General features: G+C 38.8%; 1 long non-coding RNA gene across 1 annotated transcript; it reads left to right on the forward strand.

Moving 5' to 3' along the window:
* Positions 1-27,338: 27,338 nt before the first annotated feature.
* Positions 27,339-52,624, forward strand: LOC104086698 (uncharacterized). The gene is made up of 2 exons (XR_011414666.1): positions 27,339-27,868; positions 52,259-52,624. It is a non-coding gene; the product is annotated as an uncharacterized lncRNA (long non-coding RNA).
* Positions 52,625-72,089: the final 19,465 nt, after the last annotated feature.

Genomic DNA, 72,089 nt, shown 5'->3' on the forward strand with positions numbered 1-72,089 from the left:
TAGATCATTGATGGAATAATTCCTTACTTTCCTTCTCAACTTTATTTAAATGTAAGCAATTACTTTTCCTGGTCGTTGTGCCACTTGTTGCATGAATACTTGACTTATCTTAGTGCCCATATGTATTGGACTTCCATACAAACCGTATGATCTTGAATATCACCTTTTGATTTTTTTTCTTCTTCCCGTTCATTAGCCACGATAGGTACCACTTTCTTATGGAATGCATGTAATGTTGTTATGAGACTGTTTATATATGACCATTTCTTCTTCGAGTTACTATGCTTAGGTTGAAACCTTCTTCCTTATTTCCTCAGCTAGTCTTTCACTGAAGTACTTAGGGAGGACCCTCTGACTCTTGTAAAGCTGCGAGCTTATCACATCGTATACTTGACGGAATTTTTTATGTTCTTCCCCCCTATAATTATCCGTAGTTCTTATCTGCATGCCGTTGTGCTTGTAGGGTTGCTTCTGAACTGATATATTGATTGTCTTTCCAGTGGCACTCTCTTTTATTCATGTAACACTCATACGGTACCTTTAACTACCCCAACTCCTATCTGAATATTTTCTCAAGTATTACAATGACATTACTACGAGGCTGAATTCCCATGTTGGGGTTTACTATGTTTACCTTGCACGATCTGTTGATTTGTCTGTATCCTCTTGTCTATCCATAACTAAGCTCTTCCTGAATCAACTACTAACTACTCGTTGGCCCATTCTCATATCAATATTCCGCGTAATCTTTCTTGGGTTATTTCCTTTGTCTTAACTTACATCTCGCACTGGCTCTTTATTTATCAATAATATCCCGGGCCAAAACCCTTACATCGTCTCCTTGGCGTCGTGCTTGCTTAATGTTCTGGAATCATAGCATATACGTAGGAGTTGAACAAGTGTAATCTTATTCATTTTTCATTTTTACCGCATTCTCCCTTTATCATTCCATGATTACTAAAACTACTTAATTATGAATTCATGCCACATCACTCCATATTTCCCCCCTTTAGGGGAGTACTAAGATTTAGAGCTACGATGATCTACCTATAGATGTTTTACCTCTTTGTCACGCCCCAAAACCAAAGAGCGTGACCGGCGCTCAACCGAGTGAAGCCGAATGAGCAAGCCTATTAGATTTCATTCTACCCAAATTCATCCATGAATAAAGAGGAGATGTACTCTGTTAATCAAATACAGAAGAGATTTCATACTTGGACAGGTGCACGAATTTCATATGATACTCCCACACACTCAGGCTACCTTGCATCAGGCTCTCAAACTCAGCGGCATGGGCCGCATTAGTCTCGACATGCAAGAAGTGGTCAATGAAAGCATCGGTAAACACACTCCACCTTGCCGGAGAACTTCCCTCCTCACAGACTCCTCCCATAGCTCAAACCAAGAATATGCCACCTATTTCAGACGATAGGAGGCCAACTCCACTCCCTCCGTCTCTTAGCATGCATAACCCAGAGTGTTTTGTGCATCTCATCAATGAAGTCCTGGAAGTCCTCCTCAGGATTAGTACCCGTAAACACTAGAGGATCTAACTGAAGAAACTTGTTCACTCTGAAACTAGCAGATTCCCTTGGCTGACTGGAAAGAGTAGGCCCAACACTCGATCTCTAGGCCTGAGAAGCCACTATCTGTGCCAATATCTGTATGGCTACCCTAACATCAACATCAGAAACACCAGAATCGAAAGCTGAAGCTGGAGGTGGAACTGGAATATCAGTCGGAGGGACCATTGTACCCTCAGTAGGTGTAGGGACAGGTGCAGTCTGATCGATTGTGGTAGAATCAGGGAGTGTAGTAACTGGAGGAATATCCTCACTCCTTGGGTGCTCACCCACATCATTGAATATAGCATCAACTGCCACTCCTAGGGTGACATTGGCACTTTGGCCAGTTCATGCATTCTTCTTAGGCGCCATATATTGAATGTTAAAGTAAATCACCAGTTAACGAAGGAACAATCTTACAATAAGCTTTATCGCATGATCAAGGACATGATAGAAGGGTATTATTCCTAAATGTCCATGTAGCATCCTAATTATAGATGTGGCCGACAACACACCGATAATAAGGACTCTACTAGACACGGCTCCGAGACATCCTAGGACACTTTAAAACCTTAGGCTCTGATACTAAGTTTGTCACGCCCCAAAACCGAGGAGCGCGGCTGGCGCTCAACCGAGTGAACCCGACTGAGAAAGCCTGTTAGATTTCATTCTACCCAAATACATCCCTAAATAAAGAGGAGATGTACTCTGTTAATCAAATACGGAAGAGATTTCATTAACCGCTTCCATTTCATCCCCATTAACAGCATCATTCAATATTTCCAAAATAGTACGAGTTTATAGATTTAATGAAAAACATGTTGCCAAATACCAATAGTTCTAATCCAATTCCCAACATCAAATACCACCCACAACCTATCTACGGAGCCTCTAAGTACAACTAAAGAGTAATATGGAAATGCCGGCAACAAGGCCCCGTCTATACCTCAACCACAAAGTACATGAGAAACAAAAGATACATGACCCCGAAATGAAGTGGGGCTCACCAAATCAGCTAAAAAGAGTGTACTGCTATCACTGATCAATGCCACCTGCTGTAGAACCACCTGCATTCATTAAAGATGCAGCATCCCCGGCAAAAGGGACGTTAGTACTGTCGAATAACACTAGTATGTATAGCTAGGAATCCTCTTTCAAAATAGAATGCCCATATGATCTATACGTGGAACACATAATATAATGTAATTGAAACAACATGTACAAATAAGGACAACAAAAGGGGCTCCTATAATGTGTCTCATTAGACCACCCTTAGTGTTCACATATCTTATTATACACTTATGCGTTACATAGACCGTCCATAGTGTTTATTCATACCGTACACCTATACCTCTTATACACAATGCTCATATGCGTTTCATAGACCATCCACATGATTTCATATCACAATGGATTTCATAACACAATGTACCTATGCGTTCATAGACCGTCCACAGGATTTCATATCATAATGCACCTATACGTTTCATAGACCGTTCACAGGATTTCACATCACAATGGATTTCATAACACAATGTACCTATGCATTCATAGACCGTCCACAGGATTTTATATCACAATGCACCTATGCATTTCATAGATCGTCCAAAGGATTTCATATCACAATGGATTTCATAACACAATGTACCTATGCGTTCATAGACCGTCCACATGATTTCATATCACAATGCACCTATGCGTTTCATAGACTGTCCACAGGATTTCATATCACAATGGATTTCATAACACAATGTACCTATGCGTTCATAAACCGTCCACAGGATTTCATATCACAATGCACCTATGCGTTTCATAGATCGTCCACAGGATTTCATATCACAATGGATTTCATAACATAATGTACCTATGTGTTCATAGACCGTCCACATGATTTCATATCACAATGCACCTATGCGTTTCATAGACCATCCACGGGATTTCATATCACAATGGATTTCATAACACAATGTACCTATGCATTCATAGACCGTCCACATGATTTCATATCACAATGTACCTATGGGTTCATAGACCATCCACAGGATTTCATAACACAATATACCTATGTGTTTCATAGACCATCCATAGGGTTCCATAACACATTGGAAACAAAAGTACAAATACGTACATCTCATAACCTTTCACACCACATATCACCTAATCCGTACTTTCAACCACTTACAACATTATTATTTCATTGGCTCTCTTGTCCATACATATAATTCTTTATTCATGGCGCAATGGCCGTATTTCATATTCCACACTTTTATTTATTCCCTTTCATAGATCATCATCATAATTATCAACAAGTAGAATATTCCAGAAATCACAACTTTAAGTTCATTAGTAATGAAGGCTTTAAACACAATCGATTTCTTTCTAATAAATGGAGTAAAATGATTGGCAATCGAAGCACAAATTAAAATCATACACAATTTCCACTTACGAATATGTAAGAATGCAAAACACATTGAAACTAACTTACAAAGCATAGCATTAGCTAGAACAACCACATATGGGCATCACCTGAGTTCATAAACTTTTAGCCGATTATATTGTCGAAGTCAATTTTGGAATAGTTGAGTCAAAGCTCATTTCATAATCTTTCTCACATTATTTTATTTCATTGGCACCATTGGTCACAAGTATAACTTTCACTATTGGCACGTTGGCCACACTTTATATCCCCAATTCACTGATTTCACTTCAATCCATCTTTATAGGTTATCAACAATAAGACATTCCCAATCAAGGCTTTAGGTACACATATGAGCAATTAAGAGTCTTAAGAATATTGATATTTTCTCACACAATTTGGCATACTAGCTTTCATTTGAAATACGATTCAAAGCCACAACATTTTAATACGCAACCCATACTTTGAAACTCACGGGAACATTATGGAATTCAATTCCAAGAGAGAAAGTTTAGCCAACATACCTCAATTGAGCTTTCCTTAAATTACTTCAACGTTCCGTAAATTCTAGCAATACCAATCTATATTGAGACATAACAAAATTTAATAACAACTAGGAAGATATTCACGGTCTCAGCTCTTTTGAGCATTTTATCACACACTAGGTGTGCAAATTTAACCACAAGGTTCTTCTACAAGATTTCCTTCACTACACAACCCAATCCTTACTTATTTAAGCTAAACAATCTTCCCACAAATATTTTTGGTACATGCATGTATAGATAATACTCTCATACCCAAGAATCATACTCCTAATCAACCATCTTCTACCCAAATTCGAAATTGAAAACTAGGGTATGGAACCTTACCTCTTAGATGAAGAACTTGTGAGTTTTCCTTGTTAATCTTCCAAGATTTGAGCACGACTTGATGAATAATTAGCCTAGGGTTTTCTCTCTCTATAAAAAAACTCTTTCTTCTCTCTAAAACATCAGAATATTTGCTCAAAAATGACCTTTGCGTGTATTTAACGAAGTAGGGTCGGGTTTTAAAATCCAAAAAAATGGAGCTTCAGAACAGGTTCTACGGTCGCATATGCGACCGCATAGTGGTTATGCGGACCGCATATCGGTCGCATAATTGCTGACAAAATGATCAAAAATCTGTCTGTGTCTGCAGTCACTATGCGGTCTGCATAACTGTTATGCGGTCGCATAGTCGACCGCATAGCTGCTGCCAGATTCGGCCCTCCCCTGCTCACTTCTGCTGCCATTATGCGTCCCGCATAGTGATTATGCGGTAGCATAATGGACCGCATAAACGCGCTTTTCCGCCAAAATATTTCCTTTACTTTCCGGTACATTGTTCAACCCAAAAATTTCGAGCCGCGGAGAGCTTGCGAGTACCATGAAATATTATTTTCTTTGTAAATTTTACCGGGCTTTACACTTAAGTACTTCGAAATTTTCTGAGGTGTTACACTCTACATCTTTGGCATCTTTTCACATCATTGATGATCTTTAATCACCTTGCGATAATCCTTCTGTACCAAGGATAACGGAATTCCCTTCTCATGAGGGTGACACTTAGTGTGACTGACACACATAGTTCCTTAAGATTAACTTTTCTCACATTGCCTGCTTTAGGGAAGCGTCTTCCTGAATGATCTTTAAAGATTGTTCTTCTATCGTCCATTCTATTATTGCTAGAACGCAATCTCTGAAATTCTCATGATGTCGACTATTATCAAATCACTCAGTCCCTAATTCATGTTTAGTTTATCTTGTTCACCAGTCCATACTGATTTCTATTACTCTTGGATCTAACGTTTCCTTATGGTAGTCGCGTTGGAGTCGCGAACTTATTTATCGAAATGAGGATATGACTTTATGGCCTATACTCATTTGTTGTCTCAAGGCATGTCACCTCTCATTTTTTCCTTAGCATGACTATAGACTCTGTAATACTATCATTTCTTTTTGATCTACCGTTGTCATCCATGTATCATATCTCACTCTTAATGTTTCATTATCTCTCTTCTTATTTCGCTGCTAATATTTTTGTCTATCACTTAATTCTGAAAACATCAACAAGACATTCTTTTGCCTTTAGCTCCCCTTGCTCCATCCCCTAGCTCTTTGGGTTGCCTAACATTCTCGCTCTACTAGGGACGGGAGCCATACAAATGTAATATTTATCTCTTCCAGGATTCCAATGCCTGTCTTTGTATAAATATTTTTTTGAACACTCTATTATTCATATCTAGCTGTACTATTCTAGAATGCACCATCTGGTGTCTAACAAGGAGAATTATTACCACGTTTGTAATATCCTTCGAAAATGTCTGCTAACGCTAACAATCCATCCAACATTTTGGGTTACTCTAACCCCAGCCGGATCCTGATATCCCGTCCTTCTCTTAAACTATATCTGTTAGCTCCCGTAGGGCATATCTGAGATGGGTGTGGCCGATTGTACAAACATCTGTTATTGTTGAAGGTAACTCAAAAGGCTTATATTTCTCTGCCTGAATTGTAAATACTGATAATCTTCATTAACTGGGCGCCTTCTACCCTTCTTCACCTTGCTTTTTTTACTTCTTGAAACTTGTATCTACCTTCTGAATCTCTCATTTCTTTTCACCATATAAGTGGATAGATATTCTTGCCTTAGGGATACTTATCAAGAAGCTTACACATTTTAGTACACGCATGATCTACTGAAGATCTCACATTTACTCATCATAAGCATGATACAAAATCGAGTTCCTCTGACTCAACTCTTCCACGTCTATATCTCTTACCAACCGTCTTTCTGAGTGTAGGTATCATTATATTACGAATAAGATAGTGTTTAGGAAATTGAGTTCTTACAACTGAGCTCTACCACACGATCTAGAGTAAGAAGAAAGAGTTACAATCCTAAATGCCCTGTAGCCTCCTGCTTATAAGTGTGGTGCACAACACTCCCATAAACAAGACTCTACTAGACATAAATTGTAGACTCCCTAGGACAGAGCTGCTCTGATACCACTTTTGTCATGAGCCAAACTGATGGGCCGCGACGGGCACCAGGTACCTTACTCAACCGAGTACCAACGTAATGTATCTTTCGTATCATACTATCATAGGTAAATGAGTCAAAGAGGAAGTCGTGAGATAAGTAGAATAAACATGAGAGAATACTCGACATAGAATGACCCAACCTGATATAAAAACTTACATACGTGACATACGGGCCAATAAGGCCAACATGATCATTTGTAAACTCAAAACATATGCCGACAAGGCCATACAAGTATTTGTATACATGACATCTATCTACAAGCCTCTAAGAGTACATAAATATCATAAAGTTTGGGACATAGCCCCGCCATACCAATCAATAGATGTCCTAATCATTCTTACCAAATAAGCAACTCTAGAGCAAATGGAGTGCACCAACACCTTCCACTAAGCTGATAGCCTACTTGGAGGACTCTCAACCTGTCTATCGGGACCTACGGGCATGAAACGCAGCGTCCCCAAGCAAAAGGGACGTTAGTACAAATAATGTACCGAGTATGTAAGGAACGAAAATCAGTAAACAATAGACAAGAGAGAAACATTGAGTAAAAGACTCAACATGTAAATCTGAATAACTTTGTGAATCATTAATATTTACAATGCCATGCATATGCGTATAAATGTCATACCATGCATATGCGTACATAACATCATCAAGCCTCTGAGGGAATCCCATCATATCATCTCGGCCCACTATGGGCAAAATCATCAACGTATACCAACTGATCAGGTGGTGGTGTGTATATAACTCTGTAAACTTTTCCCATATCCCATATATATATAATATACACGTATATAACGCCATCTGGTCATGGGTCAATGTACATGTATAAATGAATGAAATGCATATAAAATACGTTAATAAGATTTCTCTGAATGTTATAAGACCAATATGTGTTTGGATAAACTTTATCAACTATGTATTTTTCTGAGACCCATGAACAGAAGATATAATAATAACTCACACGGGGAATCAAGAACGTAGGTATCTCTAATACTTCTATGAATAAAGTCATTTATGAAAGTTGTGTATTTGCTCGTTTCGTTTGTATCGTACGGATCATGCAAAAAAAAGGGATAGCCTTAACATACCTAAGCTGATTCTCTTGACAATCCCTCTAACATACGTCAATCGCGACAAATCACATAACGGCGGATCAAAGTAGGGAAAAAATCCGTATGATGTTCTTGAGAAATATTGCACTGTACTCCCTTAGAATCGCAAATTTCACGCTTTATCGCATTAGGAAGTTTCGAATGAATTCTTGGAGTTCCATCCGTCACTTAACAAGCTTAACATCCAAAGACTTGGAGTTTCAAATGGATTCTTGGAGTTCCAACCATCACTTAACAAGCTTAACATCCAAAGACTTGGAGTTTCAAATGAATTGATTAAGCTCGATCGTTACTTTGCAAATCTTAACATCCCACTTTAAAACATATGAACAAAATTACTAATTAGGAAGGGATGTTGTTTACTGCAAGAAAGGAAAACAATAGGGTCGTACTATCTTTTTGCCTTTTTGATAACATTCTTTAACCAAATGAGATAAAGGTGCTCATCTCTTTTAATGTTGCCACCTTGCAAAGTGATTTAATAGTCACTTAATGGATCATATGTGGCTGCCACGTTTGGAGGGGGGGGGGTTAATCTTATCCAATAATTCCTTAATTAATTAGGTAATATCCCATTACCCAATAATTAACCAATTACCCACATAATTAAGAATTATCTCAAATTACTTAAAATACTACTCACTTTTAATACACTTTATGTACCCTACTATCGTGGTCATGTGGTATCTTGTATGGCACTAGTCTATAAATATCGGGTATTATGGCTTGGATCGAATTATATACCAAATTGAAAACCGTCAACGAAACTCACTTTCTTTGATTCGTTTACCCTTTAACCTTCACGGCACTTACTTGTCGCCTGTTATAAATAGCATAAATGCCTATAACCTAAAAAATAATCTCATCCCCGAGCCTACGTCGATTAACTTACAACAAAACTTTAACGTACGAAAATACGGGATGTAACATCTCATTTTCAAGCTTTCATCAATTTACTTATGGCGTACTTTCACGTAACAAAACATGGGGTGTAACAGTTCACAACTTGATAAAATGGAGTTTCAGTCTCCAACTCCCGTGTCATTCCATATCTGAGACCATAACTGAGTCCCTCAATAAATCTGCTGACTCTCTCCCTAACAATGGAAACCAAAGCAAGTGCGTGACGAGATAACTCAGCAAACCTTATAGCATACTCAGATACTATCATAGTCTCCTGGCATAACTACTCGAACTTGGTGCGAAATGCATCCCTGACGGTCTGTTGAACAAACTCCCTCAGAAACAGATCAGTGAACTAAGCCCAAGTAAGTGGCACCGCATCAACTCGCCTACTGTCCTAATAAACCTGCCACCATCTATATTTCGGCCCTGTCAGCTGGAAAGTAGGAAGAACGACTCCCCCCTAAACTCCACTATGCCCATAGTGTGAAGAATAGAGTGACACTTGTCTAGAAAACCTTGTGCATCCTCATAAGTTGCGCCACTGAAATTAGGAGGAAAATACTTCTTGAACCTCTCTAACCTCTTCTACTCCTCCTCTGATGTCGTTGGCCTGACATCAGGCTGAAGTGCAATCATAGGTTGTACCGGCATAACACCAAAAACCTGATCAACATGAGCCCGCTCTCTCGAGTACGAGAAGCGGGAGTCTAAGCTCCTCCCCCCGTGGTGAAGTAGCTGGTTCCACTAGGATTAATCCTCCCTGACCCAATGTACCAAACGTTCTCATGAAGTGCGCTAAAGTCTTTTGAAGTCCAGGTGTAGCAACAGTAACCTCGGGTGCCTGCTCCCCAATCGGAGCTACTGGTGACTCTTCAGTTGCTGCTTTGGCAGTTGCTCTAGCTGTAGCACGTTCCCCTCCTCAGCCTCTACCTCTGCCCCACCCCCTAGCAACACCAGCCCTGGTGGCAGCATCATTAGTAACTACATCTCGTGTCCTAACCATTTGTGAAAGATTAGAAGGACAAAGGCTTAAACCCTGAAATCAATAAATCCGCACGATAAAGAATGAAAGAAATGAAATTTCCTAATAGTTTTGTAGCCTCTCGAAGACAAGCACATACGTCACCGTACCGATCCGTAAGACTATACTAAAATTTATCATGACTCGTAGAACCTATGAACCTAGAGCTCTGATACCAACTTGTCACGACCCAAAATCCCATCTTAAGGATCGTGATGGCACCTAGTCTCTAAAACTAGGTGAGCCAATCACTTACAATAGTTAAACCAATTAAACATGATTTTATGAAGCAGAATTTAATATAAATGCGGAATTAAAGGTGATTCAAACCAACACGACGATAATCACGACAAATCCCCAAAACTAGATAGTACAGAGTCACGAATGCTAACTGAATGCATAAAAATAACTCAAAATACAATACTGTTTGGATATAGAATTGACAGTATAAATGTAAGAAAAGGACTCCAAGGGACTGCGACGATCAAGCAGCTCTACCTTGAATCCTCACAATCAAAGAAAACCCAAACTGCCTGGATCTGCTATCTCTAACACCTGGATCTGCACAAAAAATGTACAGAAGTGTACTATGATTACACCACGGTCGGTACCCAGTAAGTATCAAGACTAACCTCGATGGAGCAGTGACGAGGTTCAAGTCGAGACACTCACTAGTCAAATAACCTCTGCAATAATATCAATGATGAACAACAGAGAGAATAACAGGAAATAATAATTGAGATCTTATCAGAACAAGTGATAGCAATTTAATACAATTAAAGCTCAGTTTCAACAACACGTCATCCAACAGAATCGTACAGATATGGCATCTCGTGCCACATTATCAATCACCCTCGCACGAAAAATATCTCGTGCCACATCATGTCACACCCTGCACGGCAAAGACCTCATGCCACAATATAAGTCACACTCCCACGACAAAGACCTCATGCCACAATATAAGTCACACTCAAACATCAAAGACCTCGTGCCATAATATAAGTCACACTTGCACGGTAAAGACCTCATGCCTAAACATATACCACAACGGCACGACAAAAACCTCGTTCCAATTACCAATAACACGTTCAAGAGAAATTCATCAAGAATTAAATAAAGTAAAGCATGATAACAACTCCTTTTTATTTCAATTCTTTGTGTTACCAATATCTCAATAGTATATGAGATAAAAATTTCACATAGGTAAATTTATCTTGGCAGCCAAAGCAATAAGTAATAACAGAGGCACAGAGTAGCACATTGGGAAAAACACAAAAATCACTTAAGATGAATGAAACACACAAGGAAGTCATACACACAAGCAATAATACCCCTTTTTCATCAACAACATGCTCCATGCCATCACATATCATCCCTACATAGCCTCCCTTATCTCACCGTGTTGACAGTATCATAATAGCCACCCATATCGCTCCGCCCAGATAATATCTCAATAGCTTCCCATATCGCTCCGTTCTGACAACAACACAATAGCCACCCGTATCACTCTTCCCAGACAGTAACACAATAGCCACCTATATCACTCCGCCCAGACAGTATATCAATAGCCACCCGTATCGCTCCGCATAATCAGCAATAGTGAAATGCTACTCTTATGCTCCGCACAATAACAATCAATCCACACAACATGTCCACATATGCCACAATATCCCAAGACAGTAGTATCAGAGATTTATCACGATATTAGCTCACAACTTATCAACAAGGTGCACAAGGACATGCCAATAATACATAAGTGCAGAGGGTGTCTAACATAAAAGCGTGAAAGCTAACTCAAATTAGCAAGAATCTCACAAACGCCCAACTTGGCCAAATCAGGAATTAAAATCCTAAAACCTGGTCTCTATGATGCTATATAAACTCAAGTAAATGAACAAAGTGAAATCACATAAAACAAAGACTTCTCAATCAAGACAAAGCGATAAAAGCAACCACGGGTCAAATCCGATCATAAGCAACACATACACCGTTTACACACTCGTCACCTTATGTACACATCGTACACATAGTACACACATTGTAATTAGACTAAATCCTAAGGGGTTTTCCCCCACACAAGATTAGACTCTACTTACCTCAAATGAACTAAATCAGTACTCTATGAGTCCCTTCTCGCGTGAATCAACCTCCGAAAGGCTCGAATCTAGCCAAAATAACTTAATATCATAAATAAAAGCCATAAAAAATAATTTCAAATGATAAAGCTAAAATCTTAAACTAAAATCAAAATGTCAACCCCACATCCGCACCCTGGAACCCGTCAAATCTCACAAATTACGAACACCCATTAAAATACGAGTCCAATCATACTAATTACATCCAATTCTGACATAAAATCAACCGTCAAATTACCAAATCTCACTCTCTAAAATCATAGTAAAAAATTCCCAAATTTTACCTAACATTCACATAAACTAAACAAAATAATCCATGGGTAATCAATATCTATTATCAAAATTGAATAAACTTCACTTACCTCATCAATTGTAGTGAAAAGTCTCCCAAACATCCCCCCTAGCCGAGCTCTACAACTCCCAAAATGAGAAAAATAATCCAACCCTTCAACATATAACACTGCCAGTGATTCCATATTTGCGGATCACTTAACCGAATATGTGGTACTGCTTCTGCGGTCAAACCATCAAAACTACGACTTCACACCAACTACCATCGAACAACATATGCGGTCAACGTTGCGCATTCACGCATCCACATTTGCGCCTAGCTAACCGCATCTGCGGTCGCTGCCTTCTCCAATCAAATTCTGCACCCTACGCTCGCCTAGATGCTTCGGCGGTGCCACATCTGTGTCCCTATATTCGTAGGTGCGAAAGCATCAGTACTCAATATCTTCAGCAATTCAACAAAGTCCAAAAAATAATCCGCAACTCATCTGGAACATAACAGGGGGCCCCCGGGACCCCGTTCAATCATACCAACCAATCCCAAAATATATTGCGGACCTACTCGGGGCCTCAAATCACACCAAACAAGATCAAAACCACGAATCACACATCAATTCAAGTCTAATGAACTAATGAACTTCCAATTTCTAAAGCTTATACTGAATCGCACCAAACAAACTCGGAAAGACCTCAAAATTTGCATGCAGGTCCGAAATGACACAACGAACCTATACCAACTCCCGAAATCGCAATCCGAATCCAGTATCAACAAAGTTAACTCTCAGTCAAACCTATCAACCTTCCAAATCTTCAACTATCCAACTTTCGCGAATTCAAGCGAAAACAACCTTGGAGCTTCCAAATCTACATCCAGACATACGCCTAAGTCCAAAATCACCATCTGGATCTGACAGAACCATTAAAACTCCGATTCAAGATCCAATACGTAAAAGTTAAACTTGGTTAACTCTTCCAACTTAAAGCTTCAAAGATGAGAGTCACTTTACCAAATCAATCCTGAAATCGAAAACCATAATCGACCATACAAGCAAATCATAATACATTATGTGAAGCTACTCGCGGCCTCGAACCACCAAACATAAATGCAAATGATCAAAATGACCGGTCGGGTCATTATACCTACTTTAATCAGGGCTTTTTCATAACCATCAATCATGGGTTGATGAGCTTGAATTGTCCTCAAACGCAATAATTTCTCTTCTAGGCTTGCAATATCGAGCTTTCCGTTTTAAATTATTTTCATAGAGAAGCGTGAAGTTCATAGAAGGGTTGAAATATTATTGTGAGTAACATGAATATACATCAACACCTTATGCTTCTCTCTGGAGGTTTCTTCGGCAAATACATAACCCATATGGAAAAATTATAAATATGGCATTTGATGACTTAAATATGGCGTAATTTCTTCTTTTATTGAGTTAACTAAATAGAATTGACATAAATTATTTTCAGGAACTTATATTAAATTATAATTTACATTTAATAATTAAAATATATCATTTAATAATAATTGTGTGATTTTTAAAATTTTGTACTCACCGATATTAGGATACATGCACAATGCACGTACTCTAAGACTAATATTATATGAAAAGCAAGAAGACCCTTAACAAAATATCGTTCACCTTTTTTACCCTTTGAAAATAGAATTCACATTAGATAAAATAATTATTTAAATATTTTCCTAATATTTATAATTATAAAATCAACTAAAGTTTTAATTATAATTTGTTTTCTTATTTGAATAATATAAGAAGTCCTAATACTTAGCACTTCAAAGTAATGGTATATGTTTGCTAATTTTATAATTCAAGACCTTAGGTACTAACTTTCGAAGTATAAGGTAACCTCTATAGGTTTTCTAATATTAGGATAAAGCAAATAAAATATGAGAACTTGAATGAAGTTTAATGAAAAAACATACGTCAATGAAATCCTTTGTATCGATGGGTATGAATTTTTCTTTTAAGCAGAACGGATATAAATTTAGGACTTCAAGATCAGGTAAGACATTGTAGTTCTGTTTAACAACATAATGTCATGACCCTAAATCCACAAGTCGTGATGGCACCTAACCCAATCTGCTAGGTAAGCCAACAGTCACATGATATCAATGAAAATTAAATAACATGGTTTAATAACTCAACAACATAAAATATTTGAGAATAAAGTCAAATGACACTACAACTAACCCCGAAATATGATATCAACAAGTACACGAGCACTACTGAATAACAAGGTATGAAATAAATCCTCTAGTACAACTGTCTGAACATGAGAAAACATATTAGATAGAGATAACATGAAGAGAACTTCAAGGACCGCGGACGAGATGGCAACTACCTCGTAGTCTCCCAAATAGATAGCACAACTCAAGCCTCAAAATCACCTCGGTCGTATGTAGCTGGATCTGCAAACGAAGTGCAGAGTGTAGTATGAGTACAACCGATCCAATGTACTCAAAGTAACAACACTAATCTTGGGTTAAAAGCAATGACGAGCTCAGAACGGTAGGCATATGCCAGTACTAATAACCGATAATAGTTTAGAAAAATAAAGGATAAACCATAGAAACAGTAGATTAATGATATCAAGTACAACTCGTTCTCATTTAAGAAATTTAGGCATGCTTTCAAGTATAACAGTTTAAAACCCAACATAGATAAAATAGGTCAATTACCAGTTAGTATGAGGAAAGTATATCTCTATGCCCACATGTCAAGTATACACGTAAATCAACCGCATCACAATGGATCCATCAACAATATTCACACTTAGCATTGTACGAGTGCATGGCATAACTGCCCATCATCAAGCACATATATGAGACAATATGCCTGTGCCCACTACTGGCATGTCAGACTCTGGAGGGGAGGATCCTTTCCAAGCGCTAATTGTAATTACTTAGCCCGATAATGAGGCATGGTGCACTCGTCGCCCCAAAAAAATAACACTTACCCCAATATGAGCCTGGCGCACACGTCAACTAAAATATCAGTACCAAACCGGATTTATGGCCCAAACTCAGTCATTTACAGTTCAAATCTCAGATGAACACATCTCAAATATTCAATTAAACAATTTTACCCTTAAGCGATATCAACAACATGTGAGGAATCAAATAAGAAGTACTGAAACAAAGATATCATATGCGTATATAGTATCATGACTGATAACATGTGTACAAATAAGTTATATAATTGAGAAACAACAAGAATAACCCTATCAAGTCTCAAACAATTAGCGCATAGCCTTGACGTGATGTCTAACATGATTCACAGTTCAAGTAATCAAACAAGTAGAGGGAACGCAGGGGTAACATGATATGATAGGAAAACAAGCCCGATAATTGCCTAAAGGCCTCCCAAAAACATGAACAAACTAGTACACGCAAACACGCTCGTCACCAAGCGCGTACGTCACCCCAATATCTTTCATATAACGTAGTCCTTAGGGTTAAATACCCTCAAATCCAGCTTTAGAAGTGTTACTTACCTCATAGTGCGTAACTCAATGCTCTAACAAATCTTTGCCTATCGAATCGGCCTCCGAACTCAACCAATATCCGTCCCTCCGTATAGAATGGCACCTGCCGAATTGAAGGAGTTGAAGGAGCAGTTAAAAGATTTAAAAGATTTGCTGGAGAAAGGTTACATTAGGCCTAGTACCTCACCTTGGGGTACACCAGTACTATTTGTGCGGAAGAAAGACGGCTCGGCTGAGGATGTGTATCGATTATAGGCAGCTGAACAAGGTAACTATTAAGAATAAGTATCCACTTCCAAGGATCGATGACTTGTTTGATCAGTTGCAGGGGCTAGATGCTTTTCAAAGATAGATTTGAGGTTGGGGTACCACCAGGTCAGAGTTCGGGAAAAAGATATTCCGAAGACAGTCTTCAGGACCCGATATGGCCACTTCGAGTTCCTTGTCATGTCCTTCGGGTTGACTAATGCACCCGCCATATTTATGGACTTGATGAATAGCCTATTCCGGCCATTTTTAGATCTGTTCGTGATAGTATTTATTGATGATATTCTGGTTTATTCCCGTTCAGAGGATGAGCATGCAGACCACCTGCGAGCGGTACTCCAAACCCTCCGTGATCGTAAGTTGTATGCTAAGTTTTCTAAATGTGAGTTCTGGTTGAAGTCTGTAGCATTCTTGGGGCATATTGTATCAGATGAAGGTATAAAGGTGGACACTCAGAAGATTGAGGCCGTGAAATCTTGGCCTAGACCTACCACTCCGACAGAGGTTCGTAGCTTTCTAGGCTTAGCAGGATACTATAGGAGGTTCGTAGAGGGGTTTTCTTTCCTTTCGGTACCATTGACGAGGTTGAAACAGAAAGAAACTAAGTTTCAATGGACAGAGGCTTGCGAGCGGAGTTTCCAAGAGCTTAAGAACAGGTTGACCTCAGCTCCAGTTCTAACACTTCCAGAGGGTCTAGAGGGTTATGCCGTGTATTGTGATGCATCAGGTGTCGGGTTAGGATGTGTCCTGATGCAACATGGGAAGGTAATTGCGTATGCTTCAAGGCAGTTGAGGAAGCACGAGAGGAATTATCCGACCCACGACCTCGAGTTAGCTGCGGTTGTCCATGCACTTAAGATATGGCGGCATTATTTATATGGTGTTCATGTTGATGTATTTACTGATCATAAAAGCCTACAATATATTTTCAAGCAGAAAGAGTTGAATTTGCGACAGAGGCGATGGCTTGAGTTATTGAAAGATTACGATGTTAACATTCTCTACCATCCAGGGAAAGCTAATGTTGTAGCAGATGCCTTAAGTCGCCGATCTATGGGTAGCTTAGCACATGTAGAGCCCGAGAAAAGACAATTAGCTAGAGAGATTCATCAATTGGCTTCGTTGGGGGTTCGGTTAGTAGATTCTGAGGATGGTGGAGTTGTACTTCAAAACACTGCAAAATCATCCCTCATAGCTGAAGTCAAGGAAAGGCAGTACGAGGACCCAGAGTTGGTCGAGTTGAGAGAGCGAGTTCCGCAGCAGAGGAAGCCATTGTTAGAGCTCAAGGGAGATGGGGTTCTCAGATACAAGGGTCGTTTGTGTGTTCCAGATGTAGCAGGGCTACGAGACAAGATTATGTCAGAGGCACATTATTCATGGTATTCCATCCATCCTGGATCGACGAAGATGTATCATGACATTAAGGATATGTACTGGTGGAATGATATGAAGAAGAACATTGCTGAGTTTGTCGCCCAATGTACTAGTTGCCAGCAAGTGAAGGTAGAGCACCAGAAGCCCGGAGGGCTAATGCAGACTATAGAGATCCCGACATGGAAATGGGAGGCGATAAACATGGACTTTATCATGGGTTTACCTCATTCTAATCGTAAGTTCGATTCCATATGGGTGATAGTCGATAGGCTCACGAAATCAGCTCACTTCCTACTGGTCAGATCTACATATACAGTAGAAGATTATGCAAAGTTATATATTAAGGAGATAGTGCGGCTACACGGAGTACCGGTTTCTATTATATCTGACCGTGGGGCTCAGTTTACAGCACATTTTTGGAGGTCATTTCAGAGAGGTCTAGGGACTCAGGTGAATCTCAGCACAGCTTTTCATCCACAGACTGATGGACAAGCCGAGCGCACAATTCAGACGCTCGAGGATATGTTACGAGTATGTGTGTTGGATTTTAAAAGAAGTTGGGATGAACATCTACCTCTTATCGAGTTTGCATATAATAACAGTTACCACTCCAGTATCCAGATGGCTCCGTACGAGGCTTTGTATGGGCGTAAGTGCAGATCTCCTATAGGGTGGTTTGATGTTGGAGAATCTGGGTTACATGGGCCAGACCTGGTTCAGCAGGCCATAGAGAAAGTAAAGCTTATCCGGGAGCGACTGTTGACAGCTCAGAGTCGTCAGAAGTCATATTCTGACGTGCGGCGACGAGACTTAGAGTTCAGGATTAATGATTGGGTATTCTTAAAGGTATCACCTATGAAGGGCGTGATGAGGTTTGGCAAGAAAGGCAAGCTTAGCCCACGGTATATTGGGCCTTATAGGATCATTCGGAGAGTGGGCCAAGTAGCTTATGAGTTAGAGTTGCCCTCAGAATTGGAGTCTGTCCATCCGGTTTTTCACGTATCTATGCTACGGAAGTGCATTGGCGATCCTACCCGAGTGGTGCCCACGGATGATGTACAGATTACAGAGGACTTGTCATACGAGGAAATTCCAGTTGCCATCCTAGACCGACAAATCCGCAAGCTACGAAATAAGGAGGTAGCTTCCGTGAAGGTTTTATGGAGGAGCAAGAATGTAGAAGAGATGACGTGGGAATCGGAGGGAGAAATGAAGTCTAAATACCCCCACCTATTTCAAACTGAAGATATGGTTCGAGATGAGACGTTACAACATAGCTCTATGTAGGCTAGCAGGTCATCAGGTAAGATTTTATTTTTCACTTTCAACATATATGATTTACGGTCGGTGAGGCAAATTGCTGCTATTTATAAAGATTGGCCATGTGTGGCATGTATAGTATGTTTTCTGGTTACGTGCAGGTTGGTTTTAACCTAGTGTATGAAGGATACTCTGGCAAAATTTTCCAAAGTCTCTAAGAGTAAACATTCGAGGACGAATGTTCCCAAGGGGGGAGTATTGTTACACCCTATATTTTCGTACGTAAAAATGCGTCGTAAGCAAACTAATGTAGGACCAAAAATGAGTTAATATTTAAAAGTATATAAAGTAAGTTAATCATGTTACCTCTGAGGTTACAAATATTGAAGATCATGAACAACAAGTACAAAGAGGGTTGGACAGTTCAGAAGCTAAAGCAATTGAATAAAATAATGTTTCGTCGAAAGTCGACAAGTTGGGAATGTTATAACATGTACCTTTGGGGTGAGACTAGGGTGATTAACATGATAAAGAGATTATGTTATGATTTATATTAGTCGTATGACATCCGTGTGTTATGTTTTGAAGTCAAGCGAGTTGTGGAACAAAAGTCGATGAAAGTCATCACAAGTTACATTCATAAGTTTTACTGAAACTTTGGGTCAAATGTAACTGCAATTTTCTCCCAATATACTTAGAGTTATGGGGTGTTCCACCCATAAAATTAAAGATCTATGAGTCTATTTTCCAACGCATTAAACCGTTTGTCAATACGACATCGGAGTAGAGAGATATGGGAATTTTTGCGATACTGCACAAGCTGCTAGGTGACAAGTAGGTGTGTCACCTACTTGCTTAAATGAAAGCCCAAAAATGGACCATTTCGGGTCGTCCAAAGAGGCCTTTTAAAGGCCCATTTTCTTCATATATTAGACTTAAAATAGAGCATAATAACCAGACATAAGCTCTGCAAAGAATCCTCCCAAAAATTTCCCACAAACCCTAATTGATTTTCTCTCCCTTTCAAGTTCTAATTAGAGGTAAAACCTAAAGTTTGAAGAACCAAGATAGGAGCTGAGTTATCCAACAAATAAGGTGAGTTTACTGCTCTCTTTCATCCATTTGTTCTTCTATAAATTCATGGCAAGTCGTTCTATACTTGTAAGAACTCACGGGACGGTGATCGGAAGCCGTGAGTTCGAGTTATTCACTTGTAGCGGACTGTTTTGTGGACTGTTTTGTGTTGCTGTTGGGCTGCGTGTTTTACTACTGTTTTGTGGAGTTTTGGAGGAGGAAGGGGGTGTAGAAACACCATATAAATGTAGGGTGGTTGGCTGGTCGTTCGTCATAACATTTCCGGGTCGTTTGACACTACTACGGTGGTCGTTTTGAGTATGAAGAGATTGGGGTGTGTTGGGCTGTTTTGTAGTGTTTGATGGCGTATATAGGGCTGGAAAATGATGTATTTATGTTGTTATTGTTCTGTTCTTGTATTGTTGGTGTTATCTTGAATTTGGAGGAAGTAAGGATTATAGGGGAGATGCTGCCCGTTTTAATACAAAATAAGTTTGTCGTTCGTTGTGCGATAGTTGTACCTTTCGTAACTTAACGATAGTATTATTATCATTCTTGTAGATTAAGGTGCGAAGAGGTGAGTTCAACTTGGTGATTAGAAAGATTGTGATAAGGTATGTTAAGGCTAAGCCCTTCCTTCATTTTGGCATGATCTCGTAGCTACATGTGTTAGTAATGAGACAAAAAGAGAAGTTCATATTCATGAATTTATTCACACTATTCTAGTCTCATAAGTTACAATATTATTCCTTATCGAGACTCTATATTCAATTTTAGTATTGTCTTCTTCCAGTCAAGAGAGCAGCAAGCCTATATATACAGTATTACAGTATTTTCATTACCATCGAGCTATAATCGATGGGCAGGCCCCTATTGGGCAACCTTTGATCAGATGGAAAGTTATATACCGAGCCTACTGTGGCCGAGCGCCTATGAGCGAGCCCAGCATGGTCGAGATACATAGCCTAGTATGGCCGAGCGCCTATGAGCGAGCCTACTACGGCAGAGCAGTTATATATACCGAGCCTTATAAGGCCGGATAATTATTTTACTTACTATATTGAAGGAGTTGAGTCAGTATCAACAGGTAAGTATATCTCCAGATCATCTTTGACTCCCAATTACTTTCAGTTATTATATTATCAGTTCAGTTTCAACTTTCAGTTATGTTATCGCCTTATATACTCGGTACATTATTTTGTACTGACGTCCCTTTTCTGGGGACGCTGCATTTCATGCATGCAGGTTCAGATAGACAGACGGGTATACCTCCTCAGTAGGTGTTTCCAGAGTTCAGCTTGATCGGTAAGCTCCACGTCTTTCGGAGTTGCCAGGTCTAGAGTTTTTGTGTACATCTTATGTATATCTGTATATATGTTATGGGTAGGTCGGGGCCCTGTTCCGATCATAGTACATCTATCAGTAGAGGCTTGTAGACATATCCTGTTGGTTAGTGCAGTATGTTGGGTTTGTAGGCCTGGTATGTATATTTGATGGTTTGTCTGCTGTAGTAGCTATGACGGCCTTGTCAGCCTAGCTTTATATTCATGTTTAGTTAGCGCTAGTTTCCATTCAGTTTTATATTTTGCTTTGCAAATTGGCTTGCAAGGTGGCCCCATGGCCAAAGTATGACATTATATGTTCAGAGTCCCTTAGTCGCAATTTGGTACGCTAGGTTAGGTGAGGCACCGGGTGCCGGTCTCGCTTCCAGGTCGGGGCGTGACAGATTTCCAACTTCTAAAACCAATGTCGAAACCCATCAAACCAACTCCGATTGACCTCAAATTTTGCACACGTCATAAATTGATACAACAGACCTATTCTAACTTTTGGAACCAAAATCCGAGCCCGCTATCATCAAAGTCAACTCTCGATCAAACTTCTCAACCTTCCAAACCTTCAATCCAAAATGACCTACGGACCTCCAAATCAATATCCAGACATACTCCTAAGTCCAAAATCACGATACGAAGCTATCAGAACCATCAAAATTCCATTCCGGAGTCGTTTACACATAAGTCAATATCCGATCAACTATTTTAACTTAAGCTTCCAACCTTGGGATTAAGTATCCAAATTCATCCTGAAATATCCGCGGAACCAAAACAACCACCCCAACAAGTCACATAACCACAAATGAACATCGAATAAGCAATAAATGGGGGAACGGGGCTACAATACTCGAAACAACTGGTCGGGTCATTGCATTCTCCCCTTATTAACTAAATGTTCATCCTCGAACGGGGGGGAAACTTGCTTTGAAAAGAAAAAAAAGAAAAAGAAAAAGAAAAAAAAGGAAAAGACAAAGAACGAAAAATAAATAAAAAAATAGTTAGGTCAGATGTTTGAACTACGTTTGAGTTGATTCCTTAAAAAAAGGATATGTAAGCAGCCTTATACGGTTTGGTGCAACCAAATAAAAAAAAAAGAAAAAGAAACCCAAAAAATCCCAGTATCTGAAACTGGGGCAAAGATTTTATTTTACTTTTGAAAGAGTTGATTTCAAGAGTTGTAAGTCTACAACTCCCTCATTTTGAGTCTACTTTGAGCCTCATGTCGTCCCTTCTTTCCAACCATATCCAAAAACCTTCCAAATAAAGACCTCTTGATCAGCCTTCAAGATTGCCAAGAGAAGCATCCAATGAGCAACGGTTGTCACGCGACATAGAACGCTGTCAAGTTGCTCACCGAAGAAAGCAAAAGAAAAAGAAAAGAAAAATGAGAGAGTCCTACTAGTGAAAACCCTCACGGGCACTGTAAGATGACGGTAAGTAGAGATGAAGAAATGAGAGACTTATTGGTGAAAATCCCTCGGGGCACCACCAGTCGAAAGTGAGTCGTGAAGCTGATGCAAAGAATTGGCACAAACAAGCCCAACTTCAAAGGTCATAAGAATGGTAAAAGGAAAGATTAGATAAGTTTGATAGATCAGGTCGTTGAGTCCAAAATGCATGTCATGATCATTAAGGCTAGTTATTGAAAAAAAAAAAAGAACTTCCTTCTATCCTTCCCGATAGGGGAATTTCTTGTTAATATTGTTTCTTTGCATCATTGTGTCCTTCACTCTAAGTCCGTCCTTGTCAAAACAAGCAAGAAAAAATTTTAAAATCTGCTACCAGCTTTTCCGTTGCACAAAGTAAATTTGTCCAATACACTCAGTTGTTACTGTCAACATGCCTTGAGGGTTCATGCAAAAGCTCCCCCAAAAGACTCTTGTCAGCCTACTTGGCGAAAATAAAGATAACTTGTGATTCTCTCTGACAAACAAATTGCTCAAAAGTAGGAAGTCATTCAAGAAATCAGAAAAGGTCACCTAAGGAAAGATCTCCGATTGGGATAAGGCTGATTGCGCCACAAAATACCAATGGCATTGGGAGCGAAACAATCAGGGTTGAGACAGAAAGTAAAGGTCCCTTGTAAGCAACAACAGAGTCTCCCAGCAGTGCAGCCAACTACCAATGCAGTCGCTCTTCCAAAGGCTGGATGATAACAAAGCCAAGCTGCCCAAGTCTCAAGGCCACAAACCAAGCACCACTTTTAAAACTGACAAAATTTTCTTTGTTTGAAACAGGAACACAACAGTGCAAGGAAAGTGGTTCAAAAAAAAAAGAAAAAAAGAAGGGAAAAGAAAAAAAAATAAAGAAAAATAGGATGAAAAATAAAAATAAAAATAATTAAAAAAAAGAAAAAAAAAAGAAGAGAAAAAGAAGAGAAGAGAAGAGTCGACAAAGGGAAGTTTCTCAAATATTTGCCTTTATTTGTCTTGTTAGTATGCATAAAATCTTGCCATTGCTCTTCAAATTTTTCCTCCTAGGTTAATATATCCTAATCTGATAGATTTTCCTCCTAATAAATAATCTTAGTCTGATGAATCTTTCTCCTAAGATAAGAAAACCTAGTCTGATGAATTTTCTCTTAGGATAGAAATCTTAGTCTGATGAAATTTTCTCCTAAGATAACAGAAAAAAACCTAGTCAGATGAATCTTTCTCCTAGGATAAAAAATCTTTGTCTGATGAATCTTTCTCCTAAGATATAAAAAACCTAGTCTGATGAATTTTCTCCTAGGATAAAAAATCTTAGTCTGATGAATCTTTCTCCTAAGATATAAAAAACCTAGTCTGATGAATTTTCTCCTAGGATAAAAAATCTTAGTCTGATGAATCTTTCTCCTAAGATATAAAAAACCTAGTCTGATGAATTTTCTCCTAGGATAGAAATCTTAGTCTGATGAATCTTTCTCCTAAGATAACAGAAAAAAACCTAGTCTGATGAATCTTTCTCCTAGGATAAAAAATCTTAGTTTGATGAATCTTTCTCCTAAGATAACCAAAAAAAAAAAAAAACTAGTCTGATGAATCATTCTCCTAGGATAAACGTCTTAGTCTGATGAATCTTTCTCCTAAGACCAAAAAAGAAAAAGAAAAAAGACCTAGTCTGATGAACTTTCTCCTAGGATCGAAATCTTAGTCTGATGAATCTTTCTCCTAAGATAGCAAAAAAAAAAACCTAGTCTGATGAATCATTCTCCTAGGATAAACGTCTTCGTCTAATGAATCTTTCTCCTAAGATAAGAAAACCTAGTCTGATGAATTTTTCTCCTAGGATACAAAGTCTTAGTCTGATGAATTTTTCTCCTAGGATACAAAGTCTTAGTCTGATGAATCTTTCTCCTAAGATAAAAAGCCCTAGTCTGATAAATTTTCTCATAGGATAAAAAATCTTAGCCTGATGAATCTTTCTCCTAAGATTAAAAAAAAAAAGGAGAAACATAGTCTGATGAACTTTCTCCTAGGATAAAAATCTTAGTCTGATGAATCTTTGTCCTACGATAAGAAAATCTAGTCTGATGAATTTTCTCCTAGGATAGAAATCTTAGTGTGATGAATCTTTCTCCTAAGATAACAGAAAAAAACCTAGTCTGATGAATCTTTTTCCTAGGATAAAAAAACCTTAGTCTGATGAATCTTTCTCCTAAGATAACCAAAAAAAATAACCTAGTGTGATGAATCATTCTCCTAGAATAAACGTTTTAGTCTAATGAATCTTTCTCCTAAGACAACAAAAAAAAGACCTAGTCTGATGAACTTTCTCCTAGGATTGAAATCTTAGTCTGATGAATCTTTCGGCTAAGATAGCAAAAAACAAAAATAAAACTAGTCTAATGAATCATTCTCCTAGGATAAACGTCTTAGTCTAATGAATCTTTCTCCTAAGATAAGAAAACCTAGTCTGATGAATTTTTCTCCTAGGATACAAAGTCTTAGTCTGATGAATCTTTCTCCAAAGATGAGAATCCATAGTCTGATAAATTTTCTCCTAGGATAAGAAATCTTAGCCTGATGAATCTTTTTCCTAAGATTAAAAAAAAGAAAGAAGAGAAACCTAGTCTGATGAACTTTCTCCTAGGATAAAAATCTTAGTCTGATGAATCTTTCTCCTAAGATAAGAAAACCTAGTCTGATGAATTTTCTCATAGGATAGAAATCTTACTCTGATGAATCTTTCTCATAAGATAACTAAAAAATAATACCTAGTCTGATGAATTTTTTCCTAGGATAGACGTCTTAGTCTGATGAATGTTTTTTCTAAGATAGAAAAAAAACCTAATCTGATGAATTTTCTCCTAGGATAATTAAAAAAAAAATAAAAAGTATGGATTTTTAAAGAAAAGAGGGATCATTTGTTCATGTCCTCAGAAAATAAACGTCAGGGCAATTTGTTTAAATGAATGATTTTCTCAAAAAAAAAAAAATACTTCTTGGTTCGTTTTAGACATAGGGTCTCCACTCTCTAGTCTACTTTTCCAACATAGGTTCTCTACTATCTAATTGATTTTATTTTAGACATAGGGTCTCCACTCCCAGTCTCTTTTTCCAACATAGGGTCTCCACTCCCTAGTTAAGTTTTATTTTAGATATAAGATCTCCACTCTCTAGTCTTCTTTTCCAACATAAGGATCTCCACTCTCTAGTTGATTTTATTTTAGACATAGGGTCTCCACTCCCTAGTCTCCTTTACAACATAGGGTATCCATTCCCTAGTTGATTTGATCTTAAATACAGGGTACACCACTCCCTGATATCTTTGCCAATATAGAGTATACCATTCTCTGGCCATATTTTTCCAACATAAGGTACACCAATCCTTAGTTGAAACATCTTTTTGATAATAAAGGAAGACCACCCAAAAAAAAAAAGATCATCATGATCTTTCAGGGTACACCATTCTCGACCTTTTATTACTTTCAATAAAGAAGTAGTTTAGAATTTGTTTACCAATAACTCACGAAATTTTCCTAGTAAAAACTGGGCAGAAAAATTTCATTCGTTTGTTTTATTTTGGTGTCTGAGTAGGTTTTACCTCGAGGCACATGGTTCGAGATGATCAAAAGAAGGAGTCTCAATCCCGAATAAAGAGAAGAAAAGAAAAAAGAAGTGAATCCAAAATGTAGAAACATATGAAAGATGTGAACTGATCAAGACATGGCTGAAGTCACGAGCACTGCATTACCCGTTTTTTTTAGAAAAAGCCGTAGAAGAATGAACTAACACATGCAACTAGCAAGCATCAAGGTTCAAATCAAAAGTATGCATGAAGAACCATTCAAGACTCAAGATCAAGCTTCAGAAGACTTATAGATAGGAATCTTGTAACTCATAGCTTGGGTTGTTTAGTTCCTTTAGATTTTGATTTTGATGTAATAACAGGACCACGGACCGGAGCCTCGACGAAACCTCACTCGACTCCTCAACCCATCATTCCATCACTCTCCTTGAACTACATGCAACCTGATTCCCTTATGACCAGGGATATGTAGGCTGTCCAAAACCAGGACTCGGTTGCACCCTTTTCCTTATTTATTTTCCCTTTTGAATAAAGATTTAGTCAAAGATTTGTCACACGAGTCACTTTGTCTTTGCCTAAAAACTCTTCATGTTCCCAAGCAAAGAGGGGCAGCTGTGAGCACCTATTTCTGACCATACTTGTGATTTTTCAACACTTTTTAGTATGTAAATAATTTTAAGTTTAATCTACATATTTTAGCCTTTATTTCATTTTTAGTAGGTTTTATTTAAGAAAATTAAAAATCACAAAATTTTGTTTTTCTTGATTTTAAAATATTTAGCTAGTATTTTTATTTTACACTATTAAAATAAAAAAAAATATATTAATTAAAGCAACAACCAATGAGTCATTTTCATGTGACAAGATTCTTCCTTATCTTTTGTAACAAACGCATGCTCTCACTCAAAACTGACATGCCACCAATTAATCCCTATACCTACACCTATATATATTCCACTCACTCACAATTTAGGGCAAGACATAAAGACACACACAATTTAGGAGAGACCTAATCCCCCAAAAAGAAGAAGCAACCGTTCACCCACCTCCACCTAGCAACAACAGCGCCCCCCCCCCTCCCCCCCATTTTCTGATTTTTTTTCTTTCTTCTGGTTCTCAACTTAAAAAGAGGCACACATATATACGAAAAGGCACCTAAAAAAAGAGGTAAGGAGATCTACATATACATCTTCTTCCTCATATTTCAAAAGGGGGGACGGAGACCTAGATACAAAATTGAAGCAGTAAAAAAGGGAAACAAAAAATACAGAAACAGCAAAAGAAAGAGATCTTGGAATCTCAGTCAGTCATCTTCCTCATATTCTTTTGAACAAAAATAATGGCTATATTCTTGCCAAATCCAGTTGGGTATGAGATTAATCTATCAAAGTAACGTAATGGAGATCGATTGTTGTCGTTCGAGTCGACGTCGAGTGGTTGAGGCTGAGATCCGGTCCGTAGTAACCTTGCTTGGTTCGAATTCGAAGTGTAATCGATTTCAAGGCAAAATTATATAATACAAAGGTCCTTTCTCTTTTTCTACCTTGCTTCAATTTTTTAATCCATATACCATGAATTAGTGGCTTATTTGTTATTAATTTGTGCCTGTTATTAATTGGGGTTCTTTTTTTTTTTGTTTTGAATTTTCTCAGTTTTTTTTTTTTTTTTTTTTTTAAATGAAACTTGTTGGGTATGGTTTGGACTTTGGATGGTGGTGTTTGTTGCGGTACCACAGAGTATTTTATTTTGTTAAAAAATCTGATTTTGATATCATTGTTAATGTTAGTTCTCTTAATTTTGTCCTTTCTGTATATGAATATTTGTTTACAATTTTTTGTATATTACAATGTGAGGATCTTTGCTGGAATCAGTATTCTGACAGTTTACTATCCATGTTCTCCCCATAATCCCATAATTTCATAATTGATGACCTTACAACCATCTCAAATTAATCTTAGAATGAACAACTCATAAACAATTCGTAGTTTGCTTTAGGTGCGTATTTTTAATCGACTATTGTGATTATGTACACGTTCGCGTGATATAATTATGATTCCAAAAATAAAGCAAAGTACGCGTTCGCGCTACTTTGGCCAAATAATCTTAATTATTAATAAAGCATAATTAATTGTGTACACGTACGCATGATATGATTTTTAGCATGCTGAATAAAGCGGATTTATGCACATGTGATCCGTTTTTCAAAGATAACTCCATAACGCCATAATTAAAAGCGGTAAAAGATAAATCGTACATAGGTCCTAAAAATAAGTAATTAAACAAATTAGTTAAGCCATGTATGATTAAAGCGACCGTGCTAAAACCACGGAATCCAGGAATGCCTAACACCTTCTCCCGGATTAACATAATTCCTTACTTTGTCTTCTGATTTCGCAGACTTTAAAGCAGAGTCAAATTTCCTTGATTTGGGATTTAAAATAAACCGGTAACTTAGGACACCATAAAATTATTCCAAGTGGCGACTCTGATTAAATAAATAATTTCATTTCGATTAATGTCACTTTAATTGGAAAAATTCCCTATCCCCCTATCCCTCGGGAAAAAGGAGGTGTGACAGTCCCATTTAATAAGGTGCAATTCTTTCTTCTCCGCAGCAGTACCCCATAGGAATTCTCTTTGAATTTTGTCGATAGCTTTTAGGGTTTTGTTTGGTAGTAAAGATAGTTGCATGATGTGGTTTGGCAGAGTGTTTAGAGTAGAGGTTACTAAGATACTCCTACCATTCATGCTTAACCAATTTGCATTCCAATTGTTTAATCTTGTGCTCATCTTATCGATAAGGAATTGATAATCTTTGTGTTTTGGAGTTTAGAATAGGGAATCCTAGATAAATCGTTACTAATTTTTATATTAAAGAAGTTTGTCAATAAGTGTTTGGTTGAAGCTCCACAATTTTTGGAGACAATTAATTTAGATTTTTCTTATTAATATTCAAACCTGAATAGTTACAGAAATTCTCCATGCTACACCAAATTGTCTGGATTGTTTTTTCATTTGCCTGCCCCATTAGAGTTAAATCGTCTGCAAAGAATAGATGAGATAGTGGTGGGCTTCTAGGATTTAATTTAATGAGGTCCCAATTCCTGGTATCTACTTGATTTTTAATATTTTTAGAGAGCATATCCATGCAAAGGATAAAGAGGTAGGAGGACATAGGATCGTCCTGCCTTATTGTCATGATCCAAAACTCAACATGTCGTGATGGAGCCTATCACAGTACTAGGCAAGCCGACAACCACAAATAACTATGCATTTTTAATTTGAAAATAATATGAAACACGTTTAACAGTAATAAATCTCATAAATAGCCGATAAGAAATACTACGACTCAAATACAAAATTCCTAAAATCCGGGTGTCACTGAGTACATGAGCTACTAAAAGGTCATCACAGTCAAACTGCTAATACAACTGTCTAGAAAGATAGAACAATGCTAAATAACTGAAAAGAAGGAGAGTCGAGGTCTACAGACGCCAAAGCAGCTACCTCAAAAGTCTCCAAACAGATGAAGCTCCAAATCTAGCAACCGCCATGCCCAGAAGTATCTGGATCTGCACACGAAGTGCAAAGTGTAGTATGAGTATAACCGACCCAATGTACTTAATAAGTAACAGAACTAACCTTGGGCTGAAAGCAGTGACGAGCTCAGATATGTACATTCCAAATCCAGATAATAACAGTACATATATGACAAGAAAAGAAATAACAGCAATGACTAAAAGAAATCTCATAAACAGTTCGTACGCAATTCAAAAATGTAGACATGCTTTCAAATTTAATACTTTAAGCTCAACACGAATGAATATGTCAAGCATGACTGATATGAGGAATGTTACGTCTCTATATCTACATGTCAAATGTGCATGTCACATACAATGCATCACATTGATAACCCCACGTACTCATACTCTCAGAGTACTCAATCTGACTGTCTCAACTCTCACTTATCACACCCAATCACTTAGCACTGAACGGTACCTGCGCTCACTACTGGTATGTCAGACTCTGGAGGGGCGGATCCTGCCCAAGCTCTAATAAAACATGATGTGGCATGCAGCCCGATCCCATCATGAAAATACCTACTGCGGCGTGCAGCCCGATTCCATCATGAATCAATAAAACTTGTTGCTGCGTGCAACCCGATCCCGTCAATATCACTCACACTCTGGCCCTCAGGCCCACTCAGTTATAAATCTCTCCAGTCTCTCGGACTCACAATCTCATGCCAATCAGACCAAACAATGATAACATGATGTAAAATAAATAATAACAAAGACTGAGATAAGATATGCAAATGGTGGATGCGACTGAGTACATAACTACAATTTAAGGAAATGACTTGTACCGACCGACCGATCATTTTGAGCATTTGCATTCCGTTCAACTGTTTGAAGTCTTAAGTAGCATTATGACTTGTGTGAATTGTCGATTTTGGTTTTCAGATGATCCGGAGTTGATTTGGAAGAATGATTCTCAACTAGGGAGCTTTAAGTTGGAAGAGTTGACCAAGTTTGACTTATGTGTATTTTACCCCGGATCAGAGTTTTGATGGTTCCGTTAGATCAGGATGGTGATTTTGGACTTGGGCGTATGCCCGGATTCGCATTTGGATGTTTCTAGAAGGTTTCAGCACTAATTGGCGAAAATTGGAAATTTGAAGGTTTGGAATGTTCATAAGTTTGACCGAGAGTTGACTTTGATGATATCTTATTCAGATTATGGTTCCGGGAATTAGAATAGCTTTGTAATATCATTTGGACTTGTGCGCAAAATTTGAGTTCATTCCGGATTGATTGATATGTTTCGGCACGAGTTTTGAAAGTTAAAATTTCAAAAGTGTTTTAAGTTTGATTTGAGGTGCGATTCGTGGTTTTGATGTTGTTATGCATTATTTGAGGCCTCGAGTAGGTCTGTGTTATGTTTTGGGATTCGTTGGTATATTCGGATGGGGTCCCGAGGAGCTCCGGTTTGTTTCGGATGCGGTTCAGATTATTTTGTCTCATGTTGCATTGCTGAAGAAGTGCTGGTTCTGGTGTTGCGCACCTGCGGTTAGTTTTGTGCAGGTGCGATGGTCGCAGAAACAGAAATGTGATCGCACTTGCGAAGAGGGTCTGAGTTTGGAGTCATCGCATATGTGGAGCTTGGGGCGCATCAGCGGCCTCGCAGAAGCGATGGCCTGTGGCGCAAAAGCGGGGATTTGGTGTCGGAGCGGAACAAGACTCGTACCTGCGATGTCGCAGAAGCAGAATATGTTTCTGCATGTGCGAGGGGTCTGGTGTATTTTCGCAGAAGCATATGTCTAGTCGCAGAAGCGACTCATTGATCACAGATGCGAAAGGTCTAGGCAGAATAATATAAACTCGAGGGTTTGTGTATTTTTATCATATTTTGAGTTTGGGAGCTCGGATTTGGGCAATTTTGGAGGTAATTTTCACCACATGGATCATGATAAGTATTCTATACTCGGTTTTAATTATATTTCGTGAATCTATCTTCGTTTTTGGTAATTGGATTATGAATTTTTAAAAGAGTTATTTGAGGGTTTTGTCTAAATTTTCATAAAGTGAAATTTTGGAGTTTTGAACATCGATTCGGAGTCGGTTTTTAGTGAAACTAGTATGGTTGGACTCGTAATGGAATGAATTGTAGGATTTTATGAGTTTTGTTAGGTTTCGAGGTGCGAGCCTGGGTTTGACCTTTTAGTTAACTTTGAGTAAATGGGTAAAGATTCGACCTTTATCGATTAGGTTTGCTTCCTATGGCATTATTTGATGATTTTGAGTTACTTTTGGCTAGTTTCAAGCCGTTCAGAGGATGATTTGAGCAGGATGGCACTTCTAGTATATTGATTTGGCTTGTTTGAGGAATGTGTCTTGCCTAACTTTGTTTGGGGAATTTTTCCTACTAATTGCCATTGTTTGCTACATGCGGGGGTGATGCATATATGAGGTGACGAGCGTTTATGCATGTGCCAGGGTTAATCATGCTCGGGGGTAAATTATATGATTAATTATGCCTTGTAGAATCACGTGACCTTCTTGTTTCATGTCTTACTTGACTTCTAAATTACTAGGAATATGAAATTTAATGCTAGAAATGAAGATTTAGCTTATTATAATTTGATTAAAATTTGACGGATTTTTGTGAAACCATTGATGTGTTAAATTCGGTCATCACCATGTTTAATCATTAATACATCGCTACGATAATTATTCTTGAGATATTGGATTCTATACTTGAGTTAAAGATCATTTTTGAGACTTGTCGAAACACTTGAACAATAGAGTACTTGAGGTTTATTGAATTGTTATTGGCTTGAAAGCTGTGATTGATGTTCATTTGGAATATCCTCTTAAACACTCTCCTTGATGTTATCCATGCTTCCTACCTTGCTTGTCATTGATATACATATGCTTGGTGAGGAAGAGTGTAAAGCACGAAGGGTGATGCCGTGCCATTGCATATATATTATCATGTGAGGAAGAATGTAAAGCACGAAGGGTGATGCCGTGCCATTTCATTTACATCATCATGTGCGCATGAGAGTAAAAGCACGAAGGGTGATGCCGTGCCATTTTATTTACATTATCATGTGAGGATGAAAGTAAAAGCACGAAGGGTGATGCCATGCCAATTCATTTACATTATCATGTGAGGATGAGAGTAAAAGCACGAAGAGTGATGCTATGCCATTTCATTTATATTATCATTTTCTCATTTACATTATCATGTGAGGATGAGAGTAAAAGCATGAAGGGTGATGCCGTGCCATTTCATTTATATTATCATACATTCATAGCACAAAGGGTGTTTCCGTGCAGGCGAGAACGAGGGACATGCATTATGTTGTGATATCTTTTCCTTATGTATCCGTTCATGCCTTTACCTTGAGCTATTACTGTTGTACCTATATTTTCTATGTGACTTGTCGTTGTTGTTCTATCTTTGTACAGCGGCCATATTCTATAATGTTTCTACGATAAATCTAGTTAGAAGAGTACCAGCCTCATAAGAAGTTAGTATGAAGCTTCTGCAGGATTGTGTATGCACATGAGGTGCAAGTATTATAGTAGAGCTTTAAGGTGTGGATGTGAATTCCACCTATGTGTAAGGGAGATTATCAAAGAGATAGAAGATACGATACGAGATTTAAAGGTAAGTAAGGTAAAGGTGAAGAAGGTACGAGATGCCCAAGTACAGAAGGTTATGAATAGTGTATGCTTTAGATAGAGGACTAGAAGCGTTGTGAGTCAGTATCCAGAAATGATAGTAGTGTCATCAGTAGCATATCTTCTACCCTATGGTTTCCAGGTACTGAGAGGTTTAGTTAAGAGAATAAAGAAGAGTTAGAGATGGCATGATGTCTCGCTTGAGGTTCCTGAATAACATAAGAAAATCTATAGTGCTAGCAAGTTAAAGGAAGGTTGCGAATAGTATAAATAGATATATGTAGGTCGCAAGCTAAAGTATGGTAGAGTGACAAGGTTTTAGGTATATAGGAGTAAGGATAAGAAAAGGTGAGTGAGAAGGTGACGAGAATAGGTAAGTCCTCGGGATTAAACCCATCACAACAAGAGAGCTGATGGTTCCCGTAAGTTATAAAAAGCTCAGCGTAGCCTGAATGAACTCAGAGGATTTTAAGACTAGGAGCATTTAGAAGAGATGGAATGCTGCCCTAGTGGTAGAATAAGGGTGTAATTGCGATAGATAAGAGGATGACGTTTAGGCCTTTGATTGGGTAATGATTCAAAGAAAAGGGATTTCATGAGGTGTACATGATTAAAATACCCCCATAAGGTGAATCACATTGGGATGCTATGAAATACGGTTATTGAAGTATAATATTGTCCCTAAGTTGATTAGGTAAATAACTCCAGATGTTCCCCGATGAGACATGATCCCTAGTGATAATATATTACATAAGAGGTTTCAAGTTATTAGTGGTAGATTATAGATCAACAATAAGGTGAATCAATAATATATGGATAAAAGTTCCAAAGTATGAGATGGGATTAGGCTATCATTCTTAAGATGAACAGTAATGAGGAAGCATTAAGGGACTTAGATTTATACATATAGGATAAATAGTGAGAGAGTAACCTGGAGTTGGGTAGCAGACCTTGGTAATAATAAACCGAAGTAAGTGTTATAGTATAGTATAAGCTATAGCACAAAAGTTGATTCAAGAAGAGAATACAACTCCTATAGTGTTGTGGTGTGATTGAGGGTTGTTGTGAGCTACACCAGCCAAGGATTTCAAGTTGTATCTACTGCCTGAGGTAAGTAAATCATGTTCTTTGTTGTGCTTAAGGTTAATCATGTGTTGGTTTAGTTGTTTGCGTGAAACTCTACAAGATAGTAATTGACATGGCATAAGGAATCGTTATGTTTTTTTATTGGCTGTGTTGAGGCTATATATATAGTTTGTTGTGGCTGAAATTTTTTATAAATAGCTTGATTATGTTATGGCTGCTGTTGTTAAGCTTATCTATGTGCTAATTAAGTTGATTGAAGAAGATAACATGAAAAATAAGAGGTTGACGATAAAGGTTAAGGTGCTAAGGGTGTGGACTATATTTGAAGATTATTCTTATGATGTTTTGGGATGAAAATGATATGGTAAACATAAGTATTATGTTATAGATGTTGTAGGCAGATTCATGGAAAAGGAATCGGATTCAAACCATATTTTGTTAATCGTAAATCGAGCTTGCCGCTCAAAATGATTGTTGAAGTAATCAGAGAGCATATTATGAATTATATTGTTGTTGTTTGGGTTGTTTGGTGACTTTTGGTAACATATGGGATGTAGTACAAATAGGGGAGGTGCTGTCCGTTTTCTTGTAGAATATTGGTTTCCAAATATGAGAGTTACAACGCTTATATGATGACGACGAAGTCGGTTTACTCATTGTAGATGTAAGAAGATCATATTGAGCTTGCTTGACGATTGGATAGAAGATTTCAAAGGTATGTTAAGGCACTTCCTTCTTTCATTTGGCATGATCTAAAGTGAAATGAACATAAACGATACACTATCTCATAACGGATCTACTCCTAGCAACTAAGGCTGCCCTTATTGTTCTTTCCTTATATAGTTATTCTAAGCAAGTATATATGATCCTTGAATACTATTGAGGTTCATATTAATGGTATGGATGTCAATAATGTTAATTGAGGGTGCGACGACCTTATGTCACTCCAAAAGGTTTAGAACGTGATTCTATGAGTCCAATATGCATTATATATATGTATCTATTTTACTCTATCGAGCCGCGCTATAGTCGGCTGGGTACGATACCTATTGTGCAACCACTGATCAGTTGGGTTTTATCGAGCTTCACGTGGCTGGCTACGATTCTACGGAGCCTTATGATGGCCGGTACGTTTTTATCGAGTCCTCTATGAGGCCGGGTACGATATGATGATGATGATGCCCACAGAGGCATATGTTTTTAAAAGTATATGTATATATTTATGTATTATGCTTTTTATGTCATTCGCCCTCAGAGGCACTTAGATGTTACAGGTTGTATCTTCTCTACCTCTCTTTACATTACTGTTCTTATTTATACTTTCCTGCCTTACATACTCGGTACTTTGTTCGTACTGACGTCCCTTTTGCCCGGAGACACTGCGTTTTATGCACGCAGGTCCCGATTGATAGGTTGACAGTCTTCCTAGTAGGCTATCAGCTTAGCGGAAGGTGTTGGTGCACTCCACTTGCTCTGGAGTTGCCTATTTGTTCAGTATGCTTTGGACATGTATTGATTGGTATGGCGGGGCCCTGTCCCGACCTTTATGATGTTTATATAGTCTTAGAGGCTTGTAGACAGATGTCATGTATATGGATACTTGTATGGCCTTGTCGGCCTATGTTTTGAGTGTCCAAATGATCATGTCGACCTTATAGGTCCGTATGTCACATGTATAAGTTTGTATATCATGTTGGGTCGTCATATGTAAAGTATTCCCTTATGTTTTATTCTTGTTATCTCATGATGGACTTTCTGGCTCATTTACCCATGATAGTATAATAAGAAAGATACGTTATGTTGGTACTCGGTTGAGTAAGTCACCGGGTGCCCGTCGCGGCCCTTCAGTTTGGGTCATGACACCCGAGGCACGTCACGAGATTTTGCCCTAGGTCATAGGGCGACACTGCCCGCTCAGCCAGCTGAAGGAGGGGGTCAGGTTGCTAAAGGTGGTGGTCAAGCCATTAGAGGTGGAGGCTAGCTAGCTAGAGGCTATCTGAGAGGTAGAGGTTAGAGTGGTGGGGCCCAACCTTAGTTTTATGCATTTCCAGCTAGACTTGAGGCAGAGTCATTTGACGCCATCATCATACGTATTGTTCCAGTTTGCCATAGAGATGCTTCAGTTCTATTTGATCTAGGTTCTACTTATTCATACATGTCTTCCTATTTTGCTTCCTATCTGGTTGTGCCTTGTGATTCTTTGAGTGCTCCAGTCTATGTTTCCACACCTGTGGGAGATTTTATTATTGTAGACCATATTTATCTCTCGTGTATGGTTTCTATCGGGAGCCTTGAGACTAGTGTAGATTTTCTAGTTCTTGATATGGTGGACTTTGATGTTATTTTAGGAATGGATTGGATGTCACCTTATCACACTATTTTGGGCTGTCACGCCAAGATGGTGACATTAGCCATGCTGGGGTTTCCTTGATTAGAGTGGAGAGGGACTCCTGGCCATTCTACTAGCAGGGTTATTTCTTATGTGAAGGCTCAGCATATGGTTGAGAAGGGATGTCTTGCATATTTGGCCTATATCCGTGATCCTAGTGTGGAGGTTCCTTCCATGGATTCAGTACCAATTGTGCGCGAGTTTCCAGAGGTGTTTCCTGCAGATTTGTCGGGGATGCCACCCGACAGAGATATCGACTTCTGTATTGACTTAGCTCCGGGCACTCAATTCATTTCTATTCCACCATACTGTATGTACCCAGTTGAGTTGAAGTAACTGAAGGAGCTGTTGCAAGATTTGCTTGATAGGAGATTCATTAGACCTAGTGTCTCACCCTGGGGTGCACTAGTGATGGTTGTGAGAAGAAGGATGGTTCAATGAGAATGTGTATAGATTATCGGTAGTTGAACAAAGTCACTATTAAGAACACGTACTTGTTGACGAGGATTGATGACTTATTTGATCAGCTGCAGGGTGCCAAAGTGTTTTCGAAGATTGATTTGAGATCTGGCTACCATCAGTTGAAGATTAGGGCATCGAATGTCCCTAAGACAACTTTTCGGACTTGGTATGGGCATTATGAGTTCCTAGTATGTCATTTGGCTTGACAAATGCCCCAGAAACATTTATGGATTTAATGAATTGGGTATTCAAGACCTATTTGGATTCTTTTATTATCGTCTTCATTGATGATATTTTGTTTTACTCTCACAGTCGAGAGGAGAATGAGCAACATCTTCGGGTTGCACTTCAGACCTTGAGAGATAGTCAGTTATGTGCCAAGTTTTCAAAGTGTAAATTTTGGTTGGATTTGGTTGCTTTTTGTGGCATGTTGTATCTTTCGAGGGCATTAAAGTGGATCCTAAGAAGATTGAGGCAGTTCAGAACTAGCCTAGACCTACTTCAGCTAGAGGAATTCGGAGCTTTCTGGGTTTGGCGGATTATTATCGCCAGTTCGTGGAGGGCTTTTCATCTATCGCATCCCTATTGACTAGATTGACCTAGAAGGGCCCCATTCAGGTGGTCTAATGAGTGTGAGTTGAGCTTTCAGAAGCTTAAGACTACTTTGACTACAACTCCAGTGTTGTTGTTGCCTATGGGTTTAGAATCTTACACTATGTATTATAATGCGTCACATATTGGGCTTGGCGCGGTGTTGATGCAAGACGGTAGGGTGATTGCCTACGCGTCTCGATAGCTGAAGGTTCATGAAAAGAACTACCCATTTCATTACTCAGAGTTGACAACTATTGTTCATGCATTGAAAATTTGGAGGCATTACCTCTACGGCTTGTCATGTGAGGTATTCACAGATCATCGGAGTCTACAACACTTGTTTAAGCAAAAGGATCTAAATTTGAGGAAGCAGAGGTGGTTAGAGCTGTTAAAAGACTATAATATCACCAATTTGTACCATCCCGAGAAGGCCAATGTGGTGGCCGATGCCTTGAGTAGAAAGGCTGTGAATATGGGTAGCCTTGCATATATTCCAGTTGGTAAGAGACCGCTAGCATCAGATGTTCAGGCTTTGGCCAACCAGTTCGTGAGGTTAGATATTTCGGAGCCTAGCCAAGTTCCTGCTTTCATAGTTTCTAGGTCTTCTTTGTCTGAGCACATCAGAGAGCGTTAGTATGACGACCCCCATTTGCTTGTCCTTAACGATACGCCGCAGCACGGTGATGCCAATAAGGTTTCTATTGGCGATTATGGGGTGTTGCAGATGCAGGGTCAGATTTGTGTGCCCAATGTTGATAGGTTGCGTGAGTTGATTCTTGAGGAGGCCCACAGTTTGCAGTATTCCATTCATCCGGGTGCTGCCAAGATGTATAAGGATTTGAGGTAGCATTATTGGTGGAGAAGGTAAAGAAAGATATAGTAGAGTATGTAGCTCGGTATTTGAACTTCCAGAAGGTGAAGTACGAGCATCAGAGGCCTGGCGGTTTACTTCAGAGACTTGAGATTCCCGAGTGGAAGTGAGAGCATATTACCATGGATTTCGTTGTTGGGCTCCCACGGACTTTGAAGAAATTTGATGCAGTATGTGTCATTGTGGATAGGTTGACCAAGTCGGCGCATTTCATTCCGGTGGCAGCTACATATTGTTCAGAACAATTGGCTCAGATCTTTATCCGTGAGATTGTTCGTCTTCACGGTGTGCCGGTGTCTATTATCTCCGATCGAGGCACATAATTCATATCGCATTTCTGGAGAGCTGTGCAGCGGGAGTTAGGTATGCGGATTGAGTTGAGTACAATATTTCACCCCCAGATGGATGGGCAGTCCGAGTGCACCATTTGTAATCACAAAAAACAAATCATCAACTGCCTCCAGAATCCCCTATGCGAACGTGCCCATAGGAACGCGAACGTGATGCATCATCCACCGAAGCCTACGTGATCGCGAGAGTCCACCATGAACCCGAAGAGTCAGCTCCCTCAGGTCCGCGATCACGACACCATACCCGGGATCGTGATGAACACCAGCACACTAGAACATCAATAACTCCAACATGAATGAAAATTGTTCGATACCCATTCGAAATACACCTGAGGACCCTATGTGTCACGACCCAACTTCCACCGGAGCCGTGACGACATCTAACATTACTTGCTGGGCAAGTCAATAGTTCCACAATAATAATGAATTCAATAAATCATAATTTAATAAACTCAATAGCTGAAACATTATGAAATAACTGCGAAAACAATAGTAATGCTACTACAACCATCCTAATGATCCGGTGTTAACGAGTACATGAGCACTACTGAATATCAAAATACAAGGCCAAATCCTCAATACAATTGTCTGAACAATAGAATAGTAATAACAGAAATAAATGAAAGAGAATTTCAAGGAATGCAGATGACATAACATCTACCTCATAGTCGCCCAAAAGCTTGTACCAACACAACTCTAGCAATCACCACGTCCAGAAGTACCTGGATCTGCACATGAAGTGCAGAGTATAATATCAGTACAACTGACCCTATGTACTCAAAAAGTACCAAACCTATCCTTGGGCTGAAAGTAGTGACAAGCTCAGAAGAAACAGTTAGTGACCAATATCAATAATCAACAACAACTCAGGATATAAAGGAAACAGTATAAGTAAATAAGTCAATGATATCATATTCAACTTGTTCACAACTTGTTGAACCCATAACCTGAGCGCCCTAATGAAGTCCACCTCTCCGAAGTCTGGGACAATCTCTCATGATGTGCCTAATATCATCACACTCAAAACAACCCCTCTACGGGCATGGCTGCTGGTACATAGTCTGTGCCGTATGACTGGAATAACCACTGTAGGAACCCCGTGCAGAAGGCACACTGAAATATTATTGTCCGATATGAGTATCCTGGGATCCCTGACTAGCTGGAGCACTATGAGTAACCTGGAGTGCAAATTGAACTGGCCGACTAATAGAATCTCCGCCATGATGGGTCAGAGACAAAGAGTAGAATACACTAAATCCTCTAGAACATCAAGGCCTCTTGGCCTCCCTATCCCCCCTCTCCTGTCCTCATATACGCTCCAACCTCCTAGAAATCTCCAGAACCTGATGAAATGGAGTATCGGTCTCAACTCCCGTGCCATCCCAAATCTGAGACCATAACCGAGTCCCTCAATAAATCTGCGGACCCTCTCTCTAACAGTGGAAACCAAAGCAGGTGCATGACGAGATAACTCAGCAAACCTCATAGCATACTCGAACACCGTCATAGTCCCCTGGTGGAACTACTCGAACTCGGTGCGCAACGCATCCCTGAGGGTCTGTGAACCGAACTCCCTCAAAAAGGGATCACTGAACTGAGACCAAGTAAGTGGCACTGCGCTAGCTGGCCTACTCTCTTCATATGCTTGCAACCATTTATATACCGACCCGGTCAGCTAGAAAATAGTAAGGTCAACCCCACTCAACTCCACTATGCTCATGGTGCGCAGAATACGATGGCACTGGTCTAGGAATCCCTATGCATCCTCAAAAGGCCCACCACTGAAATGAGGAGGATTGTACTTCTGGAATTTCTCTAGCCTCTTCTACTCCTCCTCTATCGCAACTGGACTGACCTCGGCCTACGCTACAATCATGGGCTGCACTAGTACAATACCCAGAGCATGATCAACATGACACCACTGCTCAGGAGTACGGGCGGAGGGAGTTTGAGCTCCTCCCCTAGCCTGTGAAGTAGTTGGTGTGACTGGAATCAACCGTGCCCGAGCCAAAGTCCCAAACATGCTCAGAAGTGTGCCAAGGTCTCCTAGAGTCTCGGGGTAGCAACATGCCCCTCTGGTTCCTGCTCCCCAACCGGAACTGCTAGTGGCTCCTCAGCTGCTGCTCTGGCAGGTGCTCTAGCTGTAGCACGTGCCCCTCATCGGCCTCTACCTCAGCCCCGCCCTCTTGCGGCTCTAGCAGGCGGCACGGGAGTCTGCTCAGCTGATCTGATAGTGCGTGTTCTCACCATCTGCGAGAGAATAAAAAGACAAAAGGCTCAAACTTCGAAATCGACAAATCCGCACAATAAGGAATGAAAGAAGTGAAATTTTCCTAATAGTTCCGTAGCCTCTCGAAGATAAGTACAGACGTCTCCGTACCGATCCACAAGACTCTACTAAACTTGCTTGTGACTCGTAGAACCTATGAACCTAGAGCTCTGATACTAACTTGTGACGACCCAAATCCTACCAAAGGGGTCGTGATGGCACAAAGTCTGTAAAACTAGGTAAGTCGATCACTTATTAATTTTTAAATCAATAAAGACATGATATAATAAAACAGAGTTTAATATAAATGCAGAAATAAAGGTGATACAAGCCAACACCGCGATAATCACAACGAATCCCCGAAACTAGGTAGTACAAAGTGACGAACTCTAACTAAATACATAGAAATATCTGTAAATACGATATTGTTCGAATGGAGAATTAACAGTACAAATGTAAGGAATTGACTCCAAGGGACTGCGACGATTAAAGCACCTCTACCTTGAATCCTCACGATCAAAGAAGCTATCACTGCCTGGGTCCGCTACCTCAAACACCTGGATTTGTATAAAAATATGCAGAAGTGTAGTATGAGTACACCACGGTCGGTAACCAGTAAGTAACAAGACTAACCTCGGTGAAGTAGTGACGAGGTCAAGTCATGCGATACTCACTAGTCAAAAACAAAATAACCTGTGCAATAAATCAAGACTGACAACAAAAGTATAACATGAAATGATAACAATAACCTCATCAGAATAAGAGATAACAACTCAACACAAGTAGAGGCTCAATTTCAACAACAAATTGTCATAAAGAAACTCACACAAATGGCACCTCGGGCCCACATTTTTATCATAACAACAATATCCACCCGTAACACTCCGCCTTGACAATAACACAATAGCCACCAGTATTATTTCGCCCTAACAATAACACAATACCCGCCCATAGCACTCAGCCCAGACAATAATACCATAGACAACCATATCACTCCGTCCAGAAAATATCCCAATGGCCACCCATATCGCTTCATCCAGACAATATCACAATAGTCACCCGTATCGCTCCGCCTAGACAATATCACAATGGCCACCAGTATCGCTTTGCCTAGACAATATCAAAATAGCCACCCGTATCGCTTCGCCCAGATAATATCACAATAGTCACCCGTATCACTCCGCCCAAAAAATATCATAATAGTCACCTGTATCGCTCCACACAATCAAAAACAGTGAAATGCCACCTTTATGGTCCGCACGTCAACAATCAAACCACACAACATGTCCTCATCTACCACAATATCACAAATACAATAACACCATAGGTTTATCATGACAAAGCTCATAATTTATCAACAAGGTGCACAAGGACATGAAATGGTAAAATATGGATGGGTATTTAACAAATAAAGTATTACCACGGCTAAAACAAGTGTAATGGATCTCGTTCACATAGCCACAGAGTGATGACCGTATTCCATATATAGTTCATCCCCAAAATAAGGCATATTAATAGCCTAAGGTCTGTTCGGGTCACAAACCACACATAACACCCGTGTACATGCTCGTCACCTAATGTATACATTGCTTTTCACATAACACAATAAACAATCAAGGCAAAATCCTAAGGGTTATTCCCCCACATAAGGTTAGGCAATATACTTACCTCAAACAAGCCAAATCACTACTCTAAAAATTCCTACCCACTTGAATCGACCTCCGAACGACTTGAATCTAGCCAAAATAACTTAATATCATCAATAAAATCCATAGGAAACAACCTCGAATAATAAAGCTTCGATCTTGAACAAAAAAGAGTCAACCCAAAAAGTCAACCCGAGCCCGCCACCCGTAACTTGACAAAAGTTACAAATTTTGAACACCCATTCGAATACGAGTCTAACCATACAAATTTCATCCAAATCCGACTCCGAATCGGGGTTCAAATCCTCAAATTATATTTAGAAATATTTTACTAAAATTCCCAATTTCCCTCACTTAGATTCATCAATTAAATGATAAAAACAAGGATGGAATCATGAATAATAACCAAATCCGAGTCAAGAATACTTACTCCAATCCAAATCATGAAAATCCCCTCCAAGATCACCCATATCCGAGCTCCCAATCTCAAAATGTGATAAAATAACTCAAAACCCTAGAAATGAAATATTTCATATGATGCCCCGTGGTCCCATGTCGCGGATTCACTTCAAGATTGCAATTTACAAATCATATGCTGCCTCCAGAAGCCCCTTCGCGAACGCACCTATAGGAACGCGAACGTGGTGCATCATCCACCAAGCCTACGCGGATGTGAGGCCTTCTCGCGAACGCCGAGGCCAAAACACCTAACCTCCCTAGCCTGACCAAACACTACGCGATCACGATAGTTCATAGCGAATGAGAAGAGTCAGCTCCCTCAGTTCCGCAATCGTGCCTCTCACACTGCGAACGTGAAGAAGAAAAGGCTGCCAGTCCCAAACACCCTCTGTGACTGCAACACCACACCCGCGATCGCGATGAACACCACCACACTAGAACATCAACAACTCCAACATGAGTGAAAACGGTCCGATACCCATTCGAAACACACCCGAGGCCTCCGGGACCCCGTCCAATCATACCAGCCAATCCAAAAATACAACACGGACCTACTCAGAGCCATAAATCACACAAAATAATATCAAAACCACGAATCGCACACCTATTCAAGCTTAATGAGCTATATAAAAATTCCATCTTCCAAACTTACGCCGAACATGCCTAAACAACTCGGAATGACCCCAAAACATTCACACAAGTCACAAATTACCATACTAACCTATTTCAAAGCTCAAAATCCCAAACGGTTGTCGATAACCACAAATTTAACCATGGGTCAAACCTATCAATTCTCAAAGCCATCAAACTTCAAACTTTCGCCAATTTGAGCCAAATCGACATAGGAACCTCCGAATTCAGATACTGTAATGACTCGACCGATCGTTTTGATCTCTAGCACATCATTCGGCAGTTTGAGGCCTTGAGTAGCTTCACTTCATTTAATATCACTTGTACGTGTGGTCAGAATTTAATTTCGGGAAGTTCAGAGTTGTTTCAGAAGGAAAATTCTCAATTCGAAAGCTTTAAGTTGGAAGAGTTATTTTGAGTAAAGGACCTCATAATCGGGATTTGAACGTTCCAATAGGTTTGTATGATGATTTCAGACTTAGGCGTATGTTCGAGTTGAGTATCGGGTCGTTTGGGAGCATTTCAACGCTTATTATGGTAGGTTGGCATTTTTGAAAGTTTAAGAATTTCTTAAGTTGGATTTGAAGTGAATTTTGGTGTTATTGATGTCCGTTTGGGGTTCTGAGCCTTGGAATAGGTTCGTATTGTGATTTATAACTTGTGCATAAAGTTTGGCGTCATTCCGGAATGTTTTGATATGATTCGGACTCGTTCGTCGAAGTTTAAAAGTTTAAAGAAAGGTTTCGATCATTGATTCATAGTTTTGATGTTATTGGGCATACTTTGAGGCTTTGACTAAGTCTGTATCGTATTTTAGGACTTGTTAGTATGGCTGGATGGGGTCTCGGGGGCCTTGGGTGCGAATCGTATTGGAATCGGACCGAGTTTTGGACTTAAGGAATTGCTGAAGCTTAAGGCTTCTGGTGTGATCGCACCTGCGAGGTTATGGCCACAGGTGCGAGACCGTAGAAGTGGCCCAGGGGTCGCAGAAGCAGTTGGGATTGAGGCTGGTTGGATTCGCAGATGCGGGTGGAGGGGCGCAGAAGTGGAAGTGGTCTAGGGCTGGAAGATCGCAGGTGCGAGTGTTGTAGCGCACTTGCGGAGCCGCATGTGCGGTCATGGGTGCGTAGGTGCAGAGTGTTGCTCGAGCTAGGGAGTCCGCAGATGCGGGTGATTTCCACAGAAGCGGATGCGTATCTCCGATTGAATGTCCGCAGAAGCAAAAAGCTGGCACCTTGGGGGAAGCCTCATATGCAAGGTAGCTTCCGCAGAAGCGGAGCGGCAGAAGCGCAAGGAGTTCCGCAGGAGCGGAAAATCGACTTGGCAGAACATATATGCTAGCCAAAATGGGATTTGCTTATTTCATCTCATTTTTTCTCTCTTGGAGCCGACTTTGGGGCGATTTTGGAAAGCTATTTCATCCACCTCTTGGGGGTAAGTGTTTCTAAACCACTTTTGATTATATTTTATGAACACATATGGAATTTTAACATGGAAATTAATAGAAATTGGGGGATTTTGAAAGAAACCTAGAATTGATAAGTTTGGATTTTGACTACGATTTTGGAAGTGGAATTAGGAATAAATGGTATATTTGAGTTCGTAATGTTATGGGTAATATTTATCTTCTAAAAATTCGAAATCCGGGCACGTGGGCCAGAGGGTTGACTTTGTTGACTTTTTGAGCGGAGTTGAGAATTATTATAAATTGTTAAATTGTACGCATTATGGTATTGTTTGACTAGTTTTAAATTGATGGCCGTCGGTTCTAGGTGTTAGAGAGGCGTTGGAGCAGATTATGGAACTTCGGATCAAGGTAAGTCTCCTGTCTAACCTTGTGAGGGGGAAATTACCCGTTGATGTTATTATTGTTATATGCTATATGTTGTGAGAGCTGCGCACGTATAAGGTGACGAGTGTCCGTGCGCATGCTAGAATTCCTGATTATGTTCGGGTAGACTAGGACTCACGCCATGCTTTATTTGTACTAGTTGAGTTATTCTTGCCTGCTTAGTTACTTGATTTCTCTTTATGACCTGAAACTAGGCTTGCATAGAGTGATGGACTCGCTATTGTAAGAGATTTGACAAGCTACTTGATTAGTCATGGAATAATTATGCTTCCCTTAGGAATTTCTCTCGCATTGTGTGTTTTCATTGAAAAGCTTCTTTAAATTTCATAACTCACACGTATATTCATGAGTGGGGTCAAGGACCCGTTAAAGCTTCTTATTCTAATTGGATCGGGCCGTTCGCATCGGTAGTATCATATTCTTATGGGATCGAGCCGTTCGCCTCGGTAATATCATATTCTTATGGGATCGGGCCGTTCGCCTTGGCAGTATCATATTCCTATGGGATCGGGCCGTTCGCCACGGCAGTATCATATTCTTATGGGATCGGTTCGTTCACCTCGGCAATATCATGTATCACATTCTTATGGGATCGAGCCGTTCGCCTTGGCATTTCTATAAAACACTCCTATGGGATCGAGCCGTTCGCCTCGACAACTTCATGAAATACTCTTATAGGATCGGACTGTTCGCCTCGGCAGAATCGTGCGTAATATTTGACAAGAAGCCAATGTATCCATGAGTTATCCTGATTTGAATTGTGACGCCCTATCTAGTGGCGACTATTTTATATATATATTTCGGTTAAGGAGGTAACCGATAATTGAGAACTTGTGTTTACTGTTCAGAGGAGGATCGTACCACATACCTATATTTGTTTACACTGTTTATTTACCATGCCTCATACTTGTTTACTTTCTATTGTACTTGATTTATTGGACCACTAGTAAGTATCGATATCAACCCTTCGTCACTACTTCTCCGGAGTTAGGCTAGATACTTACTGGGTACGCGTTGATTTACGTACTCATGCTTCACTTTTGTACTTATTGTGCAAGTATGTATATTTCTGGTGGTCTTTTGGGCGCAAAGGCGCGGCTATTGCAGGGACTTTACTATGAGCTGCATCCCATGTTACGATCCGCAACATACAGAGTCTCCATCAGAATTATTTATATTTTTCTGTCTAACTTGTATTCCAGACATATGTCGTATTGTTATTGTACCTTCTAGTAGATGCTCGTGCACTTGTGACACCGGGTTTTGGGAGTGTTTTAGAGTTTGTTTATGGATTGTTTTACATTGATACACTATTACTTATTATTTTAATTAAACTGTACGTAACTACGATTTATTTTAATGCAGTGACCTCTCTCTCTAAATAAGATACATGATTTTAAAAATAATAAAATGAATAATTAAGCGTTGGATTGCCTAACGGCGACGTTGGGCGCCATCATGACCTATAGTAGATTTTGGGTCGTGACAAATACGGGCATACGCCTAAGTCTAAAATCACCATCCGGACCTAATAGAACCATCAAAACTCGATCCGAGGTCAAATACACAAAAATTAAACTTGTTCAACTCTTGTAACAGGAACAAAGTGTTCTGAATCACTCCGAAATCTTTACGGACTCGAAACAACCATGCACGCAAGTTGTAATACATCATGTGAAGCTATGCAAGACCTCAACCACCGAATGAAATACCAACGCTCGAAACGACCAGTTCGGTCATTACATCAAACTCTATGTGAAGTACGCGGTCGTGGTCCATTGCAATGTTGTTCATCGCGATCGCAGGATAATTTTCGGGATTGCGTTTCACATAACTGGGCAGAATATCTGGACAGTTTTGGTCTTTCACGTTTTTGGCTCCCAAACCATTTAATACTCGACCCAACTCATTTGGAAGAGATCTTTCGCAAATCTCTAGTCTTCTTGACTAGAAAATATAAGCTTGGAGCTAGGGTTATTACACCACACTTTGGAGTTGAAGATTTGAAGACTTTGGATAAGATTTTCTTACCTTTTTAACTCATTTCTTAAATTCCTTGATTTGTATTGAATATCTAAGAGTATAATATTTTTTCCAATACTTGAAACTTGTTTATAAAAATATTCATTGTGAAAGTTTTGATTAAATCTCTTGTTATGCTTATATATTAAACGATTTTTATTAATATTGAAGTGAGTTAGTTGTTTCTTTAATTATTCTTGTTATTTAATGTTTCCAAATAGATTAGCCAACCCTAGAACTCGCCCATTAACTTCGAATTAATCTTGGAAAAGTTAACTTGGGGTTGGGAAAGATTAATTAATAAGAACTTAAGGCGTTAACTATAACACCCTATATTTTCGTACGTAAAAGTACGTCGTAAGCAAACTAATGTAGGACCAAAAATGAGATTATCTTTGAAAGTATATAAAGTAAGTTAATCATGTTACCTCGGAGGTTACAAATATTAAATATCATGAACAACAAGTACAAAGAGGGTTGGAAGGTTTAGAAGCTAAAGGAATTGAAGAAATAATGTTTCGTCGAAAGTCGACAAGTTAGGAATGTTATAACATGTACTTTTGGGGTGAGATTAGGATTCTTAACATGATACAGAGGTTATGTTATGAGTTATGTTAGTAGTATGATAGTCGTGTGTTATGTTTTGAAGTCAAGCGAATTGTGGAACAAAAGTCGATAAAAGTCATCACAAGTTACGTTCATAAGTTTTATTGAACTTTGGGTCGAATATAACTACGATTTTCTCCCACTATACTTAGATTTACGGGATGTTCCACCCATCAAATTGAAGCTCTATGAGTCTATTTTCTAACTCATTAAACCGTTTATCAATATGACATCGGAGTTGAGAGATATATGCGTTTTTGCAAGACTGCACAAGCTGCTAGGTGACAAGTAGGTGTGCACCTACTTGCTTAAATGAGAGTCCGAAAATGGGCCAGTTCGGGTCGTCCAAAGAGGCCTTTTTAAAAGACTATTTCTTTCATATATTAGACTGATAATAGGGCATAATAACCAGACATAAGCTCTGCAAAAAGCTTCCCAAATATTGCCCACAAACCCTAGTTGATTTTCTCTCCCTTTCAAGTTCTAATTGGAGGTAAAACCAAGAGTTTGAAGAACCAAGATAGGGGCTGAGATATCCAAAAAATAAGGTAAGTTTACTGATCTCTTTCATTCAGTTTTTTATGATGTAAATTCATGGTAAGTCGTTCTATATTTATAAGAACTCACGAGACGGTGATCGAAAGCCGTGAGTTCGAGTTATTCACTTGTAGCAGACTGTTTTGTGTTGCTTTTGGGCTGCGTGTTTTACTACTATTTTGTGGAGTTTTGGAGGAGGAAGGGTGTGGAGAAATACCACATAAATTCAGGGTGGTGGGATGGTCATTCGTCGTAATATCTTTGGGCTGTTTGACACTACTACGGTGGTCATTTTGTGTATGAAGAGATTGGGGTATGTCGGGCTATTTTGTAGTATTTTTTGGTGTATATAAGGTTGAAAATAATGTATATATGTTGATATTTTTGTGTTCTTGTGTTGTTGGTGTTATCTTGAATTTGGAGGAAGTAAGGATTATAGGGGAGATGCTGCCCATTTTAATACAAAATAAGCTTGTCGTTCGTTGTGCGATAGTTGTACCCTTCGTAACTTAATGATAGTATTATTATCGTTGTTTTAGATTAAGGTGTGAATAGGCAAGTTCAACTTGGTGATTGGAAAGATTGTGATAAGGTATGTTAAGACTAAACCTTTCTTCATTTTGGCATGATCCCATAACTACATGCGTTTAATAACGAGGCATAAAGAGAAGTTCGTATTCCTGAACTTATGTACATTATCCTAGTCTAATAAGTTATAGTATTCTCCCTTATCGGGACTTTAAATTCAGTTAAGTATTTTCTTCTTCCAGTTAAAAGAGCAGAGGGTCTATATATATATATATATATATATATATATATATATATATACGGTATTACAATATTTTCACCACCATCGAGCTATAATCGGTGGGCAGGCTCTTATTGGGAAACCTCTGATCAGATGGTAAGTTATATAACGAGCCTACTGTGGCCGAGCACCTATGAGCGAGGCCAGAATGGCCGAGATACCTAGCCTAGTATGGCCGAGCGCCTACTACGGCCGAGCAGTTACACGTACCGAACCTTATATGGCCAGACATTTATTTTACTTACTATATTGAAGGAGTTGAGTCAGTATTTGTAAGGCCACGTAATGTTTTTCCAAAAATCCCGGATTCCGTGATGGCGAAGTAGGGAAGAATTAAATGTTGGGCAGAAGTAGGCATTTCTGCGGCCTATTCTGCGACCTCAGAACCACTCTGCGGACCGCAGAATGGTCATAGAGTGGGTCAGTTTTCTGGGTCATTTTGATGTCAAACTTTGCGGCCATTATGAGACCGCATAACCACTTCGCGGGCCGCACTCTTGTCGCATATCCCACTTTGGTATTTTTTGGAGGGAGGTTCTGTGGTGCACTATGCGACCGTAGAACCATTCTGTTGTGCATTATGCAACCGCAGAACAGGTCTACGGTGCATTATGCGACCGCAGAACAGGTCTGCGGGCCACATAGTGGCCGCAGACATGGTCAGTTTCTTTCCAGTTTTGGCACCCAATTTCGCGGACTGCATAATCATTATGCGGTCGCATATGCGACCGCAGAACCTGTTCTGAGGCTTCATTTATGGGGTTTTTAAACCCGGCCCGATTCCGTTAAAACACCTACCTTGGACCATTTTGAACTTATTTTCTGATATGTTTAGGGTGAGAGAGAGGGTCCTAGAGGGAGAAGGTGATCTTCATCAAACTTCTCTTCAATTCTCACTTAAAACCTTGAAGATTATCAAGAGAGGCACCTAGGTCTTCTTCCTAAGAGGTTAGATTCTATCACCCCAAACTCTTAATTTCAAAATGTAACTAGAATGGGCTATTAGTAAGGTAATTTATGGGGATGGGAGTGCTTACCTTGCATGCATGTGTTCCTAAGGTATGTGGGGAGGTTGTGAGTTAAAGATAGAAAAGAATGGGGTGTGGGTTGGTGGAGCATTTCATAAAAAGGGCCATGAAACCTTAATACCAGCATAGTGTTTGATAGAATGCTCAAGTGAGCTAGAATTATGATCGTTTTCCTAATTTTGGGTTCAATTTTCCTATATTACTAAAATAGATTGAAGTTACTAATATTCTGGAACATCTTAAAGTTTTAAGAGGCTCAATTGAGGTATGTTGGCTAAACCCCCTCTTCTTAGAATTGAAACCCATGGTATTCATGCAATCGACGTAAGTCCCAAATTGAACATCCTAGAAATTGCTATCCCAAATTTGCTTGCTTTGCAAATATGTGTAATATGTATTCCCATGCTTTCATCATGTTATCTCGTCATCTGAGTAAATTTTCAAGACTTAGAATATGTGCTACTAGACTACAAGTCAAATTCGATTAAAGACTGTTATGCCAAATTGTGTGAAAAGCCTCTATGTGCCATGAATTCTAAATTGCTCACATGTGAAATCAAGAGTCTTGAATGAAAATCGTGTTGTTATTGATGATAATAATAATGTTGGATTGTGGAAAAGAACTTGAATTATGAAATAAGGCCAAGTGCCAAGAACGACTTTATAATTAAAGCCACTTGTGTCAATGTGCTGAAAATATGGGAAAGAAATATGAAGTAAAATGATCGATTGAAATGGTTGATGTCTCGAATGAGATGGCTTAGCCGATCGGGCCGAGATCGGACTCTGTGTAATAACACAGTGGTATTGTGAATGAAATAGTGAATATGGTTGATGTATCAAATGAGATGGCTTAGCCGATCGGGCCGAGATCAGACTCCATGTAAGAACACGGTGGTATTGTCGACTGTGGTATATTGGTGGCGATTGACTTGAAAATCTAAGTGATCTTTCACTTAACGTTTTAGCTTTACTTACAGTTCATATTGCTTCTTGACTGTTTCCCTTGTGTTACTATTCATTTTATTGAGATGGTGTTTAGTTTTCATACTAGTACTATTCGATAGTACTAATATCCCTTTTGTCGGGGGCGCTGCATCTTTAAATGAATACAGGTGGTTTCATAATAGACAGTGTTGATTACAGATAGGTGCTGCATCCTCTTATCAGCGGACTCGGTGAGCCCCATTTCATTCCGGGGTTATGTAATATATCTTTTGTTTATATTGTTGTACCTTTTGAGGTATAGTCGGGGCCTTGTTGCCGGCACCTTCTTTACACTCTTTTGTATCTTTAGAGGCTCCGTAGACGCTATGTGGGTTGTACATGGGTGCTAGAAAAGTCAAACGGATTATGTTGGATTTTGATCTCTTGTTCCACTTTAGACTATAAAAAGGTGTGTATTTTGAGATACTAAAGATGAAGAAAGAAATAGAATGGTTTTGTATATATATGATCTTCCTACTGTCTAATTAATGAAATCATGCCTTCTCTTGATCATGGGTGAGTTGGGTAGAAAGTGTCTAACATGCTTGCTCGATCGGGTTCATTCGGTTGAGCGCCGGTCGCGCTCCCCGAGTTTGGGGCGTGACAGTATCAGTAGATAAGTATATCTCCAGATCATCTTTGACTCCCAGTTACTTTCAGTTATTATATTATCAGTTCAGTTTCAGCTTTCAGTTATTTTATTGCCTTACATACTCGGTATATTATTTCGTACTGACGTCATTTTTCTAGGGACGCTACATTTCATGCATGCAGGTTCAGATAGACAGACGGGTAGACCTCCTCAGTAGGTGTTGCCTGAGTTCAGCCTGATCGGTAAGCTCCATGTTTTTCGGAGTTGCTAGGTCTAGGGCTTTGTGTACATATTGTGTATATATGTTATGGGTAGGTCGGGACCCTATTCCGATCACAGTACATCCACCAGTAGAGGCTTGTAGATATATCCTGTCAGTTAATACACCATGTTAGGCTTGGAGGCTTTGTATGTATATTTTGTTGGTTTGTCAGCTGTGGTAGTTATGACGTCCTTGTCGGCCCAGCTTTATATTGATGTTTAGTCAAAACTAGTTTCTGTTCTGTTTTATATTTTTCTTCGCAAATTATCTTGCAATGTGGCCCCATGGCCAAAGTATGAGATTGTATGTTCAGAGTCCCTCAGTCGCAAGTTGGTACGCTATATTAGGTGGGGCACCGGGTGCCAGTCTTGCCCCCAGGTTCGGGGCGTGACATTAACCCTCATTTTATAAATTCTAACTAGGGATAAGATTGAACTACTTGTAGCCACATTTGGGTGCACTTAATCCTCTTAATTTGTTTAGGGATTATTAAATTAGGAAGTCTTGTTAGTCTTCAGAATAAGCTAATATAGAATTATTATCCGAGGCTAATTAACATAATCTCACTCATATCTATAAAATCATAAAATATATTGGATCGTTACTTGAGTGTAATTCCCCGTGTATCCATGCTTGTATCCATTGATCATTTTACTTTATTTCTAGGTTAGTTTATATTTTGTATTTAGATATAATATTTTCTCAAAATCTATGCTAGTATATGGCTTAGCATAATAAGCGACAATTCTCTTACTTGCCTAATCGCCTACATATTATTCCCTATGGGATTCGACCCAAACTGATAGTTGGATAAATTATATTGCATGTGACTGTGTCAACTTACTCTTTGAGGAGTGGATTGTCATCAAAATTGGCGCCATTTTTTAGGAACAATTTGGCGCATTTAGGTTGTTTGGGAAGTAAGCGTACTTGCATTTGTCCAAACTTGTAAATATCTGTGTAGTTATTTTTTTATCTTTGTTTATTTTCTTGTGTGATTTCTTGTTTATTTTCTTAGTTTTTGAAAATTGCATCACATAATGAAAATTGGTCGGATGGTAGTTGTTCATACTTTGATGACCCTTATCCTTATTGTGGAGGACCACACTCATGGAAAAATTATTTAAATTCTCCCGGCGGCGGATTGTGTGAACAATCTCAAACCTACGAGTGGAGTATATGTGATAGGTATGGTGGTCAAAATGGTCATTTTGGCAATTGTGCTTGTTTTTCCTTCCCTTCCCCGAACCCCCACTATGACGATTCTACTTGTGGTTGTGACATTTTTAGGGGTTTGGAAGTGAAAGAAATTGAGCATGGTCAAAACGGAGAGTTCAAACTTATGATGAAGTACCTACTTGAAGAAGGAAACAAAGAGCAACAAGTCTTAGAGAAGATCTTGGAAAATAGTCTCCAAAATGGTTTGAAGCTTGAATCGAGAATTGAACATCTGCCAACTGACTCTATGCTTGTTGGTGATGCTGAAAAAAAGAAATTAGAGTCAACCGGTGTAATTAAAAATATGATTGAAATTGACTCTATTTCAGGGGGAAAAGAGGATGTCAAAATCCTGGCAAAATTTCAACTTGGAGGCTTGATGTCTTATTCCTAGAATTTTTTGACATTGGAATATTGTGGTGATATGGGAATTGAACCACATAAATCAATAAGGGACTATGAAGAGGAAAAACAAGAGCCGTACATTTTGAGATTTGAAGGCGCAAGGAAATAACATGGCATTCCTCACATAAAAGCCATGAAACGCAAAATGAAGCAAAAGGCATTTGGCTTTTTCATTTACTTACCACCACCCACTCGTGATCACAAGCTTGAATCTAAGTTAGGTGACTAATTCGATCCTCTAATGGGAGAGAAAAATTGTAAAATTGACTCGCGTCGTGCCACGACATTAAATGCGGCATTTGGTGGGAGGCAACCCATCGTTTTCTAAATTTTTAGTCATTTTTAAATTTTTTTTTAGAATAGCTTAGTATATTATTTTTAACTAATCTGTAAAGTTTTATAATTTTTGTAGTTGATTTGCGCAGGTCGGGGTGTCGGGGCAGTCCCAAACCATTAGCTGCTGAAACTTACAGAAACTGCAGACCTACACATTCGCAAAGAATGATATGCGGTCGCGAAGAGAAAATATTTTCCTAAAGCTTCATGATGGCGCAAAGCCAGATGCAGTCACACACCAATGGGAAACTTTTACTTTTTTTGAACACGTGTCTCTACTTGGTATCGCGGCCAAGGTAAGTTCTGAACGATAAAATACTGGAAATCAGTTTCAAAAGTTACTGGAATGCCCAAACACAGAAACTGTTCCCCCCTTCTACCCTACCCCAAAAATCATCTCCATTTCTCCTTTGCTTCAATTCCATTGCCATATTCACTCATAATTCTCAAGGTATATGGCTTCTCTCTTATCTCTTAAGTTTTTTTTCCTCTCCTTTTCTTGGTGTGAAATGATAGAAGAGCAATGCGTTCTTGAGGTTTTAGGGCTTGAGTTTAATTTTTGAAGTAAAAATCTTGTGTACTTTACATACTTGCTTGTTGGGTGAGGTTGGTTGAGTGTGAGTGTTTTATTATTTACAAACTTTGGCCAAGATGTGTACTAAAAATAGCTGAAAAATGAACAAAAAATTGGTGCACACGAATTGTTTGAGAAAAAGCCTGGAAGAGCTATGTCTGAGCAAGGAAAAAGACCTTCGCGACGACCCATTCCGCGATCGCGTAGGTCTAATTCTTCTTGCAAGAACATTTCTCTTCGAGATCGCGATGTCGTTTCCTCGATCACATTGCTTTAATTCTGTAAAAAACAAAATATTCTTGGCAGTCGCGATGGTCAATTCCATGATCGTTATTCTTTAACCTCCAAGTAGCAAAATAGTAGCTCTTCTAATTTTGACCCGAAAGCTTTTTGATCCCTTTCTTTGGCCTAAACTCATCATACAAGAGAGCTTTAAGTGTCTATACAAGTGTTTAACATGTTTACTATGCTTGTAGGTACTTTAAGCTTGAAAATGGCTTCGACATCAAATGATAATGTTCACGAATTTGCCGACCAAGTTTCCCAAGAGGAGTACTTTGATCGGGGCACATTCTCATTGCTAAGATGTTCCCACCGCTATGACAAACAACTATGTAGAAGCATTATCAAGGAAATTAGCATTCTTTTGACGGACCTTGAAGGCTGATGGACGAGTTCTATGGAAGGTTGGTGTCAAGTGGATGGATTTGCTTTGCTGAGGAAACAAGAAAAGCAAATCACGAAGTGACAAGAAAATTTTATGTGAATGCCTTGGAGATGAACTTCAAGAATGATTTGGTTGTCATTGTTAGGGGCAAGGCAGTCCGTTTTGATCCAAAATTGATTAATGCATACGACAATCTTTCCAATACTGACAACACGGTGTATAGGGAAAGAGCTAAAAAGTTGGGCGCACAATGGGTTGCGGACCATTTGCATGGAGGAAAGATGCCGAATTGGATAAAAATCACTCAAGGATTGAGTCTTCTGAGTTCACTGCCAAAGCCAAGACTTGGCTCTCAATTATCTGTGCTTGAGTCATGCCTTCATGTAATGGGACAGAGGTTACACTTGTGAAGGAAAGGGTGATTTGGGCTCTCATGGAGGGCACACCAGTGAATGTGGGACAGATTATAGTTGATGAGATAGCAGAGGTTGTTGCGGAAAGGACATAAAGTTTATTATTCCCCTCCTCCATCACTCATTTATGCCATGAGGCGGGGGTGAAGAATAGATCTACAGAGAATGAAAAGAGTCCATAGAAGCTCATTCACCCATTGCTGAGAAAGGGAGCGGGTAATGCACAGAAGAAAAGAAAGATTGATGTAGCATCTACTTCATTTGGACAGTTTCCTTGACACCATTACTGAGATGCTCGATTCTTTCGCAGCTGACACAGGGACTTCTACTACCATTGTACCACTTGAGCAGGGACCTCTCACACTCAGGTATATCTCTCGCTAGGTCTATGACATAGAGACATAGGTCCGCCAGCTTGTGGAAGGTCTCCCTTTTGGACTGTCTGGAGAGAGCACATCTGCAGGTCCGTTTGGGATAGGGAAGAGTCCATATTTGAAAGATCTTATTTGAGAGAAGGATGCTATTAAAGCCAAACTGGGTAAGATTGAGCGAAGGTAGCTAAAGTAGAGAGAACATGAAAAGAAGAAGAGCAAATTTCCTGACAAAGATTAAGAGCACACTGAGGACATTTTGTGGATTAGATGACAATGATGAGGATGACTTGGAGCTCACAGTTTTCAGTACCTCTAGTTAAGAGTGATGCAGATTTCAGGGAGCACCTCTCACATTTTACCTTGTTTTGTTTAGTTGCATTGATGAGAGTGCAACATTTTAGGTTGGGGTTGGCTCATTTATATGTGATGGATGTATGTGGAGCATGACTATTTTATGAACTTGATAGATTGGTTAACTTTTTGAAGTTTATTAGTGATATTTTTAGTTTATTTCCAGCATGTTAGTACTAGTTTTTTTATTTTATTGTTTATTTTGTTACTTTATTTACTTTTAGTAGTATTAATTAAACTCCTTGGCTTTTCATTATGTCACGATTCTTTTCTAAGGAAATAATTTGTATCGAACTGGGTGATGATGGATGGCATGACAACTTCCTGAAAGGATTAGTCTTGTATAGTTTTCCTCTTTTTAGGCAAATCTTTTTAAAGCTAGTTTAGTAGCTAGTAGTGAATAAAGTGGTTATTGAGTGTGATCTTTTGTCCATAAACTAACTTGTGATTTGTTTGGTACCAACATATTTATACTTTAGCATATGAATTGTTGGTGGTTTAAAATGAAAAATAATTGAAGTGATAATCCTTGTAGTGACTTTTAGGTTCTATTTTTTTCTCTTTGATTCATTAAATAGTCTTTTAGGCTATATGTTAGTTTGTTTGAGTTCATTGGTCTCAATTGGATTTTGGATTTATATTTCACTTGCGTTTGCATGTGCCATGTGTGGTGAGATTTGTTATGAGTTCTTTTGCATTATTTATAGTCTAGAAGTTGCTCGGAATGTATTTCAAGGCGAAATCCTAGACTAACTTGGTTTGAAAAATGATGTTAGACCTTCCTTGGACCGTTCTTGTGCCTTAAATTTCCTACCATTGCATATTTTGCCTAGGCAACCCATTTTGAGCCTTTAACCTTTTCTTTGACAACCATGTTACAAGATTTATTCTTTTGTTCTTTATTGATCTATCTTTTGGCTTTCTACCTCCCTGTGTGATATAAAAGTGTAAACATAGGCTAAAAACCTTTGGGAATGACAGTTAGAAATGTTGTGATGTGGAAGTTGCTTAAAAGGTGAAAGATTAAAAAGACAAAAAATAGAGAAAAAGAAATAGTTGAACCTTCCTTGGTTTTTGAAAAACAAAAAAAGTAATAAAGAAGAAAAAGGAAGAAAAAATAAGGAGTTGTAATTAAAGGGAAGACTAGGTGGTGAAATGAAAAGTGAAGAAAGGGTGAAAAAGTTTTTGAAAGAAGTGTTCTTTAATTATTGCAAATTATAGTACTTATGGAGGTTTTGAATCACACTTACCCAAATTGTACCCTACCTTAACCAAAACACTAAATTACAATCCTTTAGGTCCTAATTGATTTTAACCAACTGTGTCTACATTAGTGAAGAAATGCATGAATGGCAAGCCTATGGCTCTACTTGTGTGCATTTGAACATCTTTTGTGTGAGTGTGTGTGTGTGTGTGTGTATGTGTGTATGTATGTGTGTGTGTGTGTGTGTGTGTGTGAGAGAGAGAGAGAGAGAGAGAGAGAGAGAGAGAGAGAGAGAGAGAGATAATTCTTTCCACTTGATATCTCATTTGTGTTTTAAATTACATTTTATAAGTATGTGATTCTCTCTTAAGTGTGAGGGGGCATGAGATTTGAGTTGTGAATTTAATCCAATTTTTATTTGGGAGGAATGAACAAAAGAAAGTTGTTTGTGATAACGAGGCAAAATTTGAAGCTTTAGTGTCATGAATTGGTTGCTACTTTGATTAACATGGTGTTTGAGCACTTGAATTGAAATGAACTTTGTGAGAAGTATTTGGTGATTCATATGCTTTGGATTAATTGTTGGTACCAACCAAAGTCACTAGATTGTGTTTAATTTAAAACTTTTTGACTTTAAATGATGTTTGGTATGTCATTGAGCTTAATTGTTGATTTTATTGAAGAATGTCTTAGTTGTTGACTTGCTTGAGGAAAAGCAATAGTTTAAGTTTGGGGGTTTGATGAGTTGATATTTTACCAACTTATCTCTTCTTGATACTTAGACTTTTGTATGATTTTATTGAGAAACTAAGGCATTTGTTTAGGTTTATTGGTATATTTCAGGTATTATGTGATTTAAAAAAGACACATAAGAAAACAAGTCAAAATGAGTTAAAATGGAAAAAAAATGAACTGTTGCCGGTATTGCTCTTCCTGATCGCGGAATGTCTTGGTGCGATCGCGAACATCCAGGAAAATAGTAATCGCGAATGCAGAGTTTGAGTTGCAAACGCGAAGAAGGAAAGCTGGTCAGCCACTAGTCAAGTGTTGTAGGCGATCGCGAGGTGGAAAGATGCGATCACAGACTTCCTAGAAGATCTTTGTCGCGAACGTGAGGTCTTTAAGCGATTGCGGTACAAAAAAGTCTGGTCAGCGGCTGGTCAAATATTCTATGCAAACGCAATTTGAAGTACACAATCGCGATTCATTGCAATGTTGTTCATCGCGATCGCATGGTATTTTTCGCGATTACGATTCCCATAACTGGTCAGAACATCTGAACAGTTTTGGAATTTCATGCTTTTTGTTCTCAACCCATTTAATAATCGACCCAGCTTATTTGGAAGTGATATTTGGAAAATCTTTAGTCTTCTTGACTAGAAAATACAAGCTTGGAGCTAGGGTTCTTACACCACACTTGGTGGTTGAAGATTTGAAGACTTTGGATGAGATTTTCTTAAGAATCGTGATGGCACCTAGTTCCTAAGACTAGGTAAGCCTATCACATAATGAGATCAACAGAAAATATCAACTAAACTATTAATGAAAACTGAAGAGTACCATAATATAACCCAAAGCAGAATACAATAGTCATAAATCCCAAAACTCTGTAATACTGAGTCATATGCTCTACAAGAAATACATAATAAGTCTCAACGTTGTTACACCCCATATTTTCGTACGTGAGAGTATTCATAGGTCAATTGATGTAAGCTCAAAAATGAGGTCGTCTTGAAAGTACATAAAGTAAGTTAATTATGTTTTCTTGGAGATTACAAATCTTTAAGATCATGAATAACAAGTACCAAGAGGGTTGGAAAGCTCAGAAGCTAAACGAAAAATAAGTTTTGTCGAAAGTCGATAAGTTTGGAATGTTATAACATGCACTTTGGGATGAGACTAGGGTTCTTAAAGTCATAATGAGGTTATGTTATGAGTTATTTTATGCTTATGAAAGTCGTGTTTTAGGTTTTTTTATTCAAGCGAGTGGTGGAACAAAAGTTGGCAAAGGTCATCACAAGTTACATTCATAAATGTGTTGAAATTTAGGTCAAATGTAGCAGAGATTTTATCCCAATATACTTGGAATTATGGGATGATCCACATATCAAATTGAATATCCACAAGTCTAGTTTATAACGCATTAAATCGTTTATCGATACGACATCGTAGTAGAGAGATATTTGCAGTTTTGCAAGACTGCGGAGACTGCATAGGTGTGTAACTGGAGATTTTTTACCAATACATTTAGTGTGCTATATGAGGTCTTTTTCATACATATTATATACCAAATTAAAGGTCTTGGAATTTAGTTTCCAACGCTCTTAACCATTTATTCATATGACATCTGGATAAAAAGATATAAGCATCGGAAGATGGGCAAATGCTAGGGTGCCAAGCTAGCACCTCTTTGACTTTTCAAAAGTTGATATATATAGGTCTTAGGTCGTATTTATCTCTATATTTTCATAGCACACGACCATAGAACACCCATAAATATATCCTTAAGCTCCCTTCTAGGGTTTCAAAAAATATTAACATATCGGGTACGAAATCAAGAAGAGATAACATTATTCAATCAAATGAACCTTACCGAATTCCTAGAATACCAGTTAGATCCCGATAATAACAAAGTCAATTTCCGGTCAAACCTATAAATTGTTTAATCCTTCAAATTGCCAACTTTCAGCAATTAGAGCAAAAACCTTCTAGGAGCCTCCAAATCGAAATTCGAAAATATGCCCAAGTACAAAATCACCATTTGAACCTATTGGACCATCAAATCACCAGTTCGAGGTCATTTACTCGAAAGTCACACATTGATTAACTCTTCCAACTTAAAACTTTCATAATAAGGATTAATCTTCCAAACCAAATCTTGAACATATCAAAAATTAGAACCAACCATCCAAGAAAGGCGCAATGCATCATATGAAGCTAATCAAGGTCTCAAACGATTGAAAAAAATGATAAATCTAAAATTGACCGATTGAGTCGTTACATTCTCCCTCACTTAAAAATGCGCTCGTCCTCGAACGTGCCAAGAGTCATTCTAAAGCCGTCAAATAACTGAATAAACTCATCATACACATACCCATGAGTGATTGCATGCCATATTAATCCATATAAATCCATTAACACATTCCTGACTGAAGGTTCTTCCTTCAATCTAAGCCTTAGAACCCAAACTCCAACATTCGGAACCCCCTCTAAGATCTGATTCTTGTATATATACTTTGTATCAATCCCCACAAGATGCATCAAGTCAAAGATTTACTCCCAAGATGTAACCACACGACGTACCTTGTAACTCACATGCCCATAGCCATATCTTCTGCCAACAACAACTGCTCATTACCAGAACTAGTACCAATAATATACCTCACATCTAATAAAATATTATTCCAAACCTTGGCAGCACTGCTAATGATGAAAGAATCATATAGAAACTCATAACCACCCATCAAATCAATAAGTCATAGAGTTCTCTCGCCGACAAGAACCATTGTCAAATCTGAGCTGACTAATGGCATTCTTCTTTCAAACATACCTTATCCAAATCTGATTGTACTAATTCAAGGTCCAATAACCTCGTCTCACCCAGTGCAAGCTGCTCGACTGATAGGCCACATCAAATGTAACCAAGAACCTTATACAACGCAATTTGTGTATCAATCAAGCAATAGAAAGAATATGACCAATAATGAAAAGAGAGCCAAATAGAAGAACTATCCATCAAATTTACCAGATAAATCAACAAAGCATAATTCTATGAACCCATATCACGAAGGGGTAACAAAACACATGAAATAAGCACAAGGAATTGAATCCAACATAATAGTATTACGGCTTACCACTCGATCTAACATCATACCATCGTTGCATGCAACCTGATCCAACTAAACATCCACATAATAATACCCATTGAGCCAAAATCCTCATGCTTACCAAACTCATGTGTATCAATAACAAGAATGTAAAGTGCATAAACACAATCATTGGGAGACGGGTAGCATAAATTTCTACGAAAAAAAGGTAAGCACGATTATGGCGCACTAAGCAAATCAACATCTCAAGAGATCATGATATACATAATAACGTGAAATAAGTCTCAAATCAATATCATAAGTACATAAACAAATACAGGGTCTAAACACAACCGTAAGTTTCTAACAAACACCCATAACCCAATGTCACATCATCACGAGCATCTACTAAGACTAAATAGTATCAATTGAACAAACACATATGTCCAAAAAGGTAATACATAGAAATAAATTGATAAGTATGAAGGGGAATGCATGTGATGCGGATCGGATCAAGTAAAACAGCTCATCACGAAGTCTCCAATACACACTACTACTCAGTTGGATGGGTACCACTAGTACCTTCCTCAAAACCTATACAAAAATGTGAAGAAGTATAGTATGAGTACAAAACTACGTTACTCATTATGTATCAAGTCTAGCCTCAAAGAAGTAGTGGCGAGAAAAATGACATCGACACTTACTAACAGTAAATAAATCAGGTGAAAGCATAGATAGGATTCGAAGCAAGGCATAGTATCATCAAATAAATATGAAAGCTAGAGCCACATTGCATATGAAATTTTAAGCATGCTTAACAGATATAAAAGATCCAACCAGGTGTTAATACCTTAATCCTCGTAGAAACACATGATGTTATTCAACCAGCGTTTATATAAAAAACATTGCATGAGTTCAAGATATGTATATATGCATGCTCAGGAGATACGTAAATATGCATGCTCAGGATCCCTACTCAACCTCACAGCACAAATCCATGTGCCTGACATAGGCCATGCGTCCAAACTAATTACCAAATCTTAGTGCCTACACGCACAGGGCCCAAAATAACATGGGTAACCACTTAACTCTGGAGGGATGAATCCATATCCAAGTGTTGATCATTATACAATCAATGAACATTAACCAACCATTGTAGCGTGCAACCAGATACAATCATAATACCATCAATAATCAATGATCAATGTCCGCTCGTAATGTCCTTGGTGCCAAATTCCACAACTTTACACAACATCCAACTCTCCAACTTGTGCATATGTATGTAAAATAATATCATTTAGAATCACTGGACATAACAATAAAATTGCATATAAAAGCTCATAGGGCTAAAAGATGGGTATGGCTAATCATGTAATTCAATTTATCACAATAGCTAAGTAAGCAATGTTAACATTCAAAAGTCTTGCATATCCATAACATGAATAAATTAAGTTATGTAACCACCAATTATGAATGAAATAAAACAATTGTATGACTATGGCTAGATAAGAAATCTCAACATGGCAAAACAATTTTGTATGCCCAATTCAAAAAGTCATAATACTAAGCATATTTCTAATCCATAATTACAAGTCATCACATAGTTATAGAATTAACGGAACATGGATAATAAATTCACATATTCCTAACAAGGCATAATCACAAGCCAATCTCTGGCGAATATGGTCATAACCTAGCTACGCCATATACGCTCGTGTAGTGACCCCATAGGTCATTTTGAGTTCTTGCTTCCCATTTCATGATTTGAGACCTTTCATAGTTCTATTTAATTATTTATGACTTGCATCAGTGGTCCGTGTTGATTTTTGAAAAGTTTAAATGTGATTTTCTAAGAAAACTTGATTTTTGAACTTGAAAATAATTACTTAGCCACTGTCAACATTATTGGCAAATGACCTCGGATCGGTATTTTGACAATTCTGGTTGGTTTGTATGATGATTTTGGACTTGAACGCATGTTTGGTAGGGTTTCGGGTGACCCGGGCCTGTTTTGGGGCTTAATGTGAAAAGTTGGAATTTGAAGTATGAACTTTGAATTCTTTGAGTTTTGATATTTGATTCTTGGTTTTAGATGTTAATTTGATGATTTGAGCTAACGATCAAGTTTGTATGATGTTATTATACTTGTGAGGATGTTTGGATTGGGTCCATGGGGCTTGGGTGAGTTTTGGATGAGTTTCGGACTGATTTGTTAGGATTGAGTTGATGGTGTTGTAGACGTCACAATTTTGATATCTGATCGAAAATGCGAGCCTCATATTTGTGAGTTCTAGCTCGCATTTGTGATGCTGGGAGGAGAAGGGGCAGTTTCGTGTTTACGAAGCTTAGCTCACATTTGCGAGGATTCCACTCTTCGCATTTGCGAAGCTTTTGTCGCATTTGCGACTACCGCAATTGTGATACTTGTGTCGCATTTGTGAGATCTGAGGCTCAGTGGCTGGATCGCATTTGCAACAATTTAATCACTTTTGTGAACATCGCAATTGTGAATAAGAGTTCGCAATTACGATACCTGCAACTGGGTAAACGGTAAGCATTTCGGGATTTTGCTTATTTTATTCTATTTTTGAGACCTAGACTCTACATAGAGGCGATTTTGGAGAGCAATTTCTTCTCCACTTCATAGGTTAGTAACTTTAACTTGTTTTTGATTAAATTCCATTACTTTTCATTGAATTTCATGTCTAAATCTAAGATTTCATAGAGTAGAAATAGGGTTTTGGGTAGAGATTTAGGATGTTGTATTTTTTAGATTTATACCCTCGAATTGAGGTCAGATCACAAAACAAATCACCTATTTGGACTCGGGGTGAATAAGTAATCGGGATTTAGTCTTAATTGCAGATTTTGACCACGTGGGTTCGGGTTGACATTTTGTTGAATTTTCCAAATATGTTAAATATTGAACCTTTTTTATACTAGGGTAATTTCTAAAGCTTGTATTGACTTATTTGAAAATTAAATTGGCTAGATTTGAGTGGTTTGAAGGCTTGTGCTAATGGAAAGGCAGTGTTAGAGGGTTGATTTTTGCCGAAAAGAGGCAAGTGTCTTGGTTAACCTTGATTTGAGGGATTTAGGATATAATTATGTCTAATTGTTATGTGTTATTCGTGTTAGGGCGGCATATAAGCAAGGTGACGTGTTAAGCTTGTTGTGATATTGGGGTTGAGCATGTGGGTAAAACTAGTTTATTTACATCTTGTTGCCTTATGTATTGCGTTTTCATGCTTTGTCTAGATTGTAACTCCTTGGTTGTTTTCATTCGTGTTAGTAGCCGTGTTAAGCTTGTTATGATATTAGGATAATGAAAGTATTGAATTGTTGATTTGGCTATTGGTGCAAAGTGATGAATATTTCCTTAATTTCAAGCTATGTTTAATCGCTCTTTCTTGATATCATTTACGCTTCCTACCTAGCTTGGAATTGCCTTATATGTATATGCTTGGTGAGGACGAGTGAGGGCACGAAGGGTGCTTCCGTGCTTGAGAGGAAGAGTTAGTTGCACGAAGGGTGTTTCCATGTTTTCTTTATATATCAATATCATTGCACAAAGGGTGTTACTGTGCTTGAGAGGAAGAGAGAATATGCGCGAAGGGTGTTTCTGTACTTGCTATTATATTGTGCTTGTCAGATGAGAGTGAAAGCACAAAGGGGTTATCGTGCCGTTCTCGTCGGGGTTAGGCTTGACACTTATTGAGTACATTGGGTCGGTTATACTCATACTACACTTATGTGCTTCTTGTGCAGATTTTGGTGCTGGTTTCGGTGGTACTCAAACGACAGACTAGCTAGCTGGTGGAGGAGACCCGAGGTAGTGTTGCACTCTCGTTCGCATGCCTTGCAGTCTCCCTTCTCATAGTCTTACTACTGTTTATTTGTTTCGAACAGTGTACTGTTATTCCAAACTTCGTATTTTGGTTAAACTTGCATACACGCACACTAACTGACTCTAGTTTCTGGGAGATGTTTGATGGTTGTGGTTTTCAAACTTGATCTATTTTTTCCGAATTCTATCCTTTAATTATAGTATCATGTTATTTACATTTCGCATTACCTTTATTATTTCTATTTGTTGGCTTTTATAGCAAGTGGCGTTGGGTGCCATCATGATCCCTTGGATTAGGAATTTGGGTCGTGATAGCTCGTCACCTCACATATATGTGGCTTCTAAATCAAACAATAAGTAACTAATAGATCATACATGGGGAGAACTCCCTCTTACAAGGATAGACCAGTGACTTACCTCTACCTAGTAAGCTTTAATCAATCAACCGCTGCCTTTACTTTCAAGTCCATCTCCAAATGAATCAAATATAGTCAAATATAACTCAATAACATCAAACAAAGCCATAGAAATCAATCCCAAACAATAAAGCTTCAATCTTTAATAAAATTCTAAAAAACGTCAACATAGGCCCAAATGGTAAAAACCCGAGTCAAGGGGTTGATCCCGACTACCCATAAACCCACAAGTCCAAATACATTATTATATTTTAAAATCGTGTCCAAATTGACCCTCAAATCTCAAAAATACACCCTCTTAAGTTGTAAACAAAAACCTCATATTTCTCTTTATAATTTCATATTTTAGGTATAGACCCCGTCCAAGCATTCTAACAAGTCCATATACTTCCTACAAACATGTCCTAAGTCTAGAAACACCAAAAAGAACAACAAAACCAAGAATCGGAGATCAAATCCATCTCTTAATTTTCAAATATTCCAACTTTGCTGAATGCATCCGAATCACACTTAGAAATTCCGGATTACAACCAAACTTTGTACACAAGTTCCATTTAACCAAATGAACCTAACCAAAGTCCCATAACACCAATCGGAACCCGATAACACCGAAGTTATGATGACCCGATAGGTCATTTTTAGCATTAGCTCCTCAATTTGTGTTTCAAGACCTCTTGTAGTTCGACTTGATGATTTATGACTTCCATGTGTGATTCTTGTCGATCTACAGAAAGCTTATATGTGAAATTGTAAAGAAAATGTGATTTTTTAATTTAAAAATGACGAGAGTTGACCACTGTCTACATCTTTGGTAAACGACCTCAGATATGTGTTTTAATGATTCTGGTAAATTTATATGATAATTTTGGACTTGTATGCATGTTTGGTTGGGATCCCAAGTGACCCAAGTCCATATTGGCGCGTTATGTGAAAAGTTGGAAAATTGAGTTCTAAACTTGAAAATCATGAGTTTTAATGATCGATTCTTGAATTTTGATATTATTTTGATAATTTGAGCTTGCAAGCGAGTTTTTATGATGTTATTATATTTGTGAGATGTAAGAAGTGGAGCCCGAGAAGCTCGGGTGAGTTCCGGATAGGTTGCGGACTGATTTTGGCTTAACAGGTGACTAATGTTGTAACTGGCCTATAGGTATCGCATTTTCAATGACCTATTCACAAATGCGAGCTTCACTTTAGCAAAGTCAGCTTCGCATTTGCGATGACTGACATGGATGGGCAGCTTCGTATTTTGTAAGCTTTGCTTGCATTTGCGATGGGGTCTTCTTTCGCAATTGCGAGGAATGTGTTGCATTTGCAACATTGGGAGTTAGAGGGCAGCTTCGCAATTATGAAGCATGGATCACATTTGCGGAAGGTGGGCCTTTGCATTTGCGATGGCTTTGTCGCATTTGGGACATCAGAGGCTTAGGGGATGGTTCGCAATTGTGACCAACTATTCGCATTTGCAACCATTTCAAATGCGAACAAGAGTTCGCATTTGCGATATCTGCAGCTAGGTAAAATGTGAGCATTTCGAGACATAGCTCATTTTACACCATTTTTTAACCCTAGACTCCAAATAGGCAATTTTTGGAGAGAAATTTCTTCCAAAATCCATAGGTTTGTAATCTTAACTTGTTTTTGCTCCATTTCCATTACTTTTTCATGAATTTTATCAAACTATCTACGAATTTTAAAGTACAAATTGAGGGTTTTGGGAGGAATTTAGGGATTCTATAAAATTGAGATCGAATTTTGGAATAAATTACATATCTAGGCTCGGGGGTGAATGGATAATCGGGTTTTGGTCTAAATTTCAGATTTCGACCACGTGGGCCAGAGTTAAGTTTTTGTTGACTTTTTCAATTATGTTAAAGATTGAACCTTTTTAATTTCTGGGTAGTTTTTAAAGCTTGTTTTGACTTGGTTGAACAATAAATGACTAGATATTGGTCGTTTTTAGGCTTGTTCTAAAGGAAAAGTTATTTTGGATTGTTGATTGTTTTCTGAAAAGAGGTAAGTATCTTGGCTAATCTTGCTTTTAGGAAAATGGGGTATAATTGAGTCTATTTGCTATGTGATCTATGTGTTGGGGACGACGTATATTCAAGGTGACGAGTGTATATGTGTTGATTGCGGGATAAGAATGCGGGTAGGGTTAGTTTTACTTTTACCATGTTGTTTTATGTCTTATGTCTTCCATGCTTTAGATATATTGCATAATTCTTTTATTTCTCGTATTCATGTTATTTCGTATGTTGAGATTATCGAGATATTGGGTGTAGAGATCATTGAATTATTGATTGGTTGTTGGTGCTAATTGTTGGAAGATTCTCATATGACGAGTTGTGTACAAATACTATTGTTGATGTTGAATTTGCTTCCCATCTTGCTTGGTATTGTGTTGTATGTGATGCTTGGTGAGGAAGAGTGAAATACACAAAGGGTGTTGTCGTTCTTGTGAGGAAGATTGAAATGCACGAAAGGTTTTGTCGTGCTTGTGAGAAAGAGTGATTGTGCACGAAGGGTGTTTTCGTTCCTTACTTATACATTGATATTATTGCACGAAGGGTGTTTCCGTGCTTGAGTGAATGTGAGGATATGCATGAATGATGTTTCCGTGCTGGTTTTTATATTATGATGTGAAAATGAGAGTAAAAACATTAAGGGTAATGTCGTGCAGTCTTGTCGATTTCATTTCTCTTTACTTTGATATTTGGAATGTGGATTTGGATTTGTGGCTTCATTAATTACTTTTGAAAGGTTGTTCAAAATATTTGTAAAACTATGAGTTGAGGCTTACTCGGTGACACTTCACTTTATTTCCCTATTTTGAGACCTTTACTTGTGTACTTGGTATCCCTTTTACTTGTTGTTATCCCGACATTATACTTGATACTTTACATGTTATTTCGTTACTTCTTGATATATAACTACACAGGTTTATGGTAGGTATCTTGTCTTAGCCTCGTCGGGGTTAGGCTCGAAACTTACTGAGTATATTGAGTCAGTTATACTTATACTACACTTCTGCACTTCTTGTGCAGATCCAGACTTTGGTACCAGCGGAGTCTCGAGAGGTGCTTAGCGGATACCATACGGGTGATTCGAGGTAGAGTTGCATTCCACTCGAAGTCCTAGAGTCACCTTCTTATTTCTATAGTACTATTTCTACTTTTCAAATAATATTGTACTTCTTTCAAAATAATGCATGTAGTAAACTTTAGAAGCTCATGTACTTGTGACTCCACGTCTTGGGATGGATGGAGTGTTAGCATTGATTCTAGACTTATTTTGTATACCTTTTGAGTTTCTTTTATTGTATATTGTTACCTTGATGTTAGCGATAAATTGCTATTCTTTCATAATATCTATTGCGTGTTTGCTTTCCTAGAAATCGATGTTAGGCGCCATCACAACCGACTGATTGGGATTTTGGGTCGTGACAAGTTGGTATCAGAGCCCTAGGTTGCAAAGGTCTCACGAGTCATGAGCAAGCTTAGTAGAGTCTTGAGGATTGGTATGGAGACGTCTGTACTTATCTCCTAGATGCTATAAGGATTTAGGAAAGTTCACTTTCTTTCTTTCTCTATCATGTGACTTTGTTCTATCATAAAGTTTGAATCATTCTCCTCTTATTCTCTCACAGATGTTCAGGACACATAAGTCATCCGCAGTTGATCAGGAGCTGGAGCCCAAGATTGCAGCCACTACCAGGGGTAGGGGTCGGGGCAGAGCACGTGGTAGAGGCAGAGCTCATCCTAGAGCAGGTGCAACGGCACCTATTGTCGAGCCTCAGATAGAGTAGAATGAGGAGATCCTTATTCCAACTGAGCCAGTAGGACTAGCTCGGGTCCTCTGACAAGAGGCCCCATCACTTTGGAGGATTCAGTGGTGCCTCGTCTGTAGGAAGGGGCTCCTGTGGTAGAGGCCATCCTATCAGGCTGGTTCAGTCAGCTCTACAGGTCACCGGGGTACTTCAGACAGCCACAATGCTCATGGATCTCATCCCGAGAAGCTAGCATACAGTGCACCTCCAGCTCTGTTTAGTTCACCTCCGATACAGAGTCACCAGGGTAGTTATTCAGGCTGACAAGGACAGCTCCAGGTTCACCAGTCATGTTAGCCAAGGGCTTGTTATGTATGTGGGGATCTGAGGTACGTAGCGAAGGTTTTCCCCAGGCCATAGAGTAGTATGCCGCATCAGAGTACTCGTGACATGATTCCGGCATCGGTTGCTCTACCATCCACTCAGCCAACCAGAGGCTGGGGTCCGGTTGCACAGGGTGGAAGCCACATAGTTAGAGGTGGAGGTCAGTCGGTGAGATGTCGTTCCAGAGGTGGAGGAAAGGTTGGTGGGGCTCAGACCCATTGTTATACACTAAACCCCATACGATCACGATCCTACACCTGCGACTGTGAATCACAAACAGCCAGCAAAATTTCTTATCCGCAATTGCGAGCCCCTGCTCCATGATCACGAGCCCCTACTCTTTGATCGTGAAACACTACAATACAGCAGCAAATGCAATAACATCTGAAACGGTCTGTAACCATACCGAAACTCACCTGATTCCCTCAGGACCCTGTCTAATCATTTCAACAAGTCCATATACTTCATACAAACTTGTACAAAGACTAGAAACATCAAAAACATCATCAAAACTAAGAATCGAAAATCAAATTCATTCCTTAATTTTGAAACCTTCCAACTTCTCTAAACGTGTCTGAATCATACTTAAACATTCTGGGTTACAACCAAACTTTGCACATAAGTTCATTTAAACCATTAGGACCTTTCAAGGACTCCTAATACCAATCAAAGATCATTAACCCAAAAATTAACTATTTGTTAAACTTATAAACTTCTAAACCTCCAAATTTTCAACATTCGATAAATATGATAAAAACCTTCTAGGAACCTCCAAAATCAAATCCGAACATACGTCTAAGTCCAAAATCATCATACAAACCTATAGGAACCCTCAAATCCCAATTCTGATGTTGTTTACTCAAAAGTTAACCCCTGGTCAACTCTTACCACTTAAGCCTTCCAAAATGTAACTAAGTATTCCAATTCACTCTCGAACCTTCCCGGAACCAAACCGACCATCCCTACAAGTTACAAAATATCAAAAGAAACTACCAGAAGAATCAAATAGGTGGACATGATTCTAATAGCCAAAACTATTGGCCAGTTCGTTGCATGCGTACAAGTCCAAAATCACTACAAACCTATTGAAACATTCAAATCACCAATCTGAGCATGCTTTCCCAAAATATTGATTTTGATCAACTCTTTCAACTTTAAGCATATAGTAGGAACTAAGTGTTTCAAATCGAACTCGAACCTCTTAGACCAAACCATCCATCCCCACAAGTCATAAAATATAAAATAAACCTAAGAAAACTATCAAATAGGGAAATGGGATCCTAGAACTCAAAATAACTGGTTGGATCGTTGCAATTTGCGGCTTAAGCGAGGTATATG

This window comes from Nicotiana tomentosiformis, chromosome 3, assembly GCF_000390325.3.
Source record: "Nicotiana tomentosiformis chromosome 3, ASM39032v3, whole genome shotgun sequence".
Classification (NCBI taxonomy): Eukaryota; Viridiplantae; Streptophyta; class Magnoliopsida; order Solanales; family Solanaceae; genus Nicotiana; species Nicotiana tomentosiformis.